This window comes from Pipistrellus kuhlii, unplaced genomic scaffold (assembly GCF_014108245.1).
Source record: "Pipistrellus kuhlii isolate mPipKuh1 unplaced genomic scaffold, mPipKuh1.p scaffold_m20_p_3, whole genome shotgun sequence".
NCBI classification, from domain to species: domain Eukaryota; kingdom Metazoa; phylum Chordata; class Mammalia; order Chiroptera; family Vespertilionidae; genus Pipistrellus; species Pipistrellus kuhlii.
The window spans coordinates 164849238-164910415 of NW_023425529.1; the positions used below are offsets into that span (position 1 = coordinate 164849238).

The following is a 61178-nucleotide window of genomic DNA, read 5'->3' on the forward strand; positions in this document are numbered from 1 at the left end:
TAATTTGCTACAGAAAAAATAAGGGGCTTGCTTTTAGAAAGTGATAGAAAATTGGGCATAAATGGGAACCCTGGGAAGCAAGTGTCCACGCCTGAGAAATGCTGAGGCAGCCCCCGGGTGTTCTGTCCGTGTTTTTGTTACTTCAGAAAGTACAGCCAGGAAGTTAATCATTTTCAAGGGGAGGGATAACAGGGGCCCAGGACGGGCGGCCGTGGGGATGAGGTGGCCCAGAACCCCCCATGGAAGGGCTTCGGGCTCATCGCCCAGGGCCAGGGACAAGGTGGTATGGCACACAGTTCCCAGGGAGAGCAGGCCTCTAACCCAGGGAGGTGGCTTTGCAACAACAGAAGGATGAGTCAAAAGTGCCAACGTCCTGGGAAAGGAAATCTGGCCGTAGGTGCCAGGGCAGTCACAGACAATCAAGTCCTGCCCTGGGGAGAGGAGGGAGAGGATACATGGCCCAGAGCAAAGTCCCCAACACTCTCAGGCAAAGGGAACCCAGCGCTGTCCGGGAAGCGGAGAACACAAGTGGAAGGAAAGGTGGAGATCCGAGGAGAAGGGCACCTGCCTGTTTCCCCCACAGGAAGCCCCTCTGGCCAGAGCCCGGCCGTTACCTTGGCTAAGCTGGTCCGCCTCAGACCCAGCGGCCCTTTCCACGTGGGAGCGCTGAGGGCCAAGGACTGTTGCATGCCAAAGAAAAACGAAATCTGCTAGCCGAATATTTTTTAGACATTTTGCAAGATGCACGGCCTCCCTGACAATTTTTAATGTACTAACTGCCTGGTCCAGTGAGTTGATTAATTGGTGCTGGAGGGATCAATAAAAAACAGAAAATTAAAACAATTTTAAAGTGATTAAGTAGTTTAACACCTGTCTCCCGTCACGTCAGCGCAGGAAGAAAAATAAAGCAGGTGTCGAAGGGGCCTCCTGAAGCAAGAGAAAACAGCGCCTGCCTTGGAGAAATGACAAATCACAGCTGGTGGATCAATCTGAGTGCAAGCAGCCCTTCCCCGAGCCCACTGCCTCAGCAGCAAGAACCGGGGACCCCGAACGCTGGGCACCTCCCCGGGCCCCTCCTGTAGAGCCGCTCCCCGAGCCAGGCAGGCAAGTGTCTGCTGAGACCCTGCAAACAGGGTGGGAGGAGGCAAGGTGAGCCGAGAACACCTTGGCTAGATCTGCATGGGATAAGGCACCAGCTAACCCTCTCCTGGCCTCATTTCCAGCCACTCGGAGCCGAGTCTGCAATATGGGGAGGGGTTCAAATGCAATGAGAACACCTTCTGGGAGTCGTGCGGCCGACTGAAGGAAGTGGTTGTTCAACCCCACTTTCTAGCATCCCCAGGTCGTCTTCTGGAAGCTTCCGGTCTTTACCCTGACTCCCAAGGGAGGCAGCCTCCTGCTGCCGGGCCAAACCTACGGGAGGTGCAGGTACCTGTTGGGTGACAGCCCAAATGCCCTGTAACTCCTTGTGCCAACCTCACTCCCCTCACTATTGTGAAAGCTGCACAGCAAGTCACTCCTTTCCTGTAGTTTCGTGTACTGGACTCAGAATCACGGGAAGTAAACTCATGGAGTGCAGGAAACAAACATGACCCCAGCCTTCCTGACAAAGCCCTAACAACAAAGCAGGGGAAATGACGTGAAGGGGAATTAACAAAGGCTAGGGGGCGACGTCCTAAGTGAAACACTTTACAAGTAACCTTGAAAGTGGACTTGAGTTTTGCATGTGTAAAGTGCAGATCTAGTGTGACTCATTTTAGAAAGCTGTGCTGCCCCGTGGCCTCCCTGCCTGGGCACACCCCTGTGCCACCCTGGGTGGGGCCCAAGCCTCAGAGCTCCGTGGCAAAGGAGCCGGTCCTTGGCCAATCCCAGTGCTGGGACAGAGTGGGCCGTGGAGGGAAAACCCCTATGTAAATGCACACCTGCTGGGCACAGCCACACTTTGTTTTCTTCTCTCCGGCTTCCTGGTCTCCTTCAAGGTCCCCTGACGTGGCAGCCTTCACCCCTAAGACCGGGACAGAAAAGGACCCCAAGCAGCAGCACAGACACCTTGCAGCAGGCTTAAACCATTGTTATAAAAACATTCAGAAATGCGATTTAAACATTTAATCACATGAAATGCTGGACATCGAGGCCGGAGCTGAACTCACCAGCAATTCCCCCTTGGAAAGCCCTCTGTGAACACCTGTCACACTGAATACGAAGGGATGTCATATCATCGGCAGAGGCTGGAATCAGGGCAGGGCCAAGGACGCGTTCTAACTAGTGTTTGTTCCCTTCCTCAGACTTCCCTCTGGGAGTTCTGCTTCTGTATTCATGGATTGGGCCGCTCTATATTCATGTTTGGGGCCATCTTCGTCTCAATGAAAAGATGTTAAAACCTTTACAGCCAACTTTAGGCCAAATGACAACCTCGCAAAAAAAGATGTCCAATCTCCAGCTATTGGCTCCCTTCTTAAAATAATCCATACAGCCGAAACCGGTTTGGCTCTGTGGATAGTGTGTCTGCCTAGAGACTGTAAAGGTCCCAGGTTTGATTCTGGGCAAGGGCATGTACATTGGTTGTGGGCACATCCCCAGTAGGGGTGTGCAGGAGGCAGCTGGTCGATGTTTCTAGCTTTTTATCCTTCTCCCTTCCTCTCTGTAAAAAATCAATAAAATATATTTAAAAAATAATAATAATCCATATAGCCAGATTTCCACATACCAAAACACAGTCCGTCTCTGGGCATTTCCTGCCACAAGATGTCTTTGATCAGGATGCTAACAGGTCCTGCAGTCTCACTTGGCTCATGAATCTCAAATGTCTGTGTGCCAAGGGCACCACCACCAAGGTGCACCTCTCAGCCAGGGGAGGGCTGGCCAGTGGTCGGGCAGGGTCTGTGCTACCCAGAAGGCAACCGAGGGGCGGGGCCCAGCCTGGGACCTCAGCACTCTCTGGAGCAAACACAAAGTTCTTGGCACAGTGGCGCCTCGGGCCTGCTGCTCCCCACAGAGTAAGCCTCGGGCTGAGACTGACGGAGATAAAGTTTCCCTGGGTCCAAGTTCCAAACTCGGCTGTTTTGTTTCTGTTAAAATGCAATTGTTTTTCTCTGGAGTGTGCGGTGACTGCTCGGCGTCAGGAAGATGTATGAAAACCTCCACTTCAATTCGGCATCCCTTTTCTCCCAGACAAACACGGTCGGATTTTAATAAATCAAAGAGCCACACTGTTTAATAAAAATTTATTGACTTACAAGTGATTATTTATCAAAAGACCATTAATAGCCGGTACTGAAATGATGTGTTACTGGGTGGTGCTGGGAGACTAATAGGAAATCAATGCAGCTGGCCAGCCAGAATGCATATGAGCAGCCCACCCCCCGACAGCTAGCGCAATTCCACCGGCCAAATACACCAGATGCCACCCCTGGTGCAATGAAAAGTTCCCCCTTTTTATTTATCGTTTACAAATGAAATGATCAATACTTTTAATCTAGAGCAAAATTTATTAACTTTCCCATCGGAGAGAGACATATTGACTGGGGGGAGCGGGAGTGGTGGTGCGGTGGAAGATGGATGGTGGGATGGTCGTCTCTTCACGTGTCCAAGAGCCAGTGTGCATGCAGCTGCCCTTGCAGCCCGTGTCCCAGGCCACGCGGGCGAGTGCTGCCGGAGAAACCGGGCTGGCCACCCTGGATGCACAGTGCATGAATGGGACCTACGACTCAAGGACTCGCATGCATCAGGGACCATGGGAAACACTATTCCTGACCATTGAGGGTTTGGTCAACTCCAAAACCTCAATGGCTGAATGCATAGTCCCACCACTGGTAGGTGCTGCTGTGGAGGGCGGAGACAGGATGTGCCTGAAGCCTGGTCGCTGGGCTGGGCTGGGCACTCAGGGCTCTGGGCAGCACTCCCCACCGACTCACACCGAACCTTGTATCCCCTCTGAAGAGCAGCAACAGGGAATGGGGTCTCAGTCAAGAATTGTTCTGAAGTTGGATATAATCCCAACTGTAGGATATAATTCCCATCTCCTCTCCTCACTTAGTAAAAGAGGGAAATAACAAGGTGTCATCTCAAACTGCTCCATCAAGGTTAGCCTGGCTGAGCTCTGGCCTGGCCCCAGCTTTCTAGTGAGCTTCCTCAGCAGGGAAATTTTACTACTGGCTGGGGCAAAAAAAGTCTTCCCAAGATCTGCCATCAAAGCCCCTAGGCCCATAGCCACCAAGGCTGGGGACTCTCCTTCCCACCTGGGACACCCTCTAGTGGAGTTCACTAGCCCCATTGTTTTGGAGCAAGCAAATGGTTTTAAACTGATTTCTCTTAGTTCTGAACCCAGGCGACTTAGAACTTAAAGCTGAAGTTTGAACTATGGGTTTAAAAATTACAGAAACTGCAGAGGTGGAAAGGGCGTTAGAGGTCGTCTAGCCCAGTGGTCGGCAAACTCATAGTCAACAGAGCCAAATATCAACAGTACGACGACTGAAATTTCTTTACTGGGCCAAATTTTTTAAACTTAAACTTCTTCTAACAACACTTCTTCAAAATAGACTCTCCCAGGCTGTCGTATTTTGTCAAAGAGCCACATCAAGGGGCCAAGGAGTATCATGTGGCTCGCGAGCTGCAGTTTGCCGACCACTGGTCTAGCCCAAGTCCTTAGTTATGGGTGAAGGAGCAGTCAGGGAAATCCAATCCAAGCAGCCAAGGAGATGTCACAGATTTGGAAGTGGGATGGTACTCTCGACACTCATGAATGCCACACTTGGTTTTACTCTAAAAGCACCCTCTTTGCTGGGATCACAAGAGCGAGTGTATTTTATATGCTCCTCTGTTATTATCCCTGAGTACAATGAAGTTTTACCACACAAGCCCAACTCCATTATCCCAAACCAAGTATTCTGACTTATGGAGAACTTGGGGCCTGCAGGGTCCCCAATTAGAATGATGGAGCAGTCTGATGTATCTGCATGCTTGTAACAAGTACTGAATTAAAATTTTAGAGGTCTGTTGGGGAGGGGGATACAGTGTAATTCATCTCTCTTCTCCCCACTTAGTAAAAGAGGGAAGTAATCATTTATTAGTCTCCACAAGTTCTTTCTTTACATAGTAGTGATTCTAAACCAGGTTCCTGCAATACTTGTCATCAGCAGCCAGTTTTGATTAAAATAATATGAGGAAAATAGAGATAAAATATTAAATACCTATGAAAACCATAAAATAAATGTACTAATCAGCAGGCTTTTTAAAAAGGAAATTTTAAAGGGACCTTCATCTCCCAAGATCCATTTTTAAAGATCATTTCAGACAGCTTGAAAACACTAAATATCGCCTCTTATAAAGGCTGATAGTCGGTTTACTCTTGAATACTTTGTAAAGCAGTTCATAAGGCTGTTCTTGCAGTCGTAATAGTGTTTTTATTTGAGAGTAAAATGTTCCACGGGGTAGCAGATAAGAGGAAACGGGGCGAAGAGGTTAGGCAGTGGTTAGGGCAAGTTACACTCAGGTCAGGCAGGCAAAGTGCTATCGATCAGGAGCCTCAGGGGCGGGGCTTCATTCCCACATCCCCAAATCGCAGGCCAGAGGTGGACTTGGAGGGGTGACACTTGCCATGGCTGGGGCAAAATCCCGAGAGGTGTAGTGACTGGGCCACTCGGAGTGAAGGGATGTGGGGGAGAGGATAAATGGTAGAGGTGAGGCAGCTCTTCTGAGGGATTAGAAACTGGGAGATCCTTGACCAGGAAGCTGAGGGTGGCTTGGCTCTGGATCTACCTTCAGTGCCTGCAGGTGGGTGCAGGGGGCCATGCTGCTTCCCTCTGGCTGTGACAGCCCACGGTGCACAGCCAGTCCCGCCCCTCACTGCCTCTTCCGGCCTCCGCTCCTGTCTGGCCCTGTATTTCCTCATGGCTTTCCCGTCCTTACAGACTGCATCTGCCATCCTGCACTCTCTCTCGCCCACCTGGACCCAACGTGCCCCCATCACACACCTCCAGGCCCAGGGCACCATCTGTGCAGAACTCCACATCTCCATCCCTGCTGGGAAGTCTAAGTTAACTAGGGAGAAATGCAAACAAACATCTGATATGCTTTCAAAGAGCAGCAGCAGAATCCATTGAACAATGCTATTCCTCAGACCAGAAGTCAAGCTTACACCGGCCAGCCCCGGGTTCCGGGTTCTGTAACTTTGTTAAGAAACGTGTTGCTTAGGGTTACATCTAGGGGAGAAAGAATGAAGGGAAAATCCCCTCTATTCATTCACCGTCAGACAATTTTATTTACTCAAAAAACAACTCCGAAGCCTGGGCAGCAGCGCTAAGCTCTGCCCTTGTCCTGCCACATCTCAGGGTCCTGGACTTGTAACACTGAGCTTCTTCATCCTTCACGCACAGCAGCACTTCAGTCCCCACAACAACCCTGTGAGGTAGGTATCACCACCCCTCCCCTCCCGATCCAGGTTACAGATGGGAAAACTGAGGCACGTATTAACAAAGAGCAAGTCACATGGGAGTTTGGGGTGAGCACTGGAGTTTGAACGTGAAATGACTCTTGGTTCCCACCACACACTAGTCACTGGTCCATCTTGCCTCTCCCCATGCCCTTTGGTGATTGCATGAGAATTTAAAACTTCATTTAGCAGAAAGCCCCTGCAGACAACAGTTTTCTTTTATCGAGTCTGCAAAGCCCCGAGGCGGGGCGATGCTGGGCTGGCCGGCCACACTGCCTGGCAGTGCCGCTCCTCACGAGTGGGTGGCCCTTCCCCCAGCCACGACCCTGGCATGTGGGTGTCCCACGGCCCAGCATGGGAATGTGGCCGAATCTTCCCCATCACTCAGCCCCGCATGTGCACAGGTTGAGGGCTGACTTTAATGGCATTCATTCCTTCAATGGACTTAAGTGTAAAATAAACAAGAAGGCCTCTCGTCCTGGGCGGCAGCACCCAGTAGCACTCGCTTCAGAGGGCGAGCCCGGGGCCCTGCGGCTCTGTAGAAGCGGGCACCAGGCTCCAGAGCAGCCCGCAGACCCGAGCCTGGAAGGAATGCAGCAGTGGGGGCGGCGGCAAGGACTCCAGCTGGCTCCCATCAGGAGTGCCAGGGTTCGGCCCGGTGGCTCCGGCCAGCGCGAGGTGTGGGCTCAAGACCGGCTTCTGTCCTCGTGGTTCCCAACGATCATCTTGCTGTACAGCTTCTGCTGCTCCTCTTTGAAAGCATCCTTCACCTTCTCCCTCTTCAGACCACCATCCCTGGGGAGAGGAAGGCTGCATGTAAGGACGACGCTTCCTGCCCACCCTGCACCACAGCCACTGCCCTATGCTGCCTGGAATCAAGACAGCCCGGCAGAAACAAAGGTCCCCCATGGCCTCTCATCAGGGTGAGCTCAGAAAGTGGGTCTGGACTGTGGAATCCATCCTTTCTACCTCAAAACTCACTCCTGCCTGGGGCCATTATTCGCCACTCATGTTCAAGGTACTGACATTGCTTAAACCTACCACTTTCTACTCCAACATTCATCCTTACCTTAAAAGAGACAAAGGAGGTCTTCTGGCATTATGGAAAGTGAACCAAGCTTTAGAAACATTGAGACTTACAATAAATTGATAAAATGGATCTGTGAAGTAAAATCTGTAAAGTTCAGATCCAAGGACTCTCCAGATTCATGCAAACAACAAACACACGGGAAATACCGTGGTCTTCCTTCTGTGCTCAGGACAGTACCAGGGGAATCCCAGACTTCCTCATTTCCCCAAATAATGCGCTCCACTTGGATTTGCCTCTTTAGAGTCCCACTCCCACCCTATGTCACCTCAACTGTTCACCTACACCCTAGAATTACCACAGCTTTGATGACTAAAGAGGATCCATACCCCCATTCAGTCCCACCCACCCTTTTCTTGAGTTACGGAGCGGTAGTGGTGGAAGTCTCTGATGGAGCCCCATCACTGGACAGACCTTATGCAAAGACCTCACTCCGCCCTCTCACATCGTAGCAAAGGCGGCCTTTCAAAGGCAGCCACCTTGTCTTTCCTCAGCCTTGAGAGGGACCGTGAGCAGTGCATGAGCATTCTGGCTCTACAGGCCTGTCAGACCTGAGTTCAAAATCTGGCCCCAGTGTTTATTCTGTGACTTTGAGCGTTGGTTACTTAATCTGAGTTTCAGTCTGTCATCTGAAAAATGGGAGCAACAATTCCCATACTTCCCGGAGCCCCTCTGAGGATGAAGTAAGATCTCACGGAGCACCCACAAATCTGAATTTCCACTTTCCCCACAATGTCCACTCCAGAAATGTTCTCCAGAGCCCCGCACTTAACCTTGGGGATCCTAAGATGCCTGAATGGTTTCCCTGAGCCAGCACTCACCTGTCACTCTGCTGTTACTGGAGTATAACTACCTCATATACAGTATAAGGGTCTACAAACTGTGATCACAGGCCGAACACAGCCTGACACCTGTTCTTATAAATGGCGTTTTCCTGTTACACACACACTCATTTGTTTATGTGTTGACTCTGGTGGCTTTCGTGCCACAAGGACAGAATTAAGCAGCTGCCGCTAATGATCCACATGGTCCACAAAGTCTAACACATTTATTGACGCAACAGAAAAAGCTTGCCAATTCCTGCTCTAGTAGGTAAAACGTTTGCCTTTCTAAGGATGATCCAATTTTGCCAAATATATGAGATCAGAAAGCCTAGTACCCCTAGGAGGTTTCTAGATCAGCATCAGGGCTCCCCCACCTGAAGGGACAAGACTGCTTGGTGCCCTGGCAGACTGGTACCAATCCCAGAGCTACAACTCACTGCTTTAGCCCAAGCATCCCAGGCTCCATGTCCCCCGAGATCAGGGTAACAAAGGGAGAGCAAACTGCTCCTGCCCCAGGACAGGTGAGCTTCATTCTCCCCACCAGAGAGGGGAGGAGTCTTCGTAAATGAGGTCAACAATTTAGCATTTTCTTCAGAAATTGACATTCTCTCAGACCCAGCGGATAAAATCACACAGACTCACCACAGCAGGTCCACAAGTCCTCCCTGCCTGGCTATGGCGGATTTCACCCTATTTGCAAACTGGACGGCATCTTCATCTGTCTGTAAGAAAGTGAAGGAGACCACTGAGCCCAGGCTCACACAGAGCTAAGTGAAGACCTCTGCAGCGGGGGTACCTACCTCTCTGGTCATGGGAGGCAGGTACCAAACGCTGCAGACGATGGCCCAGCTGGTCATCATTCTCAGCAGGTATGTCACCATCCCATACTTGCTGCTGTTCCAGAAGGCATCACCGAACTGAGGGTCATACTGAAAAACAGTGGACAGCAGTTCTGACAATGAATGCATCCCTGGGGCAGTGTCAGTATTAGAAAGCTGATTCTAGCCCACTCCACAAACACCTGTGAAGTAATGCTACTCCAGGCAATTCTGACCTCTAGAAACATTAACCTCCCTGACTAACCCCAAAGACTGCTGTAGATTCCCAGGGAGGACACCCCTCACAGCTTTCCTCAGACAACTGTCCTCCCTCTTTGATTAGTTTCACATCTTGCTCACTTATTGGCACATATACTCTAATATTAAAGTTTTCAAGCATACTGAAAAAGAGACTAAGATAATATACTCCCTTATACCCATTCCCTAGATCTAATCATTACCAAAATTTCACCTCACTTGCCTCATGATCCTCCTCCCTTCTTATAAACCCTACCTCCTCATGCTATTCCCTCATAAATACATCTATCTCCCCCAAATAAAGGTATTTTCCCACATAGCTACATAACTACCAAGTTTTAAATACCATTTCTAGGGCCTTTGACCCAGAGAAAACAATTAGAAAGCTTAAGATATGCTCCTGCAATTCTGCACTAGCAAAGCCAGTTATCTGTTTGAGCAGGAGGCTCTGCTCTGATTGACCGTCAGTGCTCCTGAGTGAGCGGACGCACAGCGACAGCACAGTCCGCCCAGAGATGCTGCACCTCCCACCAGGACGCGGGCTTGTACGATACTTCCATTTGCCAACGACTCTAATGGAGGCAGAGGCTGTGATTCCACAGGATTTTGTGGGAAATGTAGCCAATGCTGTGACCCTCATTCTCAACAAACAGAAGAATAATGTAAGTGGCCAGTAAGCCTGTGGGAGGGGTCCTGGAGCAAGTTACAGAAGCACAGAAGGAACTGAGCCTGAGGAGAATCCCCGAACAAAGTGGCATGGGCCTGGTATCAAATGTTCGAAAGTCCATCATAGATAAGACATGAGGCTGGCTTTGTGTGACTACAAAGCAAAGAGGGTGGACAGAGAGTGGAAAAATAAGTGGACGTGGAATTGAAGAGTGATGCCACACAATCAAGCTGCCAGCAGGTGCCGAAGCCCCTGAGGGAAGAGCTGCGGAAGGAGCACAGGCAGGAGGCTGTGCTGGGGAACCCTGTACTCAGGGCATGGGCTCAGTCTGACCTATAGGATATTTTAGGTCTTCCAAGCCTAAATTTTATGATTCCCAGAATAGAAATTGGACAATTATTCCTAGTTGAGAACCCGAGTACTTTAATGAAGACATTTCGGTTTAATTACAGAAAATATGAAATTGAGACATAACTACAAAAGGCTTAATGACATCACATTATAATACCAAAAGGAAACCAGAGAAGAATGAGTTTTAAACAGATGTATGTGATCTGAAGAGTGTTGTCCTGTTTTGTAAAGCACTAACTATACTGTATAGATTAAAACATGTGATATGTGTCAGTGTGTGAGTCCTTGGCTTAGGGCTGATTCTCTATTCCATGCTGGGCAGACCCTATAGGGAGAAAAAGGAGGCAAAGAGCTCAAAATAGCAATGAACTGCTCAAAATCAGATGACGACAATTTTGGTGGAAACAGTTTTGGTGGAAGTGTAGTAAGTCTTGAAATTGCTAAGGTTATCCAAGTTTGATTAATGCAAACTTCACAAGACTAGAAAAGTATCTGTGGAGCAGAGTTCTTAATCTTATGTGGACTTTAATTTGTGAATGGAATGAAACTATGTAAAATTCACATGCCTTTTCTTTTAGCGAGGAGTCATAACTGCCCCAAGGGTCTAGGTTCCAAAACTGGCTAAAACCCCCGCTCCAGAGCAGGGTGCACAGTGTGGCTCCTGACTGGCAGCATCAGCAATGCCCAGGAACAAGTCAGAAGCACAAGCCCAGCACCTGCGTTTTCAGTCCCTCCCGGTGAGCTAATGCAGCTGAGATCCAAGGACCAAAGTGTTCAGTGAGCATGGAAGGCTTCTGTCTAGTAGTTTGTGGTTTTTAAAAATATATATTTTATTGATTTTTTTTAAAGAGGATGGAAGAGGGATAGAGAGTTAGAAACATGGATGAGAGAGAAACATCAGCTTCCCCCTGCAAACCTCCAACTGGGGATGTGCCTGCAACCAACAAACATGCCCTTGACCAGAATTGAACCTGGGACCCTTCAGCCCACAGGCTGATGCTCTATCCACTGAGCCAAACCAGTTAGGGCCAGTGGTGTTTTGCTTTTTTTATTATTTTGGTCTATATTTTTTGTTTGTTTACTTATTTATTTTTATTGTTTAAAGTATTACAAATAGTAGTACGTATGTTTCCTTTGGTTTGTTTTTAATAAACATGTATTGGGAAGCACTGGGTTCCGTGCACACTAAAATGCAGGCAGAGCAAACATCTCTCCAGTCCTGCACCCACAGCAGACACTGCACCCCCACAAAGCTCTCGAGCAGCTCTGACCCACGGATCGCTGCCCTGCAGCCATTCTGCATTGGCCATCCCTGCCCTGGTGCTTCACCCACCTGTAAGCATTAGCAAGAGGAGCACCTCTTCCCCCCCTGCACCAGCTGTGCTGGCAAGATGAAGATAAAAAACCGTATTTTCACAGAATGTTCTGCAGACAATAGAAAGACCCTTGCAAAAGTATGGAGACTAAATTCTAATTTCCTCACAGCTCAAATTTCCTCACTGTTTTACCCTGATTTCAACCTAAATACTTTAAACATGTTAACAAAAGCCTGTGTTTCTCAGAATAATGTAACAGCAAACTTTTAGAAAGAATGCTGTGTATTTATAAAATCAGAAGAATGTGAAGGGGAAGGAGAGGGAAGGAGAAAAAGGGAAACTGAGTCCCATTTCTGGGTGAGTTTGAACAATAGAGGTACCAGTTCCTAAAAGGTGGAGGGATAGACTAAACAGGCCCTTAGGATCCACTTCGCCTTATAAACACAGATGAGCCGCCCTCGCCCGCACACCGTCGTCTCTCCACCACGGACACCAATCTACTGGGGAGCACCCACTCCCTGCAGTAAGCCACCCCTTCAGGGGGAACACCTTCCGTCCCAGCGAGGTTTATGAAGATAGGTAATAAGGGCGGAAATACATGAAGCTTATAAAGTGCTCCCCACTTCCTGAATCTGCTGGGGGCAGGAGGCGTGGGTTGGAATCTGGCTGCTCCACATTCCAAGACTCCCAGTCCCTTCTAATAGGCTGTGAACAGGCCAAATTCTCCTAAGCACTCGACCCACATGGCCCAGCCCAGGTTGCTCTGCCAGAGAAGATCAACCTGCTGATGGTGCCACCAGCGCCTTCCTCCATCTTCTCCGGCTGCATCCTGTTTCTGGCAGCAGCCACAATGACCACACGCACCCTCAGAGATCTTGTACCTTGATAGCAACAGGGTAAACCGTGGCTCCAATTTCAAAACTTCCCTTTTTGAACATCATCACAGATGTATTATTGATGCAGGTTCCTAAAATGCAAGAGAGAATAAAATGTTTATCTAACAGTTCTAATGACTCTTCAAACAGGATAAATCTGTCCTCTCCTCAGCTTATGATGAACACTTAAAGAGAGAGATGAGCAACATACTCATTCACTCCCTATCCTACCTAATAAAAGAGTAATATGCAAATTAACCATCATTCTGCTTCACAAGCCACGCCCACACACCAGAGTATGCAAATTAACCCAACCAAAATGGCTGCAGCCACAGAAGCGTGGGTTTCTCTGGCAATGGAAGAAGCCAAGCTTTCCGCCTAACCTAGCAGGCCTAAACCTCCACTCCAGGCTACAAAGTTTCAATTGTAGAAAGTAAATATATTCCAGATACCAGGGCCTCCACTTGGGTCGTTGGGGGGCATGACTGGCCTGCAAACCACCACAGGCCCCTCACCCAGGCACTCCACACTCCAAGGGAACCCCCACCCTGATCTGGGACACCCTTCAGGGCAAACCAGCTGGCCCCCACCCAGGCACTAGGCCTCTATCCTATCTAATAAAAGAGTAATATGCAGATTGACCATCACTCCAACACACAATATGGCTGTCCCCATGTGGTCAAAGATCCTGCCCCCATGTGGACACAAGATGGCCACAACAAGATGGCCAGCATGGGAGGGCAGTTGGGAAGCACCAGGCCTGAAAGGGAGGGCAGTTGTGGGTGATCAGGCAAATAGGGGAGGGCAGTTGAGAGGCACCAGGCCTGCAAGGGAGGGCAGTTGAAGGCAATCAACCCTGCAGGGGAGGGCAGTTAGGGGTGACCAGGCTGACAGATGAGGGAAGTTGGGGGCAAACGGGCTGGCATGGGAGCAGTTAGACATCAATCAGGCTGGCATAGGAGTGGTTAGGGGGTGATCAGGTTGAAGCAGTTAGAGGCAATCAGGAAGGCAGGCAGGTGAGCAGTTGGGAAGCAGCAGACCTGGATTGTAAGAGGGATCCCAGATTGGAGAGGGTGCAGGCTGGGCTGAGGGACACCCCTCCTCTCCACCCCCGTGCACAATTTTCGTGCACCAGGCCTCTAGTTCTCTTATAACAGGACCAGTTCTTGATGAACACACACCAGCCTGGATAAAAGGCCAAAGACGCCTGCAGATTTGGCAGGTCTCAGTAAGAACTTCATAGGAGTTGAAGTTTACAGGAAGCTGAAGACAATACCACAGAAGGGATTCCTGCATTGAAAGTTCACACTATCACATTTATTCTAAATTCTAAATTTCTAAGTTATTAATCCCACAACCAATCCAAAAGGACATAACATTATTCATGAAAACAGATAACCCCAACAAAAGTTGAGGAACTTGGTGCTGAGGCAACACCAGCGTTCCCATCCTGCACGGCCTCCCCCACAGCAGCCCTCGGTGGTGATCAAAGGCTTCTTACCCTCTGGGAAGATGAGGATAGGTAGCTTGCTTTTATCCTGCACGTGCTCAGTTAGTCTTTAGAAGAGAAAAATAAAACAGAGGATCAGGCAGCCTTAGTCCATTACCACCAGAATGCATTTATGAATAACCTACATAGATGTGACATTAGATACTGCATAGTGAACAAACATGACCCTATATTTTATAAACCCCAAATCTAAATCTCACAAAGCTAAAACTCATAAGGACAAGGGATAATGAGATGACTACTATTTAATTCATACAATTATTCCATTAAGTGTTAAAGTTTGTATACTGAGGACATTGCACAGATTTGGGACTATCTGCAGGGCACATCTGCTATGGAGCCTTGCGAAGAGCACCCTCAATAAACACCTGCTATACCAGTCTTGCTAAGCTGGGCCTATATCCACCTGGCTTTACGCCCCATCCTGAGAGAGGCAGCAAAGGGACTTGAGTGGCAGGTTCACTTGTCCTTATAAAAGATGGTCTCAGTTGGGTCTGGATTCCTCTCATTTACTGCAAAGCTTCTGCCATTACTTGCACCAGATTAACCCTTTTTTCCAGCTTGAAACAGGGCACCACTTTGTTGCATTGCTTTAAGTTTGTTTTTATTTGTAATAATTCACTTTGAGATTTCAAATAACGTAAGTTGTTTATTACAAGGGGTGCAAGAAATTAGGTTTAGAAACATTACTATTGGTAAATAATATAAGGGTTTGTATATATTTTTATATTTCATGTTTTAGAAAAAATATTTTTATTATGAAAGCAGTATAGACTCAGTGTAGAAGATACCACAATTCTATTATGGAGAGATAACTACCTCTAAAATGCTTATTTTCTCTATAACTGGTCATATATCATAGAACGATAGCATTTTGTTGATTTACCTTTTAGCCACCAGGTGGCGATCTTTCACCTCAGACCGCTCAAACCAGACATGAGGACAGGCCTTCACCATGGCTCTCTGAATCACACCCATGAGTCCCCCGTGCACTTGACCCACCTAATCTCAGACAAAGAAATAACTGGTAGTGAAACCATCCCCACACAAATCCCCCACTCTTTGGAGAAAGCCCCAGATCCCACAAGATAACCACACCAACCTTTCACATACTAACATTTTATTGATAACCACATTTTATTAAGAAACCACTATTAGACTCCCTGAATCTTACATTTCTTTTTAATCAGTGATACCAGAGATATGTAATTGAAAACACAGTTGAAAATCCTAAAATGAAATACTGAATGACACCTGTGTAAAGTGCCGCCTGGACAGATTCTCCAATGCCCTGGAACCCAGTACGTTCAAATCCTCCCTCCCTATCTTCCCCCCTTCCATGCCTAATCTCCAGCCACATTTTCAGTCACCCTGCTCAGAATATCTGCTATTAAAGTCCCAAGGAGTTATTAGAAGCCACAGAAAAAAGGCAAAAATCTAAACCGGAGCCCGTACATAAAACATGTTTACTTGCTCATAAACTTAAGAAAGAGCTTTAGTGAAGGGTCCAGAAGCCTCCCAGACCTGACCAGTCTCTAAAGTAAGAAGCCTGCCCCAAGAAAGCGAAAGAAATAAGTCTTACCATGGCATAATAGCCATCACTGGCTAAAATGATGACGTCAATAGGAGAGGTATGATTGGCCACACAGATGCCACCGTTTCTAGGCCTGTTTTTCCTGTTTAGAATGTATGCAAAGCAATACAAATTGATGTGAAACAATTCATTTGGAACTCATCCCTCACCTCAGCTTCACTAACTGAAAGCTCAGAAGAGCTCTGGTTAGCTGGCTGTCCTCTGTATGTACCACTCACCTGTCGTGGTAAGTGATGATGGCTGTCAGGGCTCGCACGCAGATCCGGTAGCACATTAAATGAACGTGTTTACTCAGGAACTCCTTAAACCTGCAACAGCAGGACAAAGGTTTTTGTTTTTCTTTTACATGTCAGAAGACTTGTTACTGACTCCAACTATTTAAATGTCGGAACCAATTCCAGCATGTCCTAATTACAAGAGTTTCATTAGCCGAAACCGGTTTGGCTCAGTGGTAGAGCGTTGGTCTGCGGACTGAAAGGTCCTGGGTTCGATTCCGGTCAAGGGCATGTGCATTGGTTGCGGGCACATCCCCAGTAGGGGGTGTGGAAGAGGCAGCTGGTCGATGTTACTCTCTCATCAATGTTTCTATCTCTCTATCTCTCTCTCTTCCTCTCTGTAAAAAATCAATAAAATATATTTTTAAAAAAAGTTTCATCAAAAGGTTGATGAAGCTTGGGGGGCTCAATAAGGGCTGAGCCACATATGTAATCATCTCCCCCAAACCTGAATAGGATAATCGACAGCTCAGGGCATCTTAATCTACATGTTATTGCCTCCAGTTGGCCAAACACCTGAACAGCTGTAGGCTATTCCCCCAATCTGATAATGCTTCTGTAAACCCTACCCTTTGAAGTGTATTATCTCCACCTTCCCTTAGGACTAATTGTGTTAATGAAAAGCACAGGTCCTGAGTCAAGGAGAAGTCTTTTGCTCCTTTAGCTGAAACTCCTATGACCCTAATGCCTCTCAAAATATCTTTCGTCTTTGGACTCCTTATTGAATCTATACACAGCCTTTCTCCAGATTGCTGAACCCTTGCTTAATGCTGGGACAAGAACCCCGGCATTTAACTATTACAGCCTACAGTCCTTTATGACTGCAAAGTATTCTGTATTAGTGTATATGGTAAAACCCTATAATTTATTAGAATCTGTATGACCATATATAAGGAGACAAAGCATGATGAGAATTGTTAACTTCACCTAAGTAAAGGGTTTAGAATTCATAGGCCTAGAATTTCCTGCACAGGTTAGTCTACTACATTCCTTTCCTTTCCGGTCAATACCTAGAGGCAAAGAAAGGACAGAGTCCAACTTCCTACCCAGCTAGGGCAGAGGAGAAGGTTATCTGCTCCAGAATTTCCCAGAAAAAGCAAATTTTTCCTTCAGAGAACAAAGCAACCCTATCTACAGTTCTTATCCGCTTACCAATTTATTAACACAGTAGAATGCTTAAAGGCAAACAACATGCTGTAAAACTTGCTAACACTGGACTCTACAGTTTGTGATTTCTCTCCTTTGTCTTTAAATGAAAAGAGTGTGAGGGTTAGAGGGCAAGATTGGTAAAAACAAACAAACAAACAAATAAATAAATAAAAACTATAGTGCTGATGCCATTGTTATCTATCGTTGGGTTATTTCATCCCAACCTAAGATTTTGTGGCCTGGCTGCACCCAGAGAAGTAGTCTGGCCTTCATTATTGTAGCCACGTTCCAGAACTAACCACCCCTTAGCCTGGGCATTCATTCTACTCACCTCCCATTGGGCAAGTATCCCACCACAGTTGTGCCCACCACCAGAAGGCTAATCCCTGTGAAAGCGAGAGCGATCCTGTAATGAGAAGACAAATTAAAACATAGTAAACAAATCCTCGCACCACATACAGAACTGAATGCGGGATATGAAAGCAGCATCATGAAACCACCCCCAAGACCCGATCACCTAGGACAGAGGTGGAGAACATCTGGCCTGCAGACCATAGAGACCTGATAAATCATTTAGTCTGGCCCTGTCAAGGCATTAGGGGTGAGTTAATTAAATGTTTGACCAAATATAGCAGGCTAATTCTTAAGCTGATAATTTGGTATGGCCCACAAATGATGTTCTAAATAGCCAACTTGCCCTTGGCAGAAAAAGCATTCCCCTGACCTAGACTCGAGTTCTATATAGAAACTTGAGTAGGCCTATCACAACCAGAGATCATTTTGATTCAAAACTGATAGCTACAATGGATTTGGCTCTGAGCTGACACTATTTCCTCAGGCATCAGGCTGCCAGAATGATGTCAAATCCTAACATTGGTTGGCTGTTCTGCCCGCAGGCATCTGCTGTCCTGCTGTCTTACCCTTCCCTTTGGCTTTAAGGTGGCAGAAGCACAGCTTCTCTGTGAAGCAATAGGAAGTAGAGCCTGAAGGTACCAGCATCTGGCAAAGCACACGGTACAGAGACACCAAGATCAATATTGCCTCTGTACTAGAGGGAAGAATTAGCCCTGCCAGGGAGGAGTGGCCAGAGAGAACATCATGTTCCCTTCCCTGTGTTTTGTTCATCCAGACAAGAAATTGGTCTTTAGAAACCTAACTATTTCTGTCTGATACGCAGAAAATGAAGGTCTTAAAAGATGATCACCAGTACCCTTCCAAGGGTCAGAGGGACTGACCAATGAAATAATCCTATCTTTTCTAAAATGGGAAAATAAAGCAGGGAGCCAAAGGTAAGCAGATCAGGCAACAGAAGATCAGGCCCCTAGCCTATCTAATAAAAGTAATATGCCCCCATGTGGTCAAAGATGCTAGGCAGCAGAAACTCAGGTCCTTTAGTGCCCCCTCAGGCCCTGCTCTCACCTGAGAGGCAGGAGGAAGCAATACCGAATCAGCACTCCTAAGCCCCATAGGATAGTGAGCCGAAGACTGATGTACTGGAAGTTGTAATTGGTTCTGCTCAGCAGATTCCAGGACTCCAACTCCTCCGCTGAGAATCTCTTTGTCACCTCATCATCCATAATGGTCTCCATTCCTTTCCGGCAAAAGTAGAAAATGTCAGAGAGCTCAAACTCTGGAGTATTATCCAGAGCCTTACTGCTACCACTTCGACGAATTTCTTTGATCTCTTCTTCTAGTGAAGTGGGATCTTTTGCAATAATTCCTGCAAAAGAGAACACTTGTCAAGCAGCGTGGTGGGAGGAAGCATGTTTAAGATGCTCAGAGTACACAGCCCACCATTGACATAGTGAAGAGTCTGTGGGATTCAAACACCCAGGAACATATTTCAAAGGGAGCTTTTAGGATAAGGACCAAGACCCAGTCTTACCATTGGTGTAGGGCTTGTAGAGTTGGTGGTTCTTCTCTTTGGCTCCTCTCTCCATTCTCAAGGTTGCCCACTGCAGAGGGAAAATGGAAACAATAAAGAAAAAAATCCTCTCTTTTAGGGAACACTGCCACTGCCATTCTGTGAAAGCCTCAAGCCCTGTCACCTGAGATCAGATTGTAGCCAAGAAAGCACCCATTGTGAAAGTGAGCTTAAAGCTCTGCTCTCCTCCTAGAGCAGGCCTCCTGCTTGATAACTAAGACCAAGAATTAAAATGCCTACAGGAAAGAGCTGTAGACTGAGGCCTGGGTAAGTTTCAAGCTTCTCACTTCATAATCTGTCTCCGGTTCCTTAAGGAATTCCCTAGCTGACTGTATGTTGACCTCACACATTCCTTCTTTACTGCCAAATAGTAGCTATTCACAAACAGCAAAATCAAGTTTTCTTTTACTTTTTAACCTTTTTTTGTAAAAGCATTTTTTTCATTATAATATTTTTATTGTTTAAAGTATTACATGCTTCCTTTTCCCCCAATTGACCGCTACCCCCGACACTCTCACCCCCCAGAACAAGCCCCTACTGCCCCAGTGTCTGTGTCCATTGGTTATAGAAGTCCTTTGGTTGATCTCTAACCACCCCACCCCCTTGCCTTCTCTCTCCAGTTGGAGAGTCTGTTAAAATCAAGCATTTTTAAAGTTATTGCCTGCCACCCGATGCTGCCTATCTCCCAAATTATTCCAAGAAAGCGACAATTTTAGTTTTCAAGTAGAAAAATGGATTTAAATAATATATATATGTGGACTGTCCATTCACCCTCTGAGTAAACTTTTAACAGGAGAACCCCACTTAATATATAAAGTCCTAAGATGGCTCATAGTTAAAAAAACAAAAAAAGTGTTAAGAAAAAAGACGACTATTTTGAAATTTAAAAAACTTGACACATGTTCCTTAATCACTCATTCCAACACTCTGAAAGTTGGTCTTTTCTACCTACAGAATGATGGCATGTCAACATCCTACATCACAAGATCATTTAGAACAGGGATGGGGAATAAGCCTTTTTTTCTGCCAATGGCCATTTGGATATTTATAATATCATTTGCAGGCCATACAAAATTATCAACTTAAAAACTAGCCTGCTATATATTTGGTCAAACATTTAATTAGCTACCCCCAATGCCTTGGCAGTGCCAGACCAAATGATTTATCAGGCCGATGGCCCGTGGGCCGTATGTTCCTCACCCCTTAGACAAATGAAATTATGTACATGACAGAACTTGGACAACTGAATAAAACCCTAACTGTCCTCATTACTAAAATAATAACTGACTCTGGAAGAGATCTAGAAAAGAATGGCTCTTTCTGGAGCCTCTCTTCCTTCATTAAAATCTTTTGTTTTAAATATTGATTTCAGAGAGGAAAGGAGAGGGAGAGAAACATAATGAGAGACAATCACTGATCGGCTGTCTCCTGCATGTCCCCTACTGGGGATTGAGCCCACAGCCTGGGCATTTGCCCTGATGGGGAACTGAACCCTAACCTCCTGGTTCAGTGGTTGGCAAACCACGGCTTGTGAGCCACATGCGGCTCTTTGGCCTCTTGAGTGTGACTCTTCCACAAAATACCACGTGTGGGCGTGCACATACAGTGCGATTTAAACTTCGTGGCCCATGCGCAGTAGTTGGTTTTGGGCCTGGGTGAGTCTATTTTTAAGAAGTGGCGTTAGAACACTCAAAGGGCCAAAGAGCCGCACGTGGCTCCCAAGCCGCAGTTTGCCAACCACTGTCTTGGTTTATAGGTTAACACTGAACCACTGAGTCACACCAGTCAGCATTCATTTAACCTTTTAACTAAAGAGAGTCAGAGGCTGGGTCTCTCCCACTATCAAATAATGAGAGGTGAAAACATTAGCTCACTTATTAACTACAGGAATATATTGTCATCAAATAAAAAGTTATGTCCATGGTGATCAAAGAAATGGAGCAAATATCTTAAAAGGTGTCTTTCTAACTTCTGTTTCCAGTTATGCAAGGTGGGAATGAACCCTCTCATCCCATGACACAGCGAAATCCACAGGGCCGAAAGCATTTGGTGTGGATTTTTCTGGCAGAGCCTGAAGTATTAACAAGACTCCTCTGCATGGTCTATGAGCCAAAAGCAGGACACAAGTTTAATCAGTGATCTGACCTCATCTGGAAATTTCTTCAAACTTCACTGTCTAAAAAAAAAAAAAAGTCCGAAGGCTTACAGAGTCACCCACTCAAAGACAGGTCTATGGAAGAAAACTTTCCTAACCCATTTTCTGTATTTCAGATATTAAGCCATCGATGTCTTTTGGCTCTATGCATTGTCTAGAAGACAATGTAAATATAACTCCTAAAATGGAGAAAGGTGAATTTCATCTGAGGATTCCATCTAGGGAAGAGGTGGGTAAGGAGCAAGAAGTTTATAAGCCTGGCATACAGAGAGATCACTCCATCAGAGTTTAAAGGGCTTTGCATTTTGGCCAAGACTCTGTATTTGTACTGCAAGCACAAATAAAAGTACACAATCAGAATTGGTTCTGTACTGACAATTCTGATACTCAGATCAGGATGCAATAGGCAGGTAACATATTAGGATTTATGTCTGTGAGGACTGCTTCACTATGCAAAATTTAAGATGGCTGTGGTTTTTGTTCATTGGAAAGGGACTGCCTTAAATGTCTCCTAGCTCTGTCATAAACATCCCCTTGCCCTCCTCCTTTGTACATTACAGAATGCTTTTGTTTAGGAAAGATCGGTCCAGTCACAAGAGTAGGGAAAGATGGCAGGAACCCGGTTATTAGCTCAGAACAGCCTGTGAATGAATGGCTAGACTACTTCACCCCCTGAGAGATGCCATTTACTACACTGTCAGTATCAGACTGCTAAATTATTCCCTTTTCAGCTTCTAGCAGACAGAGAAGAAACCATTTAAGGACATTAACAATGCTGCACTCTTAGGTGACATTAAACCCAATGCAGACCTTGGCAGGTGAAATGCAGACCCTGCCCTTGGACGTGCAGATGGTTCGATGGTGCACTTCTGTTGGGCATTCATTCTATTAGGAACTAATTTAGGAACTAATCACATGCGTAAGGTCTAACAGTCTTAGCCACACTAATCTCAGCAGAAACCTTCCCCTCCTTCTCAGTCAGCTTCCATTGCATTTGCCTATGAACTAACTAGATATATCAAAAGACTCAAACCTTAAAAAAAATCCAGCTCCCATTCTCCAAACTTCTAAGTCCCAAGCAAAGGCTACATCTTTTAACAACTCCTTTCTCTTCCTGCTTCAGCTATAACCTTTAAGTAAACTGCCAAATCTACAAATCTTGACTGCACCAAAGTGCCAACCTCACAATTCCAATCGCCTGCTGGTCCATCTGGGTTGAGAATTAAAGGCAAGACAGCTCCTTCCAAGCCCCAGTGTGCGCCCTCCCTCCGCTCTCCTCCTGGGGTCCTGGGATCACTATTCCTCTGTCACCCAAGCTTTCAGGCTTCCCATCTGTCACCAACTCCTACCAATGCTCCCCTGAGGCTGTCTTTCCCAGCTGCCTCTTGTGTCATGCCACTCGAATCTTTCTCTTGCCTACACTACTAATGCACAACAGCTCTTTAATTGCACTTCCCTTCCTCCAACCTATCTGAACATATTCTGCCAGTCTGTGTCACTTCCTTGCCCAAAACCCTTTCATTGCCCTAGCCAGTGTGGCTCAGTTGGATGGGCACTGTCCCAAGCACCAAAAGGTTGCCAGTTCAATGCTCTGTCAGGCCACACGCCCAGGATGTGGGCTTAATCCCCAGGAGGGTGTCTGCAGGAGGTAGATGATCAATGTTTTACTTTCACATTGATGTTTTTCTCTCTCCCCCTCTCCCTTCCTCTCTATAAAAATCAGTAAGAAAGTCTTTTAAAAAACACACACATACAAAAAAACCCCACAAAAACCTTCAATAGCTTCTCAATGCCTGAGGAAATAGTCAGCTTTATAGTCTACCTAATTCCCTCCATGCACCCAACGTTTTTGTTCTACAGAACTATCCACTGTCTCTAAAAAAGACTACTTTCTCATCTGTACGTCTAGAATGATTTTGGCTTTTTAAGATCCAATTCAAATGCCAACATCATCTTATGTGAAATGTTATCTACCCAATTCCTGCAGTCAGAATGCATTGTGGTCTGTGTATTTTAGTTGGCATCACATTATGAATCAGTTATGCATGCATATATGTCATTCTAACTACAAATACCTTGAGTGGCATGAGCCAGAACCTACCCGTATTTGCAACTCCAGCAGAATCTGATAGAATGTCTTGCACTTAGTAGGCAGTCAATAAGGCTGCATTTAACCAACCAACTCCCAGTTATTTCTTTTCATCAAGAACCATATGAAAGATAAACCTGAAATAAAACCTAAAACTACTTCCAGTCACCTACCCCATCACTATCATATTCTCTTGGATTTCGTCTTCTAAAGGACTCAAGGTTATGTTAAAATCACTCTTCTCACTGGGGCAGGGAGGACATACCGTATCTGACTAAAATGACCTTTTTCACTTATAATCATGTGAAGTGGTTATTACTACTCCCATTCTCTAGATGAGGAAGCCAATGGAAAGTCTGATGACTTAGATCAAATTTAGGAGCTGGTAGGAAAAGCCCTGGCTTTAGAATCTCTTGCCCATCCCACCCATCCCACTACCCGTACAGTGGTTCCTATGACTCCCCACCAATCAATTCCACTTTGGAGTTTAGTGTTGATCAGATTAAAACTCTCCCATCTTCTCTAACCTGACCTGATCAACCCTTTCCATGTCAGGCAAGAAAATTCAGGCCATTTGTTTTCATCATTTTTCTCCTTTATAACCAGGCTTTCTTCTCTCCTACTGCCCAAATCATTCTCAACTTAGTTGAAAGTCCACTCCTAGAAATTCTACCCAAAATAATACCAGGACTGTCTTGAGGGCAAATATGAAGCACAAACATTATAAGAAGACTAAAACATTTAACATACTGCCCTCTGCACATGAAGATTTTCCATGACCCAGCATTAATAGGACTGAACTAAGTCTTCCAGGAGAGGGTACAGAAAAGACACTGACCCATTCATATTCCTTCCTTGGCAGGTATCATACCAAGGTTCTTTTACACAGAAAAAGGAACTAATCATAAACTAGTTATTAAACCAGGACTTACTCAGTTCCACCAAATGCATAGGAAAATGGACTATTAGATATCCACTTTGAATAATCTTTATGAAAATTACCTAGTACAGTGCAAAAATGGCTGATAAAAAGAAAACATAGATACAAAATTTTATGTACATGCTGTTAACACAACCATAAAATATGAATGTGTATTGCCAAAGACTGAAAGGTAATGTAAAAAAAATGTTAAGGTGTTGTAAACTGGAGAACATGAAAAAATGTTTAAAAGTCTTTAATATTATATTACCTGTCTGGTTATCTATTGCTGCATAACAAAGCAGCCCACACATCAGTAGCTGAAAACATTACCATTATCCATTTTGCTCAGGAATCTGCAAATTGCAGAGTCTGGCATCAACTGGGTGGCTCACAGGCTGAGGGCTGGGCCCTCCAAAGACTTGCTCATTTCTGCATGTGGCATTGATGCTGGTTGCCAGAGGCCCACTGGGGCTGTGAGCTGGAACAACTACTCATGGCCTGCGCTTCCTCACAATAACGGCATCTGGGTTTCAGGGGAAAGCATCCTAGGAGCCAGACAGCAGTTACAATGACTTTTCTAACCTAATCTCACATGTCACACAGCAACATTCTATGTGTGAGAAACAAGTCATAAGGCAGATTTCCATTCAAGAGGAAATCAACCAGACTCCATCTTTTGATGGCAGATCCTAGAATCACTTGGGAAGCTTTTAAAAATGCCCACCCAGACCAATTAAATCAGAATCTCTGGGGAGATTATAGCGCTCCCAAATAAGTACTTTTAAAATGCTTTCTCAGGTGATTCAGATGTATGCTGGGTGAGAGAGACCCACAGAATTAAGATGGTCTTTGAGATTTCTTCCAGCAGTAAAGTTATATATATCAAGTTATATGTAGGAGGGTTGATATATATATAACTTTGCAGCTGGAAGAAAGCTCAGAAGAGGCTAAATGAAGATCTCTCCTCTACTATAAAACACGCACAGTATGGGTGTATTTTACATGTATACATGGATGTACAGATATGTCTTCCATGATCTAAAACCAGTTTGGCCAAATCCAACTTATATCTAATATTACTGCTGATAAAAAAAAAAGCATTAAGTTCTTACTGTCCATTAAGATCAACTCAGAGCAGTAACCTTTATTAAAGGGAGAGCCGCCCTATGCTCTTGATACATATCAGTTCTTCCTAGCCTATCCCTTACTCTAGCTTGACACCAAATATTGATTACTGGTGATGCTCAACAGGAGCCACAGGGCCCGTTGAATGCCTGACACCACCTCTTGAAAATAAGAGGTGAAAATATAGTTCTTGAAATTCTAAATCCTGAGGTCAAAAATGGGTACATACATACACACATTATTTCCATTATCATTTCTAAATCACTGTGCGCCAAACTAGTGATTTTCAAGATGTGGTCAGCAGAGTATCTGATGGCATAAAATTATCTGTCCTATGGATTAACCCAACAATATATACTTAATGAAATTTACTTTGTTAATTATATACACTAGAATGTACATTTAAAAATATAGCCACAATAAGAAGGATTCACCTGCCTATTAACTTTTGAGTATTAATTTTGGGAAAATATTTTCAAAATATATGATACATGGGTTCTAGGCCTTTGTCCCATCCAAGTAATCCAAGTTAAAAAAAAATTTAGCTATTACAAAAGATAGGCTGATAATTCCTCTTTCTATGTTTTTAAAAAATAAGGATTTCCATAGAGCTATGAATTAGTCACTTGCTTATAAACTTGAATAAAAGCTAATCATCTGTTGCCTTCTAAAAGTTTATGAGCTGTTCTACTGATTCTATAATAATATATGGTTTTCCCACAGTGGCAAAATGGCAAAGGTAGTTAAGTTCTATGTTTCACATGAACCCTGGGCTCTACTTTAGATTTTCTTGGATTGAAATTTAAGAAAATGCGATTTCCTGGCTTATTAAAATAAACACTATACATTAGTAACTAGTTCAAAGACTGAGTAGATTACCACTTCTCAAACTTTAATGTGCATATGAAGCACCTGGATGTCATTGAAATGTAAAATATAATGCAGTAGGTCTGGGGTGAGTCTGAGCCCTCCATTTCTAACCAGCTCTTAGGTGATACTCATGCTGCTGGTATCATACCTCTTCCTGAGTAACAAGGAACTTAATAACCCAGGAGACGGTAAGTCGTGCTAAAAAATCGTATCACTAAAAAATAGGTTTCAAACAAGTTCATGTATACATAGCAGCACTATTAACCATAGCCAGGTGGAAACAGTCCACCAATAAGTAAGCAAATTATGATATAGAAACAATAAATTATTATTCAGCCCTTTAAAAAAGTACTGAAACATGTTACAATGTGGATGAATCTCAAAAACTTTATGCTGAATAAATGAAGTTTGCCAGGCACAAAAGAGCAGATTTTATATGATTCTATTTATATAAAATATCCAGAATAGATTAAGTCTAGAGACAGAACAGGCTTCTTCCTGGTTTCTGGGAGCTGGGAGAAGAAAAAACAGGGGCAACTGTTTAATAAATATGAGGTTTCCTTTTGGAGTAATGAAAATGTTGTGGAACTACATTTTATAACACTGTGAATATAGTAAATGTCACTAAATTGTCCATCTTATAATGGTTAATTTTATGTCAATTTCACTTCAATTCTTAAAAATATAAAAAAATCATACTCTTATAGAAATATTAAATATCAAAAGACAACACCTAATATTCAACGATATATATTTAAAAAGTTCCCACTGTAATATAATATTTCATAGAGTTCAACAACTGAGTCTCTATTTATTCATTGATAAAATGTAGGTACCCTGTCCACTGCAAAATTAAAAGGCAACAAAGAAAAATGAATGAAATTATTCTGTAAGCCATTATTAGAAATTTATGAACAAATAATACTGTATTGTTTTTACTATTATGAGTGCATTTCTCAAATTATACATGATCTCAGTTGTGGAAAAATACATCAAGATTTGGTAATGAATGAAAACAGGTGTTGCTAATAAATTACCAAATCTTTGGACAGATATTAAAAATCCTGGGCCCTTGCCCTGGTAGCTCAGTAAGAGTGTTGTCTCAATACACCAAGGTTGCACGTTCAATCCCATCAGAACACACACACAAAAATCAACCAATGAATGCATAAAATAAGTGGAGCAACAAACTGATGCTTCTCTCTCTAAAATTCAATAAATACATTTAAAAAATAAAAGTCGTGGGGCACAGAACAGCTTCAAGGACATAGACTTCTCACCCATTTCTTTTACATTATGACCAGTTTGGTTTAGCAGTATAAATAATTAGGTTCTGACATATGTTAAGGACTTTATTATCCACCTTCTCTATCTTTAAGAAAATAAAACAATTCATCAAATGCCCCTTTTCATTAATGATTTTGGTGTGAAATGCAGAAACCTATTTAAAATAAAAGTTTGAAGGAGAGAAAATACTCTCTCAACTCATCAGTGAGGGAATATTTCAGCAGCAGCTTTGTCTCTCAGTATCTGTTACATAGGAAGTGAGTCGTGGCAGCAAATTTTTTCTTCAATTTTAAACTATTCTCTTTGAAATAAACACGGAACATGCAGACTTAGTTAGGTTCCTTTGCTGAGATGAATCAAACATACAAGTACCTTCCCTCAAAAGAAAGATTGCTAAAGATGAATCAAACATACAAGTACCTTCCCTCAAAAGAAAGATTGCTAAAGATTGCTAAATATGTATTTCACAAATACATATTTAGTTAGGTATTCTTTTCACTTAAAATGCTACTTCCCACTCTCCCAACTTTCTCAGATCCTATAGGGATAACAATCAACCCAAAAAGAATGACTCTTTTCTTCCTCTGTGAGTTGTAAACAGCACAACTCACCGCAAAAATTTTCAACAAAGTTTTCATGTAGAGCTTTCGAATACCAAAGGAGACTCCAAAAATAGCGGGGACTATGATGAAAACGAGGAGGAGGGTGAAGAGGACAGTCAAGGAGATGCCCAGAAGGTTGACAATCAGGCTATCAAAAGGCAGCAACAGGAACATGATGGAGGGTCCAGGCAAGGCCATGCCCTCTTCCCCAAGAACAAAGCACAGCCTTCAGATGGTCCTCTCAGACAGCACCAGCCGGGGAAAGAGAGCAAGTTCCCAACGGAAAACAAACTCCATCACATCACAGAGAGCATGGGAGGGGAATGATAATAAAACGGGCCACAGGAGGCAGCCCCAAAACACTCGATCTCCCCGGAACAGACGGGCTTTGGAGGTGAAAGAGGCAGGATCAATCTTCAATGTGAGCATTTGAGTCCAGGCTGACTTTCTGTGACGGTGAGCAGCAAGGGAGGGATCTCTGCTCTGCTACCCTTATACTGCTTCCAGAGTTTTCCTTTTTTCTTGCCCAAGAGCATTTAGCAGATAAATCTGTCCTGAAGATCTGTCATTGCCAGAAATACCAAGAAGAGTTCAACGTGGCGCCAGAAATATCCTGATAACTCCTGTGGAGGGAGGTGACTGCTGGCACTTCACACAGAAGGCTACTGAACTTGAATATGTAGAAATTAAATAACTGTTTTACTTAAAATTCCTTCATAAGCTGAAAATTGGTTCATTGTAGAGAGTTCATATCTGGCCCCATTCTTCCTCTCTAGAGGCTCCTGGTGCACGCTGCTTCCAGGACCCTCATACCTGGACAGCTACAGTCTTTGCCAGCAGGACATACAGATGCTGGCACAGAATGTCTCATGCTGCCTGTGGAGAGTGTAATTCCAGACGCTCCTGGCATTGGTTTCCTCTGGATAGTCTTCTCCCTAAGGCCCCCTTTTCTCAGCGGTGTCCGGGGTTCTTGGCAAGAAGTTGCTTACATGCTGCCAAACCTGGGGGGTGGAAACAGAAACACCGTCAGTCACACAAATCCAGAGGACAAACGTCAATATGCTTTGGGATGGGAGTCTGTTCGAGGATTAGCCTAGAGTCAGTGCCAACTTCTCAAGTCATCAAGGTCGAAGGAAATGAGCAGAGCAACAGGTGGCAGACACAAATGTTGGAGAAAAACACACATTGGATTATATCCAATGATATAATCTGTGACCACTCAAACTTTCTGAATACAAAACCTATGGATATAAGGCATAGAGTGGGTATACTGTGAAAAGTAAATGTCCCTCCTACTTGTCCCCCAGCTACTCAGAGTTCTCATCTAGGTACAATCACATTATCAGCTTTGTATTCTTCTCACTATTCTATGCTTATACAAGTAAATCATAACTGATCTTTTCTATGTGCCCCCAGTCTGGCAACCATCATGATGGCATACTATGAACACTGCTCTTCACCTTGCTATTTGTTTTGTTTTGAGCTCAATCTATCATGCAAGAGTGTTTTATCAGCACATATACAGCTCCCTCACTTTTTACGGGTACACTGTTTTTAACTGTAAGAAATAGTTAACTGGTTTTCTACAGTTGGACACCAATGTTTCTACTTTTGTGCTGTTATACATAATGTAATGAATAATCATGTTGCATACATGACTTAGTACACAAAATGAACAAGCAAATATATTTTCTTGATAAGTTCCTAGAAAGGGAACTTCAGGGGGAAAGAAAATATATAGTTTTAATTTTATAAGATAGTGTCACTTTTTCTATATTGAGATTAAACTCCTCCAGACTATCTCCCCATACTGACCATTCTTTTTATCTAAGACTATTTTTAAAGCAGCTTTGCATTCACTACAAAATTAAGAGGTAGGTATAGAGATTTCGCTTATATTCCTTGCCCCCCACATATGTAACAGCCTCTCCCATTTTCGACATCCACCACACAGGTGTATTTGTTACAGATGATGAACCAACATTAATATATCATAATCACCTGAGTTCATAATTTACATTGCAATTCACTCTTGTATATGCTATTGGTTTGGACAAATGTATAATGACGTGTATCCATCATTACAGTATCATAGAGAATATTTTCACTGACCTAAAAATCCTATGCTCTGATTATTCATTCTTCCCTTCCCCAACCCCTGGCAATCAATAATCTTTTTACTGTCTCTATAGTTTTGCCTTTTCCGGAATATAGTTGGAATCATATTGTGCACAGCCTTGTTACACTGGCTTCTTTCGCTTAATATAGCCACTCCTTTTTAGAATTCCACTATTTCAAATATCTTACAAAAGTATTAGTTTTATATTACTCATCCCTAACCACAATTTACCAACATGAGCCTTGAACTTGGGAGCATCTTATCAAGCCCCTCTACAAACATTTGGCTTCACACCAGTTACCTTCAGGCTCTATTTCAATATATTAAGAAGTTCAAGAATGAATGAACAGATAACTGAAATTACCTTAAATTTTGTCCAGTGCTTTATAGAATTCAGCTTTCACATGTGATGTTACAACCTGTCCACACATATTTCCATTTTACCAATTAGGAAACTAAGCAAGGTAGACACAGATTCAATTCTTCTGACTCCTAACCCATTACTGCTCCCATCATATTCCCACACATCTAGTGATTAAAAGACATGAGAGCTCATAGCATTGAGTCACAAATACTAGTCCCTGCATTTGATCCTCAGCATCGTCCACTTTCACATTACCATTATTACTGCTAACACTTGTCAAATACTAACGGCAGGACAATGAGCTAATATAATAAGCATACTATATAAACTATGCTCACTTAATTCTCACAACAACCCTGTGGTGGAGTTATTATCGTCACTGCTATTTACAGGTGAGGGACCTGAGGCTAGAGGATAAAGTGAGTTACTCAGGGTCAAACAGCTAGTAAGTGGTGGAGTAGAAATGTGGACACGTATATCTGTCTTAGAGCCCCTGCTCTTTAACCACTACGCTCTCCTATCTCCCAGACTACCCTGAAATAAATGAACACTTCCTTCATGCCAGTCCTGCTCTACAGAACTTCTGGTGATCAGAGAAAAACCACAAGGCAAATCTGGACTCATGTATCAGAATTTAGTGTTCTTCTTAGAATCCAAAGAACAAACCTGCTCTTTCAAAAACTAGCCAAACTGATTCTACATGCCAGAGAGGTCCAGGAAGTTAGATGTATTTCTGAGATTCAATCAACTTAATATGCTGTCTGAGATACTGTATTCCTTAAAACTGTCCATTGCGGCCTAATTCTAGGGTCCCACCTCCATTCCGCTCTTCCATACCACTCACCCTTGCACAGCACTCCCACGGGAAAGAGGCAGCAAGATCCCTGTCCCAGTGGACAGCTGCTGTCCCTCTGGCCAAGGTTACCTTGAGTTCCATGTACCCAAGGTGACGGAAAGTAGGGTCATGACTTTCCCATGCCAGAGTTTCTTTGAATTACAATCAACTGGGAATTTCAAAGATTATGCTGGGTTTATGTCCCCAAAACATTAAACACTTTTAAGCAATCAACTAATTTCTTCACCTATTTCAAGGGTTAGCAAATTACATGATTATGGGCTAAATCTGGTTATGGCCTGTTTTATAAAGCTCATGACCTAGAAATTGTTTTTATATCTTTAAAGATTTATAAAAACAAAAAATAATATGTGACAGAGACCAGGGCCTGAAAAGCCTAAAATATTTACTATCTGATCCTTTACAAAAGAGTTTGCTGACCCAGGATCTAGCTGCTCTTCCTCCTGAGAGAAGTGAACTTCCCCTTCCTGTCCCACTCCACCTGAGTTCTTATTTACTTACCAGTGCCAGACTACAGAACAGAGAACAGCCAAACTAGCCAAACAAGTTTTCTGACCAACACTATACAATCCTCTTATAAATTCTTAGAAGTAAAGAAAAAGCAAGCAAGCTACAGTTATTAAACAGGGTTCCAAACCTCTTGCTGGACAAGCAAAGCCCCCCGAACACAGACTTTGATCTCTGAAATATCAGAAAATTGCTCACATCAGAACCCAATCACACTACAATTTCTAGGTAACTGCTCACTTAGGAGAGGATATCACTATGTCTCAAGTAAATACAACCATGACTCCTTAGCATGAGGCAGGGGAAGCCATGAACTTTAAGGAATATTTACTCGTTCTCTTAACTTCCACAGCTTTCAGCCAAAATGACTGAGTCATTGGACCAGTTTCCCTAACAGCCCAAATGGTCCAGAGAAAAACAGAAGAACCAATTGGTTCTGATTTTTTAAAAAGGAAAAATGGCTTCATTCTAGGAATGTGACAGAGCCCATTGCCAAATTAACTAAACTCTTCAACACCCTGAATGGCAAATCTGGGATTTTAGGCCCACAATTTCCAGTGTATCTCAGTTCTCAGATTGATTCAGTTCATGCATTTAACACTCACTCACTGTTAGGTGTTAGATACTTGGTGAACAAATATGTCTAGAGAAAAGTATTAACCAAATAAGTATACACAAAGTCATAATTTCATACAATGATGATTAACAAGGAAGAGTCCTGGAAGAGAAAATAACAGAGGGAAGTTACAAACTTAAATTGGGGCATTTAAACCAATCTGACCAAATCACAAGGCCAGTACTATTGTGATTCCTCACTGCAGAATCAAATGCTTTTCAGCTAGCTCTCTGTGACACATCCTACTTCAGGAGATCATGACCACCAGACTGTGTCCAGAGAGATGCCACACCCCAACTCAAAAAGAAAAAGATATGGCATTCTACTACAAACAAATGCTTAGGTTACACAGCAATAATGCATTTGTAAAGCACACCAAGCACAACGCCTCTGTCAGTAAATGGTATGCACCGGTGGATCCCTCAGCCTGGCCTGCACCCTCTCGCAATCCGGGATATGAGCTGTAGTATGTGCGAAGTGACAGGTGGCAGGGAGGAGCCAACACCACTCCTCATCCCGGAGGCCTGCCCGCTGCACCTGCCCCCCTCACTCCTTCCAGCTGCTTGGTAAGCTTGCTAAACTGCGCTCCCACTGTTACTCCTGTCTTGAGCATCTGCCCTCTGCTGGTGTGTCATGGCAACCAGTCCACTGGTCGCTTAGGCTTTTATAAATAGAGATCATTATCAGAAGAAACCCAGAGTACTGTCTTCAGTTCTTAGTACCAAACTTTAAGAGAGCTAGATTGAAGGGAAGGCATTTCAAGGCATGTCAATACTACCTCATGCCTAGCAAGCACTAGTGTTCCATAAAAGGTCGGCTATAAAGCACAGAAATATGAGTTAAAACGGCAGTAAGATGACAGAAAAAAATTTTACCACAGTATTGGTAAAAATGAGAAAATGTATCCTCAATTACTGCTGGTTCGAGTGTAAGTTGGCACAACCTCCATGGAGAACAATTTAGCAACTGCCATCACAATTTTATCTTAGTTCCAGCATTTCTACTTCTAAAAACTTATCCTAAAGATAAATTAGAATAGTGGTTTTCAACAAGGGCAATTCTTTAATCCCTTGTGGAACATCTGGTAATGTCTGCAGACATTTTTGGTTGTCACAACTTGGGATGGAGTGCTACTGGCATGCAGTGCACAGAAGGCAGGGATGTATTAAATGTACTATTATGTACAGGCCAACTCTTACAACTAAAAGTTATCCAGCCCCAATATCAATAGTGCTGAGGATGAGAAACCCTATAGTAAAGCATGTGCAAAACAATATATGTGCAAGGTTACTGACTGAAGCATTGTTTGTAATACCAAAAGAAACATCAATGTCCACTAATGGAGGATACAAAGGAATATTATTCATCTGTTTATTAGTAAAAAGACACACACACACACACATGCACTAAGAAACAATCTCCCAGTTTGATAAAGAATTATGTCCACAATAAATACCAATTGTAAGGGAGGGGAGAAAATGAAAAATATATACAATTCATATGCACTCCCAAAGATACATGTCTGGAAAGATACACTAGTGACTGGCTATAGCAGCTGCTTCTAGGGATGGAAAGAGTTTACTATTTACCATTTTATTATCTTTAAAATTACATTTGTCATTCTGAATAGGTAATAGTCTCTTGGTTCAAAAATCAAAAGAAACACACTAGTGTTTGAATCTTGACTTGATCACTTAACCAGTAGTGTTAGTGACTTCAGGTAAATTACTTATTTTCTTTAAGCTTCTATTAAACAATATCTATTAGAAGTAATGTTCAAGATTACAAGGTAACAAAAATAAAGCAGTTTCATAGTGCCTAGAGCAAGGCAAATGCTCAAAATATATTAACTATTATTACTATTCTAAGTTCCTGTTACTAGGAAGGAGGATGGGGCACTTGAAGGTATTTCCCAAGAAGGCATAACATTTCACTAATGAGAGATTCGGTTTCAACTACTACCTGCCTACGGTGCATACAATCCCCAGATATGGCTGGGTCATGCTGATCCCATTCAGAAACTGCTGTGGGGCCTGCCTGGCAGAGAGGCAAAACAGCCAGAGCCAGTACTGCCAAACCACGCTGAGGGGAAACAAGATCTGTAGAAACCAGGAAAGATGTTTCATGATTAAAGATGGCACCCTAGTGAGTACTCTAGCAAAGACTAAAACTATCATAGAAGTTTTGAGTCAATTTGTAAGAGAGCTGGTAAAGAGATCTAACTATAACTAAAGACACATAACCAAAAATCTGGATTGGAAAGGAAGTTTAGAACATCTGGTTTAATACTGCAGAATCCAGATATGGGTGAATATCTTCCTAAACAGTCTATTTAAAGATTTCTTTTAATTTTTTAGAGAAAGGGAGGGAGAGAGAAACATGGACATGAGAGGGAAACATCAATCAGCTGCCCTCGGCCCCCCTATCAGGGATCAAGCCCACAAACCAGCCACATGCCCTTACTGGGAATCAAACTGGTCACCTCTTGGTATATGGGTCAACACCCAACCAACTGAGCCACACTGGCCAGGGCTAAACAGTTTATTCTTTTTGAACAACTCCTCTGAGATTCTTAATTGAGAAACAATTCACATACTATACAATTCACCCATTTAAATTGTACAGTTCAAGTGTGTGTTTTTAATCCAAAATGTGTTTAATGGGATGCTTCCCCACTCATCTTTTTTTTTTAATATATCTTTTTATTGATTTCTGAGAGGAAGGGAGAGGGAGAGAAATAGGAACATCATTGATGAGAGAGAATCATTGATTGGCTGCCTCCTGTACACCCCCGACTGGGGATCAAGCCCGCAGCCTTGGTATATGCTCTTGGCCAGAATTGAACCTGGGTCCCTTCAGTCCCCAGGCTGACGCTCTATCCATTCAGCCAAACTGCATAGTGCATCCCCACTCATCTTGATTGGAGTTGCTTTTAGTGCTGCTTCTTTCTGAAGGAGCACCCTCTGAAAACCTTGCTTTTCCTACTGTTGAATGGCAGAGGGCAGTGAAGCAACCAACACACAAAACTACCATTTGTGCATGGCTAAAGGTGGTGGTGATTTTATAGCATCCTGCGCATTTCACTTCCATGAAGTAGGCATCGGGCTCTGTACCAGGTGGTGCTTCTCGTGTTTTCTGGGGAGGATGAAGGAGATCCTCAGTGAGAGGCATGCTGTCATGGGGAGGACATCACTGCCAAAAAGGTGCAATTCGGGTTTTTATTATATTCACAGATATATACCCAATTTTAGAATGTTTTTATTAACTAGCCCTGCTGGTATTGCTCAGTGGTTAGGACATTGGCCTACACACCACAGGGTCGTGAGTTCGATTTCTGGTTGAGGGCACGCATATGGGTTGCAGGTTTGATCCCTACCCCTGGTTGGGGCTTGTGTGGGAGGCAACCGTTTGATATGTCTCACATCATGTTTCTCTCTCTCCCTACTCTCTTCCTATTCTCCCAGCCCTAAGTAACCACTAATGTACTTTCTGTCTCTAAAGATTTAAATTCATATTATGGAATCACATAATATGTGGTCTTTTGTGACTGGCTTCTTCCACTTTACCTTGACGTGTTCTTTTTGTTTTATTTGTTAATCCTCACGTGAGGATATTTTTCCATTGATTTTTGGAGAAAGTAGAAAGGAGGGGAAGAGAGAGAGAAACATCGATGTGAGAGACACATCAATTGATTGCCTCCCGCACTTGCCCTGGTGGCCTGGATTGAGTCTGCAACTGAGATATGTGCTCTTGACTGGAAATCGATCCTAGAACCCTTCAGTCCACAGGCCAACATTCTATCCATTAAGGCTACCATGTTTTCAAGGTTCATCCATATCGTAGCAACTACCAATACTTCATTCCTTTGAATGGCCAAATAATATTCTATTTGTCAGTGTAAAAACGTACAAACCTATTCAAATTTCTTATATCCTCACTACTCCCTAAATTTTTATAGAAACTTATTTGAGTTAAACAGAGGATACTTTTGGAAGCAAGATTTCAATAGGCTGAGAAAAATGCTTTGGAGAATAACAGTTTGCAGTTTTTTATGCATTTGAGATTAAGGAGGGTTCATAAGTAGATTACATGAGGTGGGAGAAAGCAAGACAGGGATCAAAATATGGGATAGTTAAGATTATATGTGTTCTCTTGAAGGTGGTCATGCTTTAAAGGAGGGATCTGAAGCGGGGGACATTTCAAAGGTGTATTAACTCAGATGCCCAGAAACAATAGACAAAGCTTGCTTAAGGCAAAGGTAAGCCTCTTAGTAAAGTTATATGCCTGCACTTGGCTGGCATGGCTCAGTGGTTGAGTGTTGACCTGTGAACCAGGATTCCTGGTCAACACATGCTCAGATTGCAGGCTCCATCCCCAGTAGGAGGCCTGCAAGAGGCAGCTGATCAATAATTATCTCATTGTTGATGTTTTTCTCTCTCCCCTTCTCCCTTTCACTCTGAAATCAATAAAAATATATTTTTAAAAAATTAATTAAAAAAAAAACACACCTTAAATGCCTGGGACTACCCACCATGACATGATCAGTGAGGAATTTCTGATCAGATCACCTTGTGAGGTAACTTTCCATAAAAACCTTTTTTCATCCACACCTTGTGTGGATAAAACACATATTCAGTTGATGGACATTTGGGTAGTTTCTACCTGTTGGGCTATTCTGAATAACTGCTATAAACATTGGCACAATTTTTTATGTAGATAGTTGTAGTTAGTTCTCTTGACTATATACCTAGGAGGAGAACTGCTGGGTCATATGGTAACTATGTTTAACCATTTGAAGGACTACCAGACTATTTCCCAAGGTGGTTGTACCATTGCACAGTGCCAACAGCAATGTGAGGGTTAGATTCTTAATATTAAGCTAAAATGTGCACTCTTGTACCTGCCAGTTGTAACAGCATTTATCTTGTCTCTGGCTGGCTAGAGCCAATCTGCTTTTTCTGTATCTGAATTGCTTCTGCCAGGTTTTGTGGTCCCGTAAAGTAATACAAGGCTTTGTATGAACATATGCTTTCACTTCTCTTGGGAAAATACCCAAATTGTGGAAAGACTGAAACTAAGGTAGGTGTATGTTTAGCTTTTTACGAAACTGCCAAACCTCATTCTAAAGTGGTTGTACCATTTTGCTAGCAGTGTGTGAAAGTTCTACATCTTCACCAACACTTGACATGATTGGTATTTTAATTTTACACATACTAGTGCAGTGGTCGGCAGACTCATTAGTCAACAGAGCCAAATATCAACAGTACAATGATGGAAATTTCTTTTGAGAGCCAAAAACCGACTTCTGTGCATGGGTCACGAAGTTTTAATTGCACTGTACGTGCACGCCCGCATATGATATTTTGTGGAAGAACCACACTGAAGGAGCCGAAGAGCCACATGTGGTTCGCGAACCGCAGTTTGCTGACCACAGGTGTTGGGAGCTAGCAGAGTTGAGGCAAGCAACTCAGTGTTAAGGAAATAGAATTAAGTTCCTTCTAGCAGAGGTTGTGTGGTGCCCTGAGGGCTTGGCCAGAAGATAAGATTAACCTGGGGTTTAGCATCTCCTGTCTTCCTGCCTCTTCCCCTTCCTGATCCTCCCCCCCTAGATAGCCCAGCCTTTGAATATTGCACCTTGGAATGTCACACCGCCTCTGGCAATTAGTCAATCCTGTGTTGCCATACCAAAGATCCCCATGCATGGGCGGCCCTGCCCCCCTTTGTCTCTGCTGTATAAATACAGCCATTTCAGAGAATAAAACTGAGGCTTGATCAGAACCTTGTCTTGCCTCCATTCTTTCGCGTTCCTTGTTTGATTCATTCTCTTAGGTGGTTCCTGCGTGCCCCCCGTTGTTGTCCCGCGGGTCGGGACACACAGGGTTTGTGGATGTGAGGTGGTATCTGAAAGTTTTAATTTGTATTTAATTTGTATTTCAATGATATTAAGCATCTTTCCATGTGCTAATTAGCCACCTGTGTATCTTTCCTGATGAAATGTTCAAATCTTTTGCCTATTTTTTATTAGGTTATTTTATTATTGAATTTGTTACAGGCCATTTTTTAGAAGTCAAGCTTTTCCTCCCCAATGACTAAAGTCTCATTTAAAATGAAAAAGCATTACTACTGAATTATACTTAAGAATGGTTAAAATGGCCCTAATTGGTTTGGCTCAGTGGGTAGAGCATCGGCCTGTAGTAGACTCAAGGGTCCTTGGTTTGATTCCGGTTAAGGGCATGTATTTTGGTTGCAGGCACATCCCCAGTTGGGGGTGTGCAGAAGGCGGCTGATTAATGTCTCTCTCTCATTGATGTTTCTAACTCTTTCTCCCTCTCCCTTCCTCTCTGTAAAAAATCAATAAAATATGTACAAGAAAAAAAAAGAATGGTTAAGATGGTTTTAAAAAATGAGGAAATTAATCCCACAGACAACAAAAGGATGAGAAAGCATTTTTCACAAAGGCACAAAATTTATGAAAAAGATTTCTTTGTTCAACTCACCACAAACTTGAAACAATACTAACTGTTCAAAGAAAAATCACTAGAACATGAAAGACAAAAAAAACCAATGACCACAACCACAACCTCTACGTTAACCTCAGAACCGAATGTTACTAAGCAACATAAAACACCCCATCTTTATGCTCAGCTGACAGTGACCCTGTGCTGCACAATACAGCAGCCACAAACACATGACTCCTGAGCACTTGAAAAGTGGCTGGGCCAAAATGAAATATTCTATAAAGTACACATTGGATTTCAATGACTTAGGATGAAAAAAATGAAGGCCTCATTAATAATGTATATACTGGTTACATGTTTAAGTGATATTCTAGATAATTCTGGTTAAATAAAATATATTCTTAAAATTATTTCCGGGGGTGGGGGGGGGGGTGGGGGAGAGACACACACACACACACACATCTATCAGGTCCCTGATTGGTTGCTGCCCACAAGCACCCGGATTGGGCCAGGGATTGACCCTGCAACCCAGGTGCATGCTCTTGACCAGGAATAGAACCTGTGGCCCTTCAGTGCACAGGCCAACACTTCAATCACTGAGCCACAACAGCCAGGGGACTCTCTTTACATTTTTTATAAGTAGGTATTATTATATAGGCTTATATTGTATTATACTAGAGGCCTGGTGCATAAAATTCATACACGGGGAAGGAGGGGTCCCTCAGCCTGGCCTGTACCCTCTCCAATCTGGGACCCCTTGGGGGATATCTGACTGCCTTTCGCAATCCAGGACCACTAGCCCCTAACAACCTCTGCCTGCCTGCCTGATCGTTCCTAACTGCTCCCCCTACTGGCCTGATCACCCCTAACTGCTCCCCTACTGGCCTGATGGCCCCTAACCGCTTCTGCCTTACCCCACACCCAGGACCCAGGATTCCCTCCTCCGGCTGGAGCAGGCACTCGGGACCCAGGCTTCCCTCCCTTTGGCTGGACACAGGCACCCAGGACCCCAGCCAGCTTCGCCCAGGCTGGCCACAGCTGCAGGGTACGGTGCAGGCTTATCCCTCTCCGGGCCACATGTGCAGCCACTGTCACCCAGACCATACAGCAGTCAGCTTGTCCCTCTCTGGGCCGCAGCCTGGTTGGTCCCCATTCCTCTCTCCCATGTTGAGTGTCTGAGCCATTACAGCATGATGGTGTGAGGGTGTGACAACCATTTGCATATTATCTCTTTATTATATAGGATTTCTACTGGGTAGCAGTGATCAAATACTTGTAAAGCAGACCCTGAAAATAATATATCTTTAACAGGTAAGAAAAAAATATATACTTTCCCCCCCTCCCAATTCCTCCAAGGTATGAACAAAATGATACAATACAAAGTGTTTGCCCCTGGAACTCAGGAGCTGTCTTAGGTTTGAGCTATAGTTCTGTTACTATTTGGTCTATTAGTTACTAGCTTCCCTGAATTTAAGTTTCTTCACCAGTTTTTGTCTTTTAATTTAAAAAGTCAAGAAAACTAATATGCTCCTACTTTTCACAAAGGATTATTCTAATAATGCAAATCCTGAGCTTATAGTTTAATAGGAGGTACAAACGAAACACACAACTATCATACAAGACAAAGAGTTCCAAAAAGGGAGACAAGCCTCTGTGATTGTATGGCATGCACATATGACATGTATGTAAGTGTTTTAAAGGTGAAACACTACCTTAAAGGGGTTAGGAAAAACTCCAAGATCTTGTAACTTTCCTAACTCTACAATTCTGTACTCTTACAAAGCATTCATCATGCTAGTGTAAGCATCATTATGTAGCTTATTGATACATGGAACTTAGGACATTTGGTCAATCCACCCATAAGTAAGCATAATGGTACATAAGATGTAAATGACATACCACAATGAGGCTCTTTTACTTGAAGAAACAATTCTGCAGTATAATTCAAGCTTAAATCTCTGGTTTGTATCTCCAGAAAGTAAGAGATTTTTTCAAATAAAAAGTAACTTTTTGTGATATGCATACAGACGAGAAGTGGTTTATTCTTTAGCAGAAAATAGCAACTTAAACTAAAATCCTGATAGACTAACCATGCACCCTTTTTAACACCATAAACACAAACAATCCCACAAAATACACAATCCCTCTACCCCCATGTCTCCAGGGGTGATGATTTACCGAGACACCGAGATGCTGTTATTCCAGTAGTACATCCATAAACTGGATGTTATAGAATAGTAAAAATCTAGGAAAATTCCAGAACAAGGGAATAGGGAAAGTTATACAAATAGTTAAACAGCAGTTTGCAGCCACCTAATAAATGCAATCTTCCCTAAACTTCAGACTAAATGGTTTGCACTTCTCCCCAACCAGAGGGTAACTAGCTTAAGGTCCTCAGGGAGCAGGCCCCTGCCATTCTCTTCCACATCTCCTCCTCCTAACCTTAAGGGATCCCATGAGACTTGCAACCATGAGAGCAAAGGGCAGCAGCAGCTCACCCTGTCTCCAGGCCCCCTCTCTCTGCCTTCCCAGTGAGCCAAAGCAGCCCAGTCTATTCTATCTTATTGCTTCTTCTATGCATTCCCTGTTTCGCTCTCCTAAGTATAGTTTTGCTGTGGTCAATAAATTCTTGCTTGCTTTTCTACACTTTGTCTTTTGATTTAAATCCTTCCCTTGCCCTAGCTGGTTTGGCTCAGTGGATAGTGTAGGTCTGCAGACTGGAGTCCCAGATTCGATTTTGGTCAGGGGCATATGCCCAGGTTGCAGGCTCGATCCCCCAGTGTGGGGCATGTAGGAGGCAGCCAATCAATGATTCTCTCTCATCATTGATGTCTCCCTCTCTCTCTTTCTCCCTTCCTCTCTGAAATCAATAAAAATATATTATGGGGGAAAAAATAACACAAAAAAACCTTGCCCTAACTGAGTCTCCCTGGTAACATCTTTGGACTGAGGGTTCTGCATCTCCCCAGTAACAGATACACATGATAACTATTATTTAGGTCACAAACTCACAAAAGTCCGCACTAAAAGACATTTATAAACAATTATGTTACATTATATAAACTGAACTCAAAGAACTCTATACACCTTGGAGACTATCCCATTTTAAAAGAAAATTGAGGCACAAGTACTGAACTTAGCTGTCTTTCTTGAGATAGGAAATTTTAATAGCATAAAGCGTGCTAGGAAATACATACATAGTAAAAAAATAAAAAATAAAAAATAAGAAATCAACCCCACAATTCATCCAGCCCAGGATCCTTATCTGTTAATGGCAAGAAAGAATGTTTTTTGGAAAGTGCTATTCTCCCCGATATCAAGAACAAAACCTCTGGGGTATATTCCAATACTATTAAATAGCTGTGAATGTTACCTCATCTTTTAAAAGCGTGTTCTTATTATCAGTCTGCTATTCTAGTTCTAGGGTCACAACTTTCCCATGTGTCTGAAAAGCTATGATTAGACATTTGCCCCCAATGTAGTTTAAGAACTAATTTGAGGCATATCTCCTAGTTCAGTGGTCAGCAAACTGCGGCTCTTTAGCCCCTTGAGTGTGGCTCTTCCACAAAATACCACGGACTGGGTGAGTCTACTTTGAAAAAGTGGCGTTAGAAGAAGATTAAGTTTTAAAAGTTTGGCTCTCAAAAGAAATTTCAATCATTGAACTGTTGATATTTGGCTCTGTTGACTAACGAGTTTGCCGACCACTGTCCTAGTTGTATTTCACCAGAATTTGGTGGGAAAGGTTTTCACATTTACCTGTCCAAACCCTTCAGTGTAAGAGTTTTTGGTCATAGATAGCCCTTCCACACATTTCTCCTGAAGACGACCTAAAGCAAGCAGTATAGTACAGTGGAAAGAACGAGCAGAACGAGCGCAATGAGCGCAGAGTTGGGAAATGTCTCCTCATCTCAGTTCAGCTCTGATTCCTGTACATCTGGACTGAACCTCTCTAGACCTTTTGCGGGCTCATCAAAAATGAAAAGTTAGACAAGATGACCTAGAAGTTCTCATCCTGACCTGAAAGACCTTGTTTTAACCTGCCCTTCAGCAACTTAATCATTTTAGATACCCTTTTCTAGTCCTTCTCCGGGGCTATATGTGTTTCTTATCTGAAGGACTTCTAATAGCAGACCGTGTCCCAATAAAAGTACATGATGACTATTAGCAGGATTTTTATTCTGAATCTCAAGCTACTTTTGACATTAAGGATTTATCCCAAAGATACAAAGGAGGGGGAAACGGATGGGGACATGGATTGGAAAAGGCTTAGCCATACAGTGAGCTGTGGGGGCTGGATGATGGCTATCTGATTTACTATTCTATCTACTTTTGAATGTTGCAAATCCTCCAGCATATAAAGGTGAAAAATGCAACAAAAAACACACACAACTAAACAAAACACGACATCACTGTCAAAGGGAGAAAAGAATACCGCACAGGAATTATCACAGGACTCTTTTCTACACAGCCTTTGGCATAAGGATAATTGCTGTTCACACCATTTCCCTTGGGTTTGAGATAGAATCTACAAGACCTGAAACTAAGCAAAGCCACTCAAAATCTGGCCAAAATTAAGGAAAATGAGCCAGAGAAGAAATCCTTCAACCGATCCCGGGGTTACCGATGAGAAGATCCACGGCAGGAGGGCATGGGCAGGGAGAGGCACTAACAGACACACCAGAATGGAACTTCCTTCCACGGGGCTGTGCTATTATGTTTCCTATGGTGCATTTCCCCCAACTTTTCAACTGCTGGAGTTAATCCCTATGCGAAACGGAAAGTGAGGAAGCAAACACGACCCTCTGGTAGGAGGATGCCTCGCAGGGCGTGGAATCAAAACGGGAAGGCAAGGGTTTTCGGGGGTTTAAAAAAAAAAAGGGGGGGGGGGACGGGGCTCCTTTGGAGAACAAGAGAGAATAGATATCCCCGGAAAGCCGAAGGACACAGGAAAGGAAACCATAGGCGAAGGCACTTCCTCGAGACGCCTAACCTCCCCCCCCCGCCCCCCAGCATCACAGCTGCACCCCCAGGCGGCAGGGGATGGAGCGCTCGGGGGAGGGGGGCTCCCCCGGAATCGAGAGGACCCGGGAATCCGTCGCGGGGGGGACCAGGCGGAGCGGGGAAGGCCCGGGCTCCCGGCGCAGGGGCGGCGGAAGGGGCGCGGACGGTTCCACTGCGGCCGCCGCGGGGCGGGACGCTCCGTCCGGCCGGGCTACCCCAGGAAGCCGCGATGGTGCCTCCTGACGCCGGCGGCGCGGCGCGGCGCGGCGCAGGGAGGGCGGCCCCGCGCCGCAGGCACCGCGCCCCGCACCCCGCGCCCTCTCGTCGGCTCCCCCGGGGACCGGTGACCTTCAGGGGGGAGGCGGCGGGGTCCTACTCACCCGCCGCGAGGATGCGAGGCTCCAGACCCCTCCGGTGCGGGCCCTCCCCCCTGGCCCGACGCCGCGGCCGAGGCGTGCGTCAGGCGTGCGCGCGCAGCCTTTGTCTACGCCGCTCTGACGTGACCCCGCGTCCCCCCCCCGCCCTCCCGCCGGCGGGTCTCACGCCCCTCGCCCTGGCGCGCGCCGGGCCTGATGGGGCGGCGGGGCAGCGGGGCGGGGAGGGGGAGGGATAGGGGCGGGGAAGGGGGGTGTCGCGGGCCGGGGCGGGGCGGGGAGGTGATGCCGCGTCAGCAGCCTGGGTGGGCGCGCCCGGGAACCGCCGAGCCGCCCCCTGGCAAGCGGAGCGTGGGTGGTTCTGTCCCAGGCGGGCGGTGCTGCAGAGCCTGGGACTGGAACTGCACCCCGAGGCCCGGTACCCCCCTGCCCCCGCATTCCTGCTCTAATAGGAGGCGCGGTCTCTCCATAGGGGTCTCCCCTGAGTTGCGCCTGAGCCCGAACACTGGCTCCTGGCCCTAGGTTTCGTTTGGTAGCGTCCGTTCTGGGAGGATGGTATCGGTCCCGATTAGGGAGAGGAGGCTGAGTCACCACGTCGCCTCGTCCTCCTGGGGATGTTGTGAGGATGCAGGGAGGGACAGCTCACGGTCTGGCGCTCAGGAAATGTTAGCTGCCGCCGCCACCATCACCACAGCAGCATCCCGGTCTCACCTGCCTTCCTCGGGAAGCCAAGGCGTGCAGGGGGCTGGTATGCAGGATCCCTCCCTGCTGCCACCTTCCAGGTCTACCCTCCATGTGGAGCTCGTCTTGCCACTAAAGGCGGGCTGGTGCCTGCTGGAGTTCGCACGTGGCTTTCTCACCATCTCTTCAGACTTCAATGCCTAGCTCAGATTTATCATCTCCCCTAAAATAGATCCTCCTTAAAAGGCGGTTGTTGTGGGTTTTTTTGCCTCCAATACCAAGCCCTCCCTTGCTTATTCCACTTACAAGTAGTCCATCATCTGCTCTCTCCTGTGTGTTCATGTTTACATTTTTTTTCACAACCTTTGTCATTGGTATAATTCTTTGCATGTAATAATTTTGAAATTTAAAAATGTTTCTCACATATTAGAGACCGAACAAAAATAGTGTTGATTGGTTCTTTGCCCAATCAAATAGTGGACTTAGTTATTGGGTACACACACACACAGAGTCTGCAAACATTTACTGGCACAGTCCCTAAACTTTACCACAGGAAGGCAATCAAACTTCCCTCTGAAGAGAAAACCAACAAGAACTGGCTTAATATATAGTTCCCTTAGGCTTCACATTTTTGTTTGCCAAGGTCAGTGATCTGGACAGATCTCTGGCATATTCATTTTTAGAAACGAGTAATACAAATGGGAAAGATAAAATGAGCAAGTAATGCTTGAAAAATTAGACAGAAAGCAGATTTATCTATAGAGAAGGCCCACTGCCTATATCATGACCAGGTTTATGTTCTACATTAAATTCCTTGTCACTATGAATTTGGACTGTCTTTAGATTATTTTTGAAGGTATTTTCACATTCTATAAAAAACTATGTGAATACTTTTTAAAAACCTCATGTAAGATAGTCCATTCAAAGAAGGGGATCAGCCCTGGCTCATGTGGCTCAGAGTGTCATCCTATGCACTAAAGGGTCATGGGTTTGATTCCCCATCAGGGCACATACCATGGATTGAGGGTTTGCAAAGGCAACTGGTGTTTCTCACCTCAATGTTTTTCTCCCTCTCCCTTCTTCTTCTTCTCCTTTCTTCTTCTCCTTTCTCCTCCTCCTCCTCCTCCTCCTCCTCCTCCTCCTCCTCCTCCTCCTCCTCCTTCTTCTTCTTCTTCTTCTTCTTCTTCTTCTTCTTCTTCTTCTTCTTCTTCTCTCTCTCTCTCTCTCTCTCTCTCTCTCTCTCTCTCTCTCTTTCATCAATGAAAAACAAATCCTTGGGTGAGGACTAAAAAATAATAATTTAAAATTTAAATCCTATAAAAAGAAAAGCAGAGGATCATAGTGTTAAGGTCTCATAGTGTTAAGGTCTCATAGTGTTAAGAAGTTTAACAACCCCCCACCCCTTCCATCCTAACTTTGAGCTCATTTCCGGAAACATGCCTTTACAGTCATTGTCTTTGCTGTGTATATGGCACATAGTACTGTTAACCTGGGAAGATACTCCTTAAGATACTCTTTCCTGTAGTAGAGTGCTGCCATGAGTATGCTGTATACCTTCTTTCCCTTCCACAGACACCATCCACATGTGCAAAGCCTCTGACATTCATTTAGAAGCAAATTCACATTTGCTTACTACGGAACCAGCAACACCGATACTCATTTCCAAGCACAAGGTGAAAAAAGGGCCCAAATTAACCAAAGGCATCTTTTTTGTTTTAAATTTTTAATTGTGGTAAAGTACATATAAAATTTACCATCTTCACCATTTCTAGGTGTGCAATTCAGTAGCGTTAAGTATATTCACATTGTTATGTAATCAGTCTCTGGACATTTTTTTATCTTGAAAAGTGGAAGCTTTCCATTGTCCCTCACCCAGCCCCAGGAAACCATCATTCTACTTTCTGTTTCTCTGAGTTTGACTACTATATCCTCATACTCATAGTCATACCTTTTATAAGTGAAATAATACAATATTTGTCTTTTTGTGACTGGCTTATTTTACTTAGCATAATGTCCTCCAGGTCCATCCCATGTTGTAGCATGTGTCAGAATGTCCTTCCTCTTAAAGCTAAATAATATTCCATCTTACGCATACACCACATTTCCTTTACTCATTCATCCTTGATGGGCATTTGAGTCACTTCTACCTTTTGGCTATTGTGAATAATGCTGCTACAAACGTGAATATAAAATATCTGAGATCCTGCATTCAATTCTTTTGGCCATATACCTAAAGTAGGATTGCTGAATCATGTGGTAATTCTATTTTCAGTATTTTGAGGAATTGCCATTTGAGATGCTCTTCTTTGGCATATGAGTCTAGAGTTGGGAGGAGAGAATTGGGCTAGTGATGCAAATTTGAAAGTCATCAGAATATGGATGATACATATGCTGAGTCAGATTCATACAAGCATGCTCAGACTTAAGAAGTAGAGACTTTGTAGTTAAGAGCAAAATGAAGACAGTTTTTAGTCCATTTCCACACTGTGGTCCCAATTTGAAAATACATATACTCAATTTTGCCAATTCACACAAGGATGAGCTAGTTTTGATTAATGACTTGTAGTAATCAAACCTACAGGAGACACTGATAATAAGAGAGGGCTCAGTTATTAATTTAGGTGGATAATGGAAAATGCAGAACCAACTAGAATAACAGAATCAATAGGTCAGCTTATACCCTTAGCAGTAGGAAATCTACTTAGGAAACCAAATCAACATAAACAGCTCAGCAGCTTCTGCATTGAGCATCTGTCCCCTGGTGGTCAGTACACACCATAGCTACAGGTTGGCCAGCTGCTTAGGCTTTCATATAGATAGATTTTTCATATTTTCCTAACACTTTCTCTGTGTCTCTAACATTATTTATTATTAGGGATTACCTATTTGTATGTTTGGCTCCCCTCACTGGGCTGTGAGTTTTGTTTTATTTGTCTTTGTATACCCAATAGTTTACATAATGTCTGGCACATAGCAATGGCTCAATAAATGTTTGTTGAAAAAGTGAAAACTCAGGATGACTATAAGAAACTTGAAAAATAATGTATGCGTTCAATAAAACCAGAGAGGGTCGGACCTGCATTGCCACCATCTGTCCATCATTCAGATATCATTGCTGACATGTACACATAAGGAACTATTTGACATTGAAATTGAGTCTCAGAACTGTTGGACTTTGAAATTGGGACTCAAACATTTTTTGTTATTATATGTTTATTTCTAGTCTGCAGTTGCAAGACTTTTTAAAGAAAAGAAATGCGGGGGGGGGGGGGGGGGAATAGATATAGAGGTAAAGAACCATTGAACAGACTGCCAAACTACAGAGGGAAGGCAGGGGAGGTTGAGGGAGGGTGCTGTAAGAGATCAACCGAAGGACTTGTATGCATGCATATAAACATAATCAATGGATACAAGACACTGGGCTGGGGGGTGGGGGGCAGACAGGTGAAGGCATATGATGGTGGGTAGGGGAGGCTGGGGGAGATCAAAGGAGGGGAAAAAGAGACATATGTACAATACTACTATTTGTAATACTTCAAACAAAAAAAACTAGTACTTAATGCATGAAATTTGGTAGACAATATAGGGGTATGTGGAAAAATAAGAAGGGTTTTTTAAGAGCAAAAATTGATATTTATCAAAGCTCACTGAATGGAAACATTACCTACCTAGGAAAGAATGTCATAAATTAGACCAGCTTATTTTAATCTGGATGTTTCAGAGGTCAAGGGAGTCCTTGGCCACTTTTGTCTTTTTGAGATTCTCACTATGAAAGAAAAAAAAAATTACAGGTTTATAGTTGTGGCATATAGTACACATGTGTATTTCCAAAGTGAACAATTTGAATAGAAAAGGGGGCAATAAACAGTGTGCTATTTATAAAATAAGGATTTATAAAAAACATTACATCAAAGTGCACTGTAGGCAATAAGACACAAATGTGAAATTCAAAGATGACTAATAAGTACATATTTTTTCAGTCCTGTTAGCTATCTCTGTGGTTGTGCGTGTAACTCGATCACTGGAGATAATATTAAAAGTCTCGATTCCAGGTCCCCTGTGACTGTGAGGCCTGACCCCCAAGATCTTCCAGGACTTTCCCTCCCCAGAGGCCTTGACCTGAGTTGCATTTTTTTCAGAGGCTGGCTGATGAGATTTTAAAAACCTTAATTTCAGCCGAAACTGGTTTGGCTCAGTGGTAGAGCGGACTGAAAGGTCCCAGGTTCGATTCCGGTCAACAGCGTGTACATTGGTGGCAGGCACATCCCTGGTAAGGGGGTGTGCAGGAGGCAGCTAGTCGATGTTTCTCTCTCGTCGACGTTTCTAGCTCTCTATCCCTCTCCCTTCCTCTCTGTGGAAAATCAATAAAATATATTTAAAAAAAAAAAACAAAACCCTTAATTTCATAAAACTATAGTACAACGCATTCCAGAGGCAAGTCACCTTTATAGTTGGCTACTCATGTTTTCTGTCGGTTTTTACCAGCTTTAATTTCTGAAGGTGACCTCTTTCTGATCATCCCTGAATGGAGTCAGGACTAAAAGACTGGGCAGGAGTGGGAGGAAACAGGGCGTTTTCAGGAACATTCCTTATCAGTTGAGGAAGCTGCCCTGTGTTCATTCTGTCCCTGGAAGCAGGCCTGTTTGGCTCCGGCTGTCTTTACCCTGTTAACATCTATCAACACACAGGGAGTGTCTGGGGCAGGGAGAATAAGAAAAGAAATATAGCAATGTTGCTTGCTTAACTACTATGACTGCATTTATTTAGTGTGCTACTGGCACAAACAAATGTAGCCCAAGAAGTCAAGGATCAAAAGATTTTTTAAAAATACATTATTAAAACAACACTTTAATTTAAAACTAGAGGCCCAGTGCATGAAATTCCTGCACAGATAGGGTCCCTAGTGGCTGCTGACCAGGGGTGCCACCCTTCCCCCGGCCACCTGCCTCCCCCGGCCCTGCCCCCTGGTTGAACTCCTGGTTGAACAGACAATTTGCACATTAGGCTTTTATTATATAGGATTTGTCCTCCATGAATAATAATCTGAGAGAATGAACAATCTTTGAGGTTAAAATCTTCCAAAGACTAAAGATTCCCAGGACACTGGAAATTGGAGCTAGAGGCATACATGGCACAAATACTCATGTATTACTCCAACCCATTTGTTGTGGGTGCCCCAGGTGTGGCCAGCCTAGGAGCCAGCAGTGCACATTGCCTGCCTCAGGATCTGTCCCACCCTTCCCAGATCCTGAGGCAGGCAAATAGTTCAGTATGCAGTTTCAAAACGATGTGATTGATACAAGGAAAGTGTGGGAACAAAAAATGTTGTTTATAAGAACAAAAGTCCAACTTCTGGGTCTAGGTAAATGACACTCCAAAAAAAATGTACTAAACTATATACATTTGAGGCAAACAGAGTTTTTCCAGATTCTTAGCTGATAAAGGGCTGAGGAGGTGGGGGTGTGGGGAGGGAGTGGTATCAAGTTTTTACAACATGAACAGTTGAGCATGCTTTAAGGAACATTGCTTTAGGCAGAAGCTGACAGCGCAAGATACCGTAATTTCAAAGACACAAGATAGTTGCAAGTATGTAGCCAGAAAATTAGCCTTTCCAGATGGAGAGGAAAGTGAAAGAGCACATTTTCCTGCCGTCTACCACAGTCCTTCAGACACTCTGCCAGGCCTTTTAATCACATATAAAAAAGCTTTATTGACGTTTCTTTGACACTCCAAAGGCGTCTCTGCAAACTGCAAAGGGCGCCATTCCCAGGTTTCCTGAAGGAAATCTCATCCCTCTGGTCGGGAAGTGAGACAAGATAGCAAGGCATGCAGGGCCTTCTGCGTAGTTAGGAGTTGAATCCTGTCTCCCTACTATGTGATCTGGAGCAAGAAGGGTCGGAACAAAGTTCCAGGCCAGGGGAAAACAACACCTCCTGCGCAAGGAATCCAAGCTTTGCCTGTGCGGCAAAAGTCACGCCCGGGGCTCACCCCCTCGTAGGCCCTCGGAGTTCAATGTCATTCTGATGTGTGAGCTGGGTACACACAACGGTTTTGCCCTTGATTACTGTTCCCCAAAAGCTGTTGAGCACACGAAAGAGAAGCAAGATAGATGGTGCCCACCGAGCTTGGGGGACCTGGAGGCAACGCCTCCTGTAAGGCAAAGTGGTAAGTCTCGCCTCCGCAAAACACCAGGCGTGGGAACACAGGGCACTTCTTTGAAGGAGCCCCAAGAATCAGAGGTGATGGCGCACCTGCACTGGCTTCTAGAAACCCAGCCCTTGCACCCGCAGGAAGGCTCCCTGCACCGCGCATTGCTCTGGGCACAAGCTCCGAGTCCGCAGGTACCTGGAGACCCGCGGAGTCCCTGCTGGGGACAGGGATGCCCAGTGTGAGGTGATTTCTGGGCACGGGAAACTGGACGCGGGATATGCGCCCTCTTCGGAGTCTGCCCACAGCCTCTTCAAACCTGTGCACCAACGTCAACGCGAGCCCCTTCCTGTCTGCGAACATCACTTGCTTCTTGGGTCTCAAGAGGTCTTGCCAAGCAGGAGGGAAAGGATGACTGGGACTGCAGCTCCCCGGGTCCAGACTGGGACTGCAGCTCCCCGGGTCCAGCCTGCGGGAGCTGCTCCAGGGTGGGCTGTGGCTGAGGCAGAGGCGCATGGGGCAGTGCACAGAAGGCGAGCTGGCAGCACTGGGACCTTTGACAAAGGAGGAAGGAAGTGCCGACGAAGGGCAGAAGGACCAGGTGTTCTCAACTGCAGCCTGCACCTCAGTGCACACCTCCCTGTTCACAGGTGTCTAAAGACACTGGATAAAGAGCAGCACAGGCTCCCAATCGGGAGTGGCTCCATGGTTAAGCTTGGAACTATGAAACAGAAGATCATGGTTTGATTCCCAGTCATGGCACATGCCAGGATTGCAAGCTCCATCCCCAGTAGAGGACACCAGTGTGGGTATGCAGGAGGCAGCTGATCAATGCTTCTCTCTCATCATTGTTTCTATTGCTCTCTCCTTTTCCCTTCCTCTCTCAAATCAAATATATATATATATATATATATATATATATATATATATACATATATATATATATATACACACACACACATACTAGAGGCTTGGTGCATGAAATTCATGCACTGAAGAGGGTGTCCCTCAGCCCAGCCTGCAGCCTCTCCAATCTGGGTCCCCTCAGGGGATGTCAGACTGTCTGTTTAGGTCTGATCAGGCAGTCGGACATCCCTCTCACAATCCGGGACTGCTGGCTCCCAACTGCTTGCCTGCCTGCCTGATTGCCCCTAACTGCTTCTGCCTTCCAGCCTAATTACCTCCAACTGCCCTCCCCTGCAGACCTGGTTCCCCCCTCCCCCCAACTGGCCATCTTGTGACAACATGGGGGCAGGCATCTTGTGGCAGCCATCTTGTGACAGTGTGGGGGTGGCCATCTTGTGATTATGTGTGGTGACCATCTTGTGACGATGTGGGGGAGGCCATTTTGTGATGATGTGAGGGTGTGAGGGTCAATTATATAGGATACCAGCATAGGAAAAAAGTAGCAGTGGGAGCTCTCAATTCTTGGAGAGAGAAGCACTTATCCCACTCAGGTCCAGGCAGCAAGCATGGCAGAGAGGTCAGTGCTTATAGTCTAAGACTAGTGTCCCCAACAGGAACTATGTATATGCTCCTGACCCCCAGTGGCACAGAGGCGCCTTTTATGTCTTCTACCCTGGTTGGGGAAGTGACAAGAAGTGTGACTCGGACACTTTGCCCCAGGCCACCAGCACTCACCCTGGCCAGGCAGCTATAGGGGTCACTCCTGAGTTACTTGTGGTGGGGACTCTATGATCAGGACAGGAAGGACAGTGATGAAATGGAAAACCTTTTTAGTCGTGAAGCAGACAGGCTTCGAGAAATGAGAAGGTTCCCAACACACTGCAGATGATTTTTTCAGAATTCTTTTCTCTGCCCTTTCTGTAAAGGAATCTACTTTGTTGCTTTTCCTACTCTTATGTGCAACCCTTTTCTTCTCTCTTTAAAAAATATATATATATATATATTTTTTTATTAATTTCAGAGGGGAAGGAAGTGTGAGAGAGAGACAGAAACATCAATGATGAGAGGGAATTGACTGGCTGCCTCCTGCATGCCCCACACTGGAGATTGAACCCACAACCCAGTGCTCCGACCGAGAATGGAACCATGACCTCCTGGTTCATAGATTGATGCTCAACCACTCAACCATGCTGGCTGGGCATCTTTCTTCCCTCTTATCTCCATTTCGTGGAGTCTTCCCAGACTTCTGTTACTACCTTCTAAATTTCTGTGTTGATTGACTCTGCACTAGTGTGAGTGTGTGAGTGCGTGTGATCCAAAACGAGAAAGCATTGGGTGTGGCATCCATTGACCAATGTATAATAAGAGCTCCCATAGGTCCTTGGGCATGGATCTCTGGTTCAATCAGTTTGTGGCCAACGTGGCAGGGTCACAGGATGCAATGAGGAATCCCACCTGGTGTGAGTACCTGGAAGGCACTCCTGGGCTCTGTGTTGCACCTGGTCAGTTTGTCTCGGGAGGTGGACCATTTTCCTGGTGCTCTTACCTCCGGCATCTTTCTCAGTCTCCTGTAGAGACCCAGGTCACTCTCTCTTTCCCTTACATCTTAACGTACCCCAAGTCCTCAGCCCTCTATATTTTCTACTTTATACCTTTCCCTTGGATGGCCTTATTCAATATTGACAATTATTCAGTTACTTTCATAGGCTAACTCCAAGTCTATATCTTTACCCCAGCCTTTCTCTTGTACTCCAGAGTCCTTGGTAGCAGTTTTATTCCTTGATCTGAGTGGTGGTAACACTGATGTGTTACCTGTGTAATTTTCTGAATGTGTGTTTGACTTCAATCAACCAAAAGTTTATTTAAAAAGAAGCAGCAAGGAGGTAAAATTGTGAGTTATATAGAGATTTGGAGAAAATATATAATATATTTTCATATATATATATATATATATAATATTAAAATATATAATATATTTTCACTTAATATCAGTATATTATAGATGTAGCTCATTTCTCATCATGGTGCATGGTATTCTGTCATGTTTCCACCTTACTCTATGCAGACATTTAGGTGGTTCTCTCTCTCTCTCTCTCTCTCTCTCTCTCTCTTTTTGCTAGTAAAATAGTGTAACTAACATTCTTATATATACAGTATAGATTTATGAGAGTTTCTCCATGACACATATTTAGAATGAAGACTGTTAGTTCAAAGGGTATGTACATTTAAAATTTGGGTAGGTCCATATAACAGGAGATCTTTGAGTAGTTTTAAGCCAGGGGACAACATCTGAATTTCCTCTAATTTCAACCACTTGAAGGTGCAGAGTCCCTTGATTCCCATCTGAAGAAGATGTGTGGACATTTTCAGGTGGGTAGGACTGCACATCAGAGCACCAGGTAGACCAGGAACCCCCATAGGGCTGGCACTGTCTTCTCTGTCAGCTGGTACCTCTCAGGAGGCAGCAGACCTTGGGGATAAGGACTGACCTGGTGGGTAGGGTCTCCCAGCTGCCCTGGGACCTTAGGCCAGTGAATTCTGTTTCAGGAATCGGTTTTCTGAAATGTCAGATCCTGGGTTGAGTTAAATTGGAGTGTTTTTTTGTTTTTTGTTTTTTTCAAGTGTTTCCTTTATAAGCAATGGATCTCTTTGTCGAATGTATGTCTACAAGAATGTTAGTTGCACTAGCAAAGCAGATCGGCTTCGTAGAAAAGGGAATGCAGGACCCATGCTATCTGACTGCTCCCATGTCAGGGACAAACGGAGTACAGTTGTCTGAGCCCTCGGCACAGGGCTGGAGCAGTGCAGCAAGGCAGAGGAAGGCTGTGGTTCTTGCAGAGGCTCCACAAGGTACCCTGACTCTCCTGTTCAGCCATCAGATCCCAACACCAGCGGCAGACCCACTCCAGAGACCAGCTCAAGTGCAGCCCCTTCCTCAGCAGAGGGGCACAGCTGGGGCACTTGGGTGCGATGGGTCAGCCCCCCTCAACTCTCCTGCAGCTGACAATAGGAGAGCCCCCCTCCCTCGTCTCCCGCACAGCTCAGAGCTCAGCGGGTCCAGTGAAAACACTCACCAGATTGTTTGGGTCCTTTGGGTTCTGAAGTAAAAGGGATTTGCCCTCAAACCCTTCCACAATATTCCCCAAATTTCCCACATTTCTCTCCCACTCCCCCACCTTCTCAGGCATAGCTCCATAAAATTAAAAAAAGCCGAGCACCAAAGACCAGCGGGTGAGCAGGAAAGGAAGAGGGGAAAGGGGACAGGGCAGGACACGATTTAGTTAGTTTCTCACTTGAAATTTCTCTGAAAAATTCCGGTCTATCTTGTCATGATTGACAGGAAGAGGGATGAGTTGGTACACAGGCAGGTGGGGGCAGTTTGGGGGAATAGGAGCCCCTGGTCATGGAAAACAGGGGTGTGATGCGCTGTCCCAGGAGGGGAGGAACTGCCAGAATTAGCAGGTCCTGGCTTCCATGCTGGTCCATCAGCCAGCACTTCTCAGGCTTGGAGGGGAGAGGGGGTAACTGGGTGGGTAGGGTTCCCTTGTCCCCTAAGTCAGCCACCCTGGGAACTGGGGTGTCATGCCCATCTTAGCGATGAGTGAATGGAGACCCAACGTGAGCCGCCCGTCTGGTTCCCTGGGCTGTAGACCTGAGGAGTCAGGAAGCACGTCTGTGGGTGAGACCTCAGTGTCCTCATGACATCAGAGAGGGCTGGACTAGAAGGTCTTTAGCCTCAGCTCACGGACCACCCTTCTTTGGAGAGTCTGAGAGCCTGGGGAGTCAGCCAGCCAGCGCTGGGATCCCAATTCCACTGCCTACCAGTCCTGTGATGGGTGTCCTACCAGTTCTGTGACGGGTGTTTCACCTCACCTTTCTGGACTCAGTGTTCTCTTCTCAGAGTTCATTTCTGTTCTGGACTCAGAAATGGGTGATGCTAAATGACTGCTCTCGGGCCAGGAACAAATGGAGTACAGTTGTCTCAGCGCAGGGAGGAAGGCTGTCGTTCTTCAAGATAAACTTACTCTATGCAGCCACCAGGCCCCTACACAGATCCCAGCACCAGCGGCAGACCCACTCCGGAGACCAGCTCAAGCGCAGCCCCTTCCTCAGCAGAGGGGCACAGCTGGGGCACGTGGGTGCACTGAGTCAGCTCCTCTCAACTCTCCTGGGAAGGAGAACATTATGAACCATCTAGGGTTCCTTGAATCTCACCCCCTATCTCTGACATGTCTCCCCCAGCACCTGTTACTTATTGGGGAGAGGCGATATTTATGTGTTATAAATAGTAAATGTCAGATTTGACTCTTGAAATCCTGTTTCTTGTATGGTCTGGTATATATATTTATATATATATAGCTCACTTCCTGTGCCCATCAAAATGAGATTTAGAATCTCACATTCCTCCTTGAATTCAGAAATCTTGCACGGTCATTGCTATACCTGGGAGAAGGGAGATGGGAGAAGGGCCAGCCACCCGCCCTGGCTCTTGACACCCCAGGTACCCCTTACTCAGAGGAGAGGTTCATTTCAGCACCCTTAACCTGGACAAGGAGCAGGGACAGCCCCTCGGAACTCCTGTTCACAGGCATCGCCACACCTCTGGGTATGGAGGTGGCTTTCAAAACCACAATCCCAGCACCCCTTCCTGTGGCTGCCTGTGCACAGCTCCAGAGGCAGAGGAAACATTATCTTCTCTTGTTGAGGTTTCTTTTGACCAACGATTTAGGGACTTGGGTCTGTTAGGCAAGCCTCTGGAAGTGCATCGGCACTAAGTAGGGAAAACAGCATTAAGAGATTAAAACGTACATGTGGAGAGGATGAGGCCAGAGGAAGATCATTTGCAAATGGACCAAGGGCAGGCAGCACTTTCCATCCTCAGGCCCCGTGATTATCCTTTACCAACATTTGAATCCTCCTAGGATCCTTGTCCAGGATCTGGAGATTCCTTCTTTGCTTGTTTCTTATTAGGGGAAGATTTGTGATACAACTTTTAAAGCTATAGCTGGGCCTTGTTCCATAAACAATGCTCCCTATCATCTAGAACACATGTGTCAAACACAAGGCCCGCGGGCCAAATCCGTCCCGCCAGGCCTTGCAATGTGGCCCGCACCGTGCTGTCATCACTGCACTCCGCTGCGTTTCCATCACAATGACAGTTTATGACTGTTCAGTAAACCATTCGGCCCGCGATTTAGGCTGGATTTTAGATTTTGGCCCCTTCTCTGATTGAGTTTGACACCCCTAATCTAGAATGTCCACCCGTCCTGCAGCTCCTCATGCAATTGTCTTTAAGGCAGAAATTTCCCAGGAGGCTGCCAGTCCCTCTATCAACTACACTGTGGCTGCTCCTGCCTGGCTGGGCCTGACAGATCACAGGTGAGCTCTGGGTTGCCAGGGTGAGACCATAATCCTGGCCAATGCATGATCCCATTGTAGGAAGCAGATATAGGGTTAAGCCTCGGACTGACCTGCTGGCAAAGTTGCAGACAAGTCCCAGCTTGGAGGGCACAGTCCTCTAAGTATAATTAAACTTTATCTTGTAACTGCTCCCTCGATCTTTCCTGGGTAGCTAGTGGGCTGTGCGAGGGGCAGCAAGTGCTGCCAAAACAAATGAAACTTACAAGGACATTATAAATTACCTTATTTGTCCCTGACTATAAATAAAGCGTCAGTTTTGCAGGCTGGATCTGTTCTGTGGCCTCAGCCAGGCACAGAAGATCCACCTAGACCCAGCTTATTCTCTAGTCTTTTTTCTTTATCTTTCACTGGCCCTCCCTCAGGCTCGCTGAACTCTTGGCTATGCTGGCGAGACACACCCCATAATCTCCCTTGCTGCCCAAGGTAATTTCTGGGCCCTTGTGGTTCTGAGGCTCACAGTCTCAAACAGTCACCAGCTTACATGCTCAATTGTGTTGTTACCTATGAAACCTAAAAGGGAAGCTGTACCTGAGCCTCTAGAGCTTGTACATGTGTCAAACACAAGGCCCGCGGGCCAAATTCGTCCCGCCAGGCCTTGCAATGTGGCCCGCACCACGCTGTCATCACTGCACTCCGCTGCGTTTCCATCACAATGACAGTTTATGACTGTTCAGTAAACCATTCGGCCCGCGATTTAGGCTGGATTTTAGATTTTGGCCCCTTCTCTGATTGAGTTCGACACCCCTACTCTAGAGCTTGTAGCCCCTGGGATCTACTAATACTTCTCACCACACGGAAGAGATACACGGTCTTGTGCTGAGTGTATTTCATGGAGGGTGTGGTGAGAAGTATTAGTATTAATTAGCATACTGAATGTTTTCAATCTGGGTGAAAAAAAGACACTGCTCTGCATTTACCCCCAATACCCACCCTGTGATCAGGAACTAAAGGTTTACCACCTGTATTTGGAACACTGTCTTTTGGAAATATCCTTTAAGATCAAGGGCCAGAAGAATTGCTTGGCACTTTTGAGTGACCTCCCTCTTTTCTGATGGCTGCAAATGTCACCCAGACACTCATCAGGTGGACTCTGCCAGGAAGGCCTTTTCAGGACAGCCAGAGCTGAGGATAAACACTGGTTCCTGGCAGCCCAGGGCTTCTGTGATAGCGCACAGCTCCCCAGGAAAGTAGTTATCTAAAGTAAAGAAAGATAAGGCTGTAGTTGGCCTCCAAAGAGAAAGAGAAGTGCCCATTCCCAGGGCTAGGCCAAGGCCGAGAAAAAGGCATGGGCGTCCGATGGGTTTCTCCTGCAGGGATATGAGGCTCCTGAGACCCAACCCTACATGTAGGAATCCTATATAATAAAGAGGTAATATGCAAATTGACCGTCACTCTAACACACAAGATGGCTGCCCCCATGTGGACACAAGATGGCTGGCAGGGGAGAGCAGTGAGGGGTGATCAGGCCAGCAGGCAGAAGCGGTTAGGGGCAATCAGGTAGGGAGGCAGGTGAACAATTGGAAGCCAGCAGTCCTAGATTGTGAGAGGGATGTCTGACTGCCTGGTGAGATCGGGCTTAAACGGGCAGTTGGACATCCCTCAAGGGGTCCCAGATTGGAGAGGGTGCAGGTTGAGCTGAGGGACATACCCCTCCTTCCCCACCCAACCCCATGCATGAATTTCGTGCACTGGGCCTCTAGTATTTAATAAGTCTTATGCCCACTATATGGCCACAAGGGATAATTTATTGTGTCTTTGGGTTTCCAATGGCTCCAAATGCATGGATAGTCAACAAGAAGGGGCCACATTTACATCAAGGGTCTATTGTAGCAGCCTTTTAAAAAAAATTCTATTTTTACATTATATACATATATATTCATTTTGTATTTGTATATTATACACATTATATATATAACATATTACTTAATATATAACGTATATTATTTATTACATACTAGAGGCCCAGTGCACAAAATTCATGCATGGGATTGGGGGGAAAATTATCCCTCAGTCCAGCCTGCACCCTCTCCAATCTGAGACCCTTCGAGGGATGTCCGACTGCTTGTGGCATTGGGCCTAAATGCGCAGTTGGACATCCCTCTCACAATCCAGGACTGCTGGTTCCCAACTGCTTGCCTGCCTGCCTTCCTGATTGCCCCTAACTGCTTCTGCCTGCCAGCCTGATCATCCCCTAACCACTCCCATGCCAACCTGATTGATGTCTAACTGCTCCCCTGACAGCCCATTTGCCCCCAACTTCCCTTCTCTGCTGGCCTGAAGACCCCTAACTGCCCTCCCCTGTAGAGTTGATCACCTACAACTGCCCTCCCTTGAAGGCCTGGTCCCTCCCAACAGCCTTCTCCTGCTGGCCATCTTGTGGTGGCCATCTTGTGTCCACATAGGGGCAGGATCTTTGACCACCTGGGAGCAGCCATATTGTATGTTGGAGTATTGGTCAATCTGCATATTGGTCTTTTATTAGATAGGAGAGAGGCCTGGTGCATGAGTGGGGGCCAGCTGGTTTGCCCTGAAGGGTGTCCCTGATCAGGGTGGAGGTTCCCTTGGGGTGGCCTGAGCGAGGGGCCTGTGGTGGTTTGTAGGCCATCCATGTCCCCCCAGCAACCCAAGCGGAGGCCCTGGTATCTGGGATATATTTACCATCTACAATTGAAACTTTGTAGCCCTGGAGTGTAGCCAAGCCTCCTGCTGCTCTGTGGCAGCAGCTGTTTGGATTTGTTTACCTTGTATAATTGAAACTCTGTAGCTTGAGTGGAGGCTTAGGCTGGCTAGGGCAGGCGGAAAGCTTGGCTTGACTCCTTTGCCGGGGAAATGCCTCCCTCCTGCTCTCTGTGGCTGTAGACATCTTGGTTGGGTTTATTTGCATACTTGCTCTGATTGGCTTGTGGATGTGGCTTTTGGGCGTGGCTTTTGGAGCAGAGTGATGGTTAATTTGCATATTATTGTTTTATTAGGTAGGATTATATATCATATAATTACACATTATATGGTATAATATATATGATGTACTCAAACTTATTCATAACAGAATAGAGAATACTCATAATCATCAAATACATGTTTTTGCAGCTGCTTACCTTTTCATAGCTGGTATTTATAGCTACCATCTTCCATTGCCCATTTAATATTCCCTTTGTTCTTATCAAGCACCTCAGCAGTTTGTGTTTCTTTGCCTGGTTGTTTTATTTGTAGTTTTCCACTGACATCAATCACAGGGCATGGTAATATTAAGAAACATGCTAAAGAATTTCCTGAATTTCAGACATCGTCTTCCTAACCTCCATTGCAGAGTAGCAGAAGGAAGCCTGAGTCCAAGTAACACCAAGGCTATAAAGACGGTGCCTGCTTTGGATATAAAGATGAATAAAACTCAGGGGGGAAAAAAACCTCTGGGAAAAACAATTAAGACTTTTCCCACCCCTACTCCCACCCCACCCTCACTTTTCTCTGCATTGAATCCAGTTAGACAGTTCTAGCAGAGGCTGCCCAACAAGCAGCCCAAAGCATCGCAGGCATGAAGCAGGCTGTGCTGTCCCGCTATGGGTATGTTTGAATAGACTGCATGTCTACCCAGACACC

The 61178-nt window shown here is 44.7% G+C and overlaps 1 protein-coding gene and 1 long non-coding RNA gene across 5 annotated transcripts; both read right to left on the minus strand.

Annotated features, from left to right (window-relative positions):
- Positions 1 to 5382: 5382 nt before the first annotated feature.
- GPAT4 (glycerol-3-phosphate acyltransferase 4) lies at positions 5383 to 44581 on the minus strand. Of its 4 annotated transcripts, none has more exons than XM_036455393.2 (13): positions 44433 to 44580; positions 28138 to 29129; positions 19040 to 19109; positions 18574 to 18874; positions 17486 to 17560; positions 15949 to 16038; positions 15719 to 15812; positions 15023 to 15138; positions 14128 to 14183; positions 12633 to 12718; positions 9142 to 9270; positions 8984 to 9063; positions 5383 to 7225 (listed from the first exon to the last, which is right to left on the minus strand). In XM_036455393.2, the coding sequence occupies exons 2-13, from the start codon at positions 28324 to 28326 to the stop codon at positions 7117 to 7119; spliced, it is 1395 nt and encodes a 464-aa protein (XP_036311286.1). In that variant the 5' UTR covers positions 28327 to 29129; positions 44433 to 44580; the 3' UTR covers positions 5383 to 7116. The 4 variants fall into 4 exon arrangements, with proteins under 4 accessions (XP_036311286.1, XP_036311285.1, XP_036311287.1 ...); XM_036455392.2 differs by having other exon boundaries at positions 44401 to 44465; XM_036455394.2 differs by lacking the exon at positions 44433 to 44580 and adding an exon at positions 30612 to 30651.
- LOC118728668 lies at positions 9277 to 11238 on the minus strand. Its single transcript, XR_004990965.1, has 3 exons — positions 9747 to 11238; positions 9637 to 9640; positions 9277 to 9492 (listed from the first exon to the last, which is right to left on the minus strand). It is a non-coding gene; the product is annotated as an uncharacterized LOC118728668 (long non-coding RNA).
- Positions 44582 to 61178: the final 16597 nt, after the last annotated feature.

Bases quoted from the DNA above. Each gene is read 5' to 3' on its own strand.
- GPAT4 (XM_036455393.2), bottom strand. From the start codon at position 28,326: ATGGCCTTGCCTGGACCCTCCATCATGTTCCTGTTGCTGCCTTTTGAT. The intron at 19,110-28,137 runs GTGAGTTGTGCT...TTCCCTCTGCAG, and splicing joins CTTTGTTGAAAATTTTTGCG to TGGGCAACCTTGAGAATGGA. The intron at 7,226-8,983 runs GTGAGTCTGTGT...TCCTCTCCCCAG, and splicing joins GGACTTGTGGACCTGCTGTG to GGATGGTGGTCTGAAGAGGG.